General features: G+C 35.3%; 6 protein-coding genes and 1 pseudogene across 16 annotated transcripts in view; 3 read left to right on the plus strand and 4 right to left on the minus strand.

Annotated features, from left to right (window-relative positions):
• Positions 1-3,312: 3,312 nt before the first annotated feature.
• Positions 3,313-9,871, minus strand: LOC132282414 (mitogen-activated protein kinase homolog MMK2-like). Its single transcript, XM_059784087.1, has 6 exons — positions 9,491-9,871; positions 7,642-7,771; positions 6,776-6,913; positions 5,229-5,561; positions 3,972-4,155; positions 3,313-3,872 (listed from the first exon to the last, which is right to left on the minus strand). The coding sequence occupies exons 1-6, from the start codon at positions 9,655-9,657 to the stop codon at positions 3,700-3,702; spliced, it is 1,125 nt and encodes a 374-aa protein (XP_059640070.1). The 5' UTR covers positions 9,658-9,871; the 3' UTR covers positions 3,313-3,699.
• A 3,872-nt stretch (positions 9,872-13,743) lies between these two features.
• LOC132284401 (uncharacterized protein At1g28695-like) lies at positions 13,744-16,087 on the minus strand. The gene is made up of 3 exons (XM_059786513.1): positions 15,842-16,087; positions 15,066-15,461; positions 13,744-14,459 (listed from the first exon to the last, which is right to left on the minus strand). The coding sequence occupies exons 1-3, from the start codon at positions 15,989-15,991 to the stop codon at positions 13,905-13,907; spliced, it is 1,101 nt and encodes a 366-aa protein (XP_059642496.1). The 5' UTR covers positions 15,992-16,087; the 3' UTR covers positions 13,744-13,904.
• A 2,624-nt stretch (positions 16,088-18,711) lies between these two features.
• Positions 18,712-22,089, plus strand: LOC132284190 (heat shock protein 83-like; annotated as a pseudogene).
• Positions 22,090-26,014: 3,925 nt separating this feature from the next.
• Positions 26,015-29,872, minus strand: LOC132285426 (small ribosomal subunit protein eS10x-like). 9 transcript variants are annotated; one of them, XM_059787617.1, is made up of 4 exons: positions 29,776-29,855; positions 29,615-29,649; positions 29,177-29,455; positions 28,192-28,956 (listed from the first exon to the last, which is right to left on the minus strand). In XM_059787617.1, the coding sequence occupies exons 1-4, from the start codon at positions 29,776-29,778 to the stop codon at positions 28,938-28,940; spliced, it is 336 nt and encodes a 111-aa protein (XP_059643600.1). In that variant the 5' UTR covers positions 29,779-29,855; the 3' UTR covers positions 28,192-28,937. The 9 variants fall into 9 exon arrangements, 6 of the variants coding, with proteins under 6 accessions (XP_059643600.1, XP_059643598.1, XP_059643601.1 ...); XM_059787615.1 differs by having other exon boundaries at positions 29,177-29,510; positions 29,601-29,649; XM_059787618.1 differs by having other exon boundaries at positions 29,615-29,700; positions 29,776-29,851.
• On the plus strand, positions 26,367-27,767 carry LOC132285425 (uncharacterized). 2 transcript variants are annotated; one of them, XM_059787611.1, is made up of 2 exons: positions 26,367-26,793; positions 26,924-27,767. In XM_059787611.1, the coding sequence occupies exons 1-2, from the start codon at positions 26,644-26,646 to the stop codon at positions 27,593-27,595; spliced, it is 822 nt and encodes a 273-aa protein (XP_059643594.1). In that variant the 5' UTR covers positions 26,367-26,643; the 3' UTR covers positions 27,596-27,767. The 2 variants fall into 2 exon arrangements, with proteins under 2 accessions (XP_059643594.1, XP_059643595.1); XM_059787612.1 differs by having other exon boundaries at positions 26,373-26,793; positions 26,930-27,767.
• Positions 29,873-34,221: 4,349 nt separating the features above from the next.
• LOC132283675 (transcription factor MYB24-like) lies at positions 34,222-36,354 on the minus strand. The gene is made up of 3 exons (XM_059785673.1): positions 36,149-36,354; positions 35,899-36,028; positions 34,222-35,256 (listed from the first exon to the last, which is right to left on the minus strand). Exons 1-3 carry the CDS (start codon positions 36,279-36,281, stop codon positions 34,518-34,520), a joined length of 1,002 nt encoding a protein of 333 aa, XP_059641656.1. The 5' UTR covers positions 36,282-36,354; the 3' UTR covers positions 34,222-34,517.
• Positions 36,355-67,370: 31,016 nt separating this feature from the next.
• LOC132282695 (monodehydroascorbate reductase, chloroplastic/mitochondrial) overlaps positions 67,371-72,089 on the plus strand; it is a 21,773-nt gene continuing 17,054 nt past the window's right edge. The window contains exons 1-7 of one of the 2 annotated variants that reach the window (XM_059784445.1): positions 67,371-67,603; positions 67,703-67,868; positions 68,099-68,198; positions 68,336-68,413; positions 68,769-68,840; positions 69,720-69,838; positions 71,607-71,691. In XM_059784445.1, the coding sequence (XP_059640428.1) occupies positions 67,594-67,603; positions 67,703-67,868; positions 68,099-68,198; positions 68,336-68,413; positions 68,769-68,840; positions 69,720-69,838; positions 71,607-71,691 (630 nt within the window). In that variant the 5' untranslated portion in view covers positions 67,371-67,593. The remainder of the gene's footprint in view (positions 67,604-67,702; positions 67,869-68,098; positions 68,199-68,335; positions 68,414-68,768; positions 68,841-69,719; positions 69,839-71,606; positions 71,692-72,089) is intronic. The other variant, XM_059784444.1, reaches the window with a different exon arrangement.

Below are 72,089 nucleotides of genomic sequence, written 5' to 3' on the forward strand. Positions count from 1 at the left end.
ACAAAATGAATGATATATCTGTATTAACATACCATGGTTGAAGATGAGAGATGATTGAATTCTGAAATAAACTTTAAAATAATCTATTTTCCCAGATTTTCAGTACATTTCTCAGTAAAATTTCGATAAATTTGTTCTGTGTTACAAAGAAGTAATTGATGCAGTATTTTCAGGATCATTGCCTTTAAAAGTTTCTAATAGCTAGCTAGGTGCCTTTGTTCTCTGGGCAAGTTTCATGCTTTGTATTTCATTAATTTGCTCCACTTTTGTTCCTTTTTATATTTTCATTTTAGATTGGTGGTTCTGGTTCTCTTTTTATGCCAGGGTTTGTCCCCCTTGATCTCTTGTAATAAATTTTCATGATCTTTAATGTAAAGCTTGATTACCAAAAAGCATACAAAAAAAAAAAGAAAAAAGAAAAAAGAAAAAAGAAAAGTAATTGATGCACTAGTCATAAACAACATCCTATATATATATATATATAGCCATTTTTTCTATTCTGGTATTTCAGAGTGCACACTGAGTGTTTTTGGTGGGACAAGGAGGGAATTTAATTAGGTTAAGCATCAGGCGTACAGCCTACATGCTAGTCTTGCTGGATGGTATGTAGATTTAGAGCTGACAAGTCTGACCTACTTTTAGGTGATATAATAGTATATAACCATTCTTTTGTGTGTGCCGCATTCTCGACTTAATGATAATTTTGTATTTGTTACATTATTGATCGTAAATAGTATTATAAATTATTGATATTGCATGACCGTTGATTTGAAGCACAATGAAAGATGGTAAAACAAAAAAAATTGTTGTGGAAATTAGATATGAATGGAAAAGGTATAAACATGTAACCATAGTGGACCAATATAAAGATATTTTAAGCAATGTGTAGTATATATATGAGTATTGAAACGAGCTGAATTGAAGCAACTGAAAGAGAAAAAAAAAAAAAAAACTTGTAGTGGAAATCGAAATATGAATAAAAAGTATAAGCATCCATATAAAGATTCTTTGAATGAATGTATTGTATGTACATTAAAACCCCGTCGAATTGAAGCAAATATCAAATGAAAGACATTAAAAAAACTTGTAGCGAAAATTAGGAATCTAGATGGAAAAAAAGTACTTATATGCATCTAACCATATTTGACCAATACAAAGATTCTTGAAGTAATGTGTTATTGTATGTGCATTAAAACGACGTTTAATTGAAGCGCAACCAAAGATACTTAAAAAAAAAAAAAACACTTGTAGCGAAAATTAGGAATCTTGATGGAAAAAGTACCAGCATCTAATCATAGTTGACCGATATAAAAAGTCTATAGGAAAATGAGTAGACCTAGTGACTCCAAGAAATTAAAGAAAATGTTTGTCACAGTGGTTCTCTCTTGCAGATGAGGGTGCGTTCTTCTGTTTTCTAGGGCGCCTTCAACCATCTTGCCTCTATGGCTTTTGGTTTGCATATACCTGTTTAATAAATTTCACTTAGCTTTCTATTAATGGAATATATTATATAGTATAATAATATATCCAGGATTTTAACTTTTTAAGGGCTTTTGAAATTCCAACGCTACCCATCTAAAATTAAAAAATTCACATTGTTAGTTTGGAAAAGTTTTCTGAAGCTAATGATGTGAAATACTTAAATAACAATCTTTAACATGGACAAGTAAAATCATGGGTAGGATTTGACCGTTCCTTAATTGCAAGTAATGAACACTATAATCATGATGTGTGTACCAAAAAGTAAAAAAATAAGAAGAAAGAACCAACCCAAGACAGGTGATATGGTGTACTATTGTATTACTTTTGGGATTAAATTAATATGGTTTGAAATACCAGCTATAACAAGATGTTACACCCTCCTAATTAATTAAAAAATAAATAAATTAAAAAAAAGAATGAGATATGCATTGAAATACATGAGCTAATACGCTAATGTTGTAATTTAGTGGTATATCTTATACCTTTAAGAGTGAATGGTGAAAGTCCAAGTCTTCATAAGGGCAAATGAGTGCGTCAATTCTTTGGAAATTCAAAACACATATATATATATATATATATTGACAAATAAGTTGAATAACTCCCACAATGAATTTTTTAGGGTATATATATATTGGACGATTGTAACATTGAACCTTTTTAGGGTATATAGTAGTGCAAAGGGCTATATTTGGGCTTGGGCCAGGCTGATCCCATGATTTTTAAGCACCACACGACTCGCCCTGTCCCAAACTAGACCTTTTGAGACATAGGTCCATGCCCTGCTCTAGAAGAGAGCAAAATGCGCAGGGCACGGTGCAACGAGCTCAACTAAATTTATTCTTTTCTTTTTTCTTCTTCTTCTTCTTCTTTTTTTTTTTTTTCTTTTTTCCTGTAGGTGAGTCACACTCCCATCTATATTTCATGGATTTTCTTTGTAAAGTATTGTAAACCACCGGAAATGATTTATTTCAAATGAGTTAAGGTGTGTTCAAAAAAATAAAAAATAAAATCTAATTCAACATTTAATTTTGAATTGATTAAACATTTATCAAATTATTGAATTTGATAACATCTTTTGAATTTCAGTTAAAAAAAAATAAGTGCTACTTAAAGTAAAATAAAATATACAACAAAGTTGTGTTTGCTTCAGACAGAGAAATGGTTGAGAGAGAGAGAGAGAGAGAGTTGTGTTTGCTTTACGGTGATCGGAGGCTTTGTCTACAGTCCCACAATTCAAACCCAAAGCTTCAAAATGAAGCTTTCCAGATTGTGAAGGCTATTTTTTTTCCCTAGATTGTGAAGGAACTGGCAACTCGGTTTTGATTTTTTTTTAGAATGTCTAAACCCAAAACATGGTTACCAAACACGTTTTCACTTGCAGTTTTTCATTTTTTCAATAACTATGATCCCAAAGCACTTCCTGTGATCCAGACTATCTATTACCTTGACATGGTTGGTGAGAATGTGATGGTTCCTGCACATCCAAAAGTTAACTAGTCCTACAAAAACTCATACCCTCCTCATGTTCACGTTGTGTGTGTGTTAGCCTGCTAGGTAAATACTCGCACACAAACACAAATGTCCCACAAGAAGGTTCGAACTCCTCACCTCCTCTTTGAGAGAGGAGAGGTTATACGAGCTGGGTAATTAGGTTGGTTCCAACTTCTACAGCCAAGTATCCAGCAAGCTTCTATCGCATATGAGCTGCTCAAGTTTTAGAAGGGCCAACACTAATATCAGTTTGCTCTGCAAAGATTTCCTTGTAGCTAATGTGACCAGCAAATTGTTATCACAATATGCAGAACTCTGGCATATTATTATGCAAACAAGTAAATAAATATGCACATACATCCAATATATAAACAGCGCTAGGATTCATACATCGATTCTAGTGGGAAGAGTAAGAAAGTCAGATCAATAAACATTACAACAATAAGGTCCCTTGGTAATCATGGACATGATCACCAGTTTTTTACTGGCTTCATCTTCAGCTTAGAGAAAATTACCAGATGGTCCAGCCGATATTTGAACCCACATCATCAAATGCTTTGGGTTCATTGCTGATAAATTGAGATCCAAAATCCTTCTGACCAGCTCTGCTTGATCTCCTTAATCTTGTGTACCTACTCTTGCCAAGGATATAAATACATTATATCCAGGGTTAAAGTTATTCCCAACAAATTTCTACAGCATATGCAAACCATTGCAATCAGTCTCCTAATTAATTGGATCTGGATTGAACTTCACTGATTCCCTCCAGATGAGCTCCTTAATGTTCTCTTCGTTGAACGATGGCTGCTCAAAATCAAAACTGAATGGCCTGGCATAAACGGGCTCATCATTGCTATCGTGAAGAGATGACAAGTATGGGTGGCAAAGAGCCTCATCAACTGTTAGCAGATACAGAAAATAAAACAATCAGAAAGTGAACAAAACGGACTCCCAAGAATATCCTTGAGATGTGTCGAATATTTAAAATCCCTCTGTACCTGTAATGCGCTTGTTGGGATCAAACACAAGCATTTTCTCAAGCAAATCAACAGCCAAAGGAGACATATTGGGGAATCTAGCTGAGAATTGTTGCTTTGGGTATTGTGGAAGCTGTCTAACATATCTTCGGGCATTATCACTTCTAAGAAATCCAAGGCTGGCATCAGTAGGTGAACCTAATAGCTATTTGAAAGAAGAAATGAAGCACAATATGTTACAAGAAAAATAAAAATAAATAATAATAATAACAGTCAAAATTAAAAATTAAAAAAAAAGATTATTCTCATGGTTTCTTTACTTCAGGCGGGGAACAGTTTAAGATGATATTCACCAACAATTCAAAATAAAAAAATCAGTAGTAACATGACTGCAAAATTAGATTCAAGCTTGGGTTTTTGGCATGATTATCCTTTATGTGGCAGACAACCATACTAGCTGATGCATTTTAAAATGTGTCACTGCTTAAAGATTAGTTATACTTTCATCCTCAAATGCCTCTGTATTCTATTGATGATTCATTTATTTTTCGAATTCATTGTCCAAGTAAGTAATTTTAGATGACAGTGCTCCCGTGCCATGATTTGCAAAAGTTTCATGGAATAGGCATCCGTGGAGTAAGAAAAAATGACGTCAATTTACCTTGTTAGCATCACCTAAGACTATGATTTACAACAAGGCCCAAAGAACCAATTCCTGGGAACAGGAAAATTTTTAAGAAATTTCTCATGTCCCTCAATCTCTCCTACCCAACCAGAGGGTGCAATAAGTGATCAGAAAGCCACTACAATTTAATATACTTTTCATTAGCTTTCCTTTTATTAGTAATTGAGAGAATTTTATCCTACTTTTAAAAATAAAAAATAAAAAATAAAATTTGAAAGGTCTAAGAATTTGAAGAATTACAAGTCCAAACTAGCCCTAAGATTCAGTCTGATGGTATCAGAAAGGGCTGCGACTATCGCAGGAGATTGCAGCTGAAACACCACAGGCTCTTCAGCCTGGTTGGTAATACCCCTCTAACAGGGAATTATTCACAACTGCACAAAACAAAACTAAAATAGGAATACAGACACACACACAGCGGACAAAGCCAAAGGAATCTGCAAAGAAGAGTAGATTTACCTCAAAACCAGGCTGGCCAACTTTTCTGGCTAAGTATTATTTAATAAAAATGACTACGTACTTGACTCTCTTTCACGGATCCAGAATCTTGGATCTGCATAATAAACTTTACATGAAAGTCCCAGAAATCATACCTCTGTAATGAGTCTCAGCTGATGAACATAATCTTTGCCAGGGAACAGAGGTTCTCTGGTCATGATTTCACCAAGTATGCATCCAACAGACCAAACATCAATTGCAGCAGTGTATTCTGAGCAGTTAAGGAGCAACTCTGGTGCCCGATACCAACGGGTGACAACATATTCAGTCATGAAATCCGTTTCAGAAGTTGTCCTTGCCAATCCAAAGTCTCCTATCTTAAGGTCACAATTTGCATTCAGAAGCAAATTGCTAGGCTTAAGATCGCGGTGCAAGACATGTGCTGAATGTACATATTTCAGTCCACGTAACAGCTGATACAGAAAGTACTGCAGGAATTTCATGAAATATCAGTCCCATTTGCAATTTCAACCACAGTAAGGCAGTAAGGTAATAACCAAATGCCAGGTACATTGAGAACGGATACTAAAAAACAGTACTAATAAAAGATAGGCATAGTCAGCTTAGCAATCAAACTTCAGAACAAACAGTATGATGATTTCCTAGACATGATACAAAAACAAGAAAAATTATACTGTACTAAAAAAAAAATCAATTTGACCAATCTACACAATAGTAGCACCTGCAACACTGGGAACGTTAAGTGTCCTGTCCTAGTCATAATAAAGGGATGGTAGCAAAGGTCACTCTCTGAACTTGGTAGCAACATTGTTAAGGTAGCTCTCGATTTTGAAGCATGGGTATAATAATCATTTCTTCTTTTTTAATTCAGAAAGTGGCCAGAAAAGATCAGCAATTGCTATTGGGACCACAACAGTTATATAATATGTACATTACACTCAAATAATTGCTATATATATATATATATACACGAAATGAAAGGAAGCTCTGAAATCCTAAAATGCATGGCTTGGAACATTGTCTTTAATTCTATATGTTTATTTTGCAACCAAATATGACATTAGTAGAATATCCGGTGAAATTGAAATCATCGATCCCCATTCCACCAATTTTCTATCATTTGAAATGATGATATAGGTTTTTCCGGAATTACTCGTTTAAAAGGTCTTAGGAATCACGTTTCATGTTTTCATCACTGCATGTTTGAAAATGTAACACATTTGCTTTTATCATTACTCTAAGTCTGATGAGCTTGTTTAAGTTCCTATAAACTTTGAAATCTTGAAACTTGTACTAGAATCTACTGCCAAGATAAATTAATTTTTCATGCATGTGCAGTACTCACTACAGGTAATTTGATTTATATCGTGCAGTCGGTCATTTCTCCTAGTTACATACTGTGTCAAGTTTTTGACAGATTAAACCTTTTCTGTGTCTAAGTAGCTGTGATAATCACCAAGTAAATTTTTTCTAGCTTCAGCTTTGCTTTATTTGATTTCATCCACCTTTATCAGAAAGTAATAAATTAAAGCACACCACGTGGATTAAAAAAAATGACCAACTTTGTATTCAGCAGGAAAGAGACAAGCATTATATGCCCATACAGACAAACTAGTAGAATTCAAAAAATCAGTTAAAATGACAAGGTATATGAAAGCGCATAAAATTGTCACTGTCAAACCTGACAATGATCATCTGTCAATGGCTGATTAGAACGGATGATCTGATGAAGATCAGTGTCCATCAGTTCATAAACAATGTAGACATCATTGAAGGCCTCTTTCTTTGGTGGTCGTATTATGTCCTTGATAGCGATAACCTGTGGCAGGGAAAGAATGGGGTACTAATCAAATGTTTGTACCCAAAGTGCAGTAATTATAACAGAACCTCTTGAAATAATAATATCAATAGCTAGTGATTCTCGCAATAATATGGTTTGGCAGTTATAATTGAAAGAGTGTTTCCATAAAGTGGATGAATTCCAGGATGCTTCAGAAACGGAGAGAGACAGAAATCTTAATTGCAAGCCTACTGAGGTCCATACGGTCCCACCACTTAATCAACCCACATGGCACATTAAAAACAGTAAGTACAAGTAGCTATTTCAATCTAAAGCTTCAATATCCCAAAAGGAAAGACGGGCACTTGTACAGAAACTAATAATAATTTCTTTACAAAATAATTGAACTAGATCTTTAGCTAGCATAAAATCCTATTTAATGTTCTAAATCTCATTAGCAGACACCATCACAGTTGTGTTCATGGTGACATGGATGTAGATACAATGAGCGATACTTAACAAGATAACAATGAATTTTTTGTTTGGTCACAAAACTCTCTCAAATAATATAAACACGTGTTTTATACTCCTAATCCCACAAATCTAATGTGTTGGTGGCACATTTTCAGGGAATAGCACGGGATAAGAGGAGGCATAAATTACTATGATGTGCAACAATTCTGTTGACACAAACTCTCAAAGAACTTTTAATGATCAAAGAACCTAGTCAACTAATATAATAAAGAACTGCTAAGGACTGAACTTACATTTTCATGATCGATGTGGCGAAGGAGCTTAATTTCTCTTAATGTCCTTTTAGCATCTATGATATTGTCAAATGCATTCCCAATCTTTTTAATAGCAACCTCCTCGTGTGTGTCTGAATTCACAGCAGCACTGAACAGAAAAGGAATGACGTCATTTTCCACTCTACTACCAAAGCTGAAACTTGTTATATGTCTAAGGAATTAGAAGCCTCACCAAAACAACACAGCATCTATAGAACTCTTTCAAATTGCACAAAGATAAGCCATAAACATCTTATCTTTTGAACACCAAGGAAACATGTAACAGATTCCCAAAGCAACAAGAGTAGATAATAAGCTTGTAATGATAGCATAAGTACAATCAGTATAATATCCAACAGCTTTTCGGCATACAAAAACATTCACCAAGTTAACGTGGAAAATATATGATTATGTATCATAGGATGATGGTATATTAAATTCACAGAGGCACATTCATGCTTAAACCCAATTCAAAATCCATCATATTACTACTATACAACAAAAAATAAAAATAGAAAACAAAAGACAAAGCCATCTACTAGTTTAAAGCATTTACAAATATCCTACAATATCCTTCAACATTTGGATAAAGTCATCAATAATAATCTAACAGACAAAGCTGCTAGTATATAAAATTTATGAACTCCCTAGTGAATAAGACAATGATATAAGACTTTTTCAATAAATTAACAATTTTGTCACAAGTCAAAATCTAATAATCAGCAATTACAAACATAAATTATTTCTCCTACATCCATGCGATCATCCCTATAAACCCAAGTTTGTTCTGCAATAAGCTCATCCCAGTTAGGGTCATCACACAGTCATCTATAAATTTGCTATATGAACATATCACTGTTATATATCACTTATTTTCACAATTCTTTTAAAAAAAAAAAAAACTTAGTAATTTATCCTTGATTATGCACTGTCTGTTATCCCAATTTTTTTTTAAATAAAATAAAATAGAGAGAAATGTAAAATATCCCAAGACCCGTTTGAGTTTCAAGCAGAAGAAATTTATAGAAATATTAAAAATATGAACTTTGGACCTTCATCGCCACATAAATTCTAAGACACATAACAGAAAGAACGACAAATTAACGCAAAAATTAATCCCGCAAGAAACAAAAACTTCAAGTTAGTATTTGGATTTATAAATAATAATCTACATATTCTTATCTAAAATTACCCAATACCCACTTGAGATTTAAGCAAAAAAAACGAATAAAATATTAAAAATATGAACTTTAGGCCTTCATAACCACAGAAGTTCAAAGACAGAACAGAAAGAACGACAAATTAACCCATAAACTAATCCAGCAAGGAACAAACTTCAACTTAGTATTATATATAAATAAAACATCTAAATATTCCTATCTAAAATATCCCAAGACCCATTTGAGATTTAAGCAAAACAAACTAATAGAAATACTTAAAATTTGAACTTTGGGTCTTCATAACCACATAAGTTCTATGGCAGAGAAAAGAAAGAACAACAAATTAACCCAAAAACAAATCCAGCAAGAAACAAACTTCAACTTGGTATTTGGATATATAAATAATAGATCTACATATCTACTAAAACAACCCAAGACCCATTAGAGATTCAAGCAAAACAAACTAATAGAAATACCAAAAATTTGTACTTTGGGGGTTCATAACCACATAAAGTCCTAAAACAAAGAACAGAAAGAACCCAAATTAACCCACAACAAATCCAGCAAGAACCAAACTTCAAATTCCACGTCTGGGTACATAAACAACACATCTACATATACCATGTACAATACATATATATACATACATGTGTTTGAAAATAACTTACCAAACAATGCCATAAGCACCTCTACCGATTGGTCTAATGGGAGGGACATACTTGTTGGTGACCTCAAAAAAGTTGCCATACACGTTGTACTTCACGTAGCGACCGCCATGAGTGAGCACGCCTCTGATATTACCATCACTTGGAGCAGAACTCGACTCCACAGACATGATCGCAGTTTCTGAAACTCCAGAGGCGAGCCCTAGCTCAATTTATCGCAAATTTTTCTTTAAAACTTCAGAAAAACCGTGTGGGTAGATTTACTAGTTTTTTTAATTTATTGGGTGTCTGTGAATCTGTGAGTTTATGTGAACATGGTTTGAATATCCGTGAAATGAAGCCAACTTTTAAGTTTTACCAAATATATATGTTATATATACAAACTATTTATATATATAAGTCGTGGCCCGTGGGAGGAAAATAAGGTGATTAAATTTCCCAAAAAAAAAAAAAGGTGATTACGAGGACAAAGGACGATGATGTTCCTGGGTTTGCATAGTAACTACTAACCGTTGATCTGTCATCAGAAAGTTTCAATTGACGTCTGTAATTACTAACACATTATTGTTGACCATCACAGCTCTGTCACCAATGAAAATGATGGGAGCCAAAAACTTATATGGTGGTACACAAAATGCTTATTTGATCTTTTAAAAAAAAATTTATTTAATGTTATTGTGACATTAAAAATATTAATAATAGTACGTTGACAGCTCTTACTAATAAAAATTAATAGGAATTAGACTTTCAAATTCTAAATTATTATCCATATTACATTATATAATAATAATAACTAAATTGTTGGAATTAGCTATGCCCTTTCCTTAAATAGATTAAATCCATCACTTCAATATTTATTTTTTTATTTTTATTTTCACTTCAATATCATTGAATTCATCATATGAGGTAAAAATTCATCATAATGGCCGATCATGACCATAACTTATCAATCTGTCTGATTTTATGCACCACAAAGATAGAAGCTAGTATTTCTTTAATAGAACACTTAATTTAGCTAGACTTGTTTCCTAGATTTAACATTTTTTTTTATCGTTAACATTGTTAGACTACATGCATCTTACAAGCAATTGTCACTGTTTCTATTTGTCTGTCAGGGTGTCAAATTGAAATTTGTAGAATTTTAAAAAAACAACTAAAAAATTAAATTATAATTTTTTTAATTTTACAATTTTTAATTTTAATATTCTAATTTCATACTGTCAAATTTATATATAGAACCAAAATGTTTTATTATATGCAGTTTCTTCCTAAACCTTCTTAGTACTATTCTATGTCAATAACTTCCCTATCTCAACCACCCTAACTTAAAATAAGAAGTTTTCCAAGTCTCTCTCAAACTTTAATATCCACAACCACCCATCATCATCCATCCAATATCTGTAAAGCAGGTTATGTGAATCTTCTACCGGAGGCCTTTCTCATCACCTTGCTCATTGATTGAATAATTTGCATTTAACACAACGCTGATAGTTTTCTTATAAAAATTTCAGCAATTTTTTTTTTTTTTTTTTTTTTCTTTTATCTTTTAAGCAACGAGTGGTAGGAATCAGTGCACGTACTCAAACCATCAAAAGTGAGATTATAAGAGCATATTGTATGACGAGTATTATAGCGAGTGTTTTGCTCTGTAGCGAGCCAAGTGGCAAGCCCCACTTAATTAATTAATTACCTGATTTATTTAATGCACTTGCCCATCTCTCTCTTTCATTAGTGGATCTTATCAAACTATGTTATGGACATTTGTAGCCAACATCATATTTCTTTGACAGGCTAATCACAAATATGATGAGTCTATGTCAGTCTAACAAATTAACGTGACTCTCTATATTTTCACATACATAAAAATTAGGTTTAAAGGATAAATTTTCGGCGATTTTGGACCAAATTTAAAAATTGAATTATTCTAATAGAGTAGCCAAAAATTAAGCCCCACCCATTAGATAGCAGAATGGGTTGTAGTATTTTGCGACCCTATTGGCGATTTGGGAGCCTGCCATGTGGGCCCTCATCAGTTTTTTTTTTTTATTTTTTTAATTCTGGCCGAAACAATATTTTAACCCAGAATACTATTCATAAGAGTATGTTTGCCCAAAAAAAAAAAAAAACAAATTTTTGGCTTCTTTTTGTCTCTTTTTTTTTTTCCCTCAAATTAATTGAACTAAAGAGCCGTTAAGGCACTGTTTGGGAAAAAAAAGTTAAAAAAAAATAGAGAAAAGTGTTTTTTTTTTAAAAAAAAAATTTAGTTTTTAAAATATTCCCATTGACATATAGTTGATTTAGGGACTGTTTGGCTGACCTAAATAGTGCCTTAACGGCTATATTGGCACAAAAATCTATTTTTTGAAAAAAATTTAAAAATATATATACATATTTATTTATTAAAAAAAAAAAACTTTCACTGTTTATTTCAAATGATATTAAAAACCTTTCATTATTTATTTCAAATATAATTTTTTTATTAAAATAAAATATGTCTTTGTTTTCGGTAAAAATAAGAAAATATAGCCATTAAGAAAAAGTTAAAAAATAAATTTTATTTTAAATTTTAAAAATATTAATATTATTGGAGAGCGAAAATGCACTATTGGAGTACATCCGATAGCTAAAACTTGAAAATTCTAAAACGCTGACGTGGTTATGAAAAAATACTAATGTGACAAATTTAGAAAGCACATTGAAAATGCCCTAAAGAGTCATGTCAACCCACCCACGTAGTCTTTATATTCATAAATACGGAGAACCATCCCCTACCCAATGCTATAAGTTTGAAAACACTAAGAATAGGTTTTCCACAAGTAATATAAAAGTCTATATCAAGTTCATCCCTCTCGAGTCTCTGCTCATTAAATAAATGGCACTAAATGATGGACTGGTACAAATTTAATTTGGTCATTGAACCATTGTCCAATTATATTTTATTAGGTATTTTCATCATAAAAATGTATATATTTATATATATATGAACTTCCTGATTTAAAGGTTAAAAATGTGGACAAAGTCAACTTATTGATGTAAAATGCAGAACTTCTATCGACCAATAATAATTCTAAGGTCCAGTACATAAGAAGTATATTTCAACAATAAAGTTGGAAGTGACAAACTCAAAAGGCAGAAGTTGACAAATTCTGGCTTACATACAAAGTCTGAACCATGATTATGGAACATATGATCAAAATCCATAACATATTTTGAATTGTTATTATTATTATTTTTCTTGAATATTTTGAATGGTTATTTTGCTATATTATACAGTTTGTTGATTATGAACAATAAAGTTCTTGTTATCTCTAGAAGTTAACAAGCATGACAATCACCAACCCCTTTAATGGATTTGGTGGGTGAGAGATCACGAGAATTTAGCTTTCACACCTTTTACTTCAGCTTTTGAGAAGCCTATGAAACTCAGCCTTTCTTTTGCTGCACACTTCATTATCATCATAAACTGGTCTGATCAGCTTGAATTGACAATATAAGACTCCATTCCATAGCATAGTTTTGAATATATATATATATATATATATATATATATATATATATATATTATCATTGACATCAATTAGTGCCAGATGGACCGAATAAGGTTTTATTGGTCCAAGATTTATAAGCCCATTGTCGAGCTTGTTGGGCTTTAACCAATCGACTAGTCCAACTGGGTTGAGAATTTTTTCCGCACCCAAACAATTCCCAGATTCGGTCCACACTACACTATTGGGCCTCAAAACTATGCCGCAAGGTAGTCTATCAACTTATTGGGTCAGGTATGTCGTCTTGAAAGTTAAAACTGGACCGTCACTAAAATTTATGTGGACCTTGATGTTCTGGCCCACTTGTCGCACCAAATGACTGTAAAGCCCTTCACTTAAAGGCGAGTGAGCTTAAATACAGTATCATTTTTCAATTTGTTTTGTGAATTGTGAATGCTAATTTACGATATCTATCTATATCTATTATCTCTACTGGTATTAAACCAATTACAGAGGCAATTCATAATGTTGTAATTTAATATTTTTATCATTTTTTAAAATAACAGTTTGAAGATTCAAGTTCTTACAGAGTGAGTGCAAGTTTCTTGCAGTGCTGAATATAATTATATAAATAATATGCAATGTCTGTTGTTTGATTGAGGAAAGAAAATGAGGGATGCATTTCATTGTTTATCCATTTCTAGTCTACCAAAAACATAAATTTGTTTGAGCTCATAAATAATAATATACCCGAAGAAAAGTTGGAGGCTTCGATCTTTCAAACTCAATCAGCAACAAAAATGCTTCCTTCTCAAAATTAATGATATGTAAAACACAATAAAATGTTTGATTTGTCTTCTTCATATATATATATATATATATACTTTGAATAAATTGACAATCAAAGATTAGTTGATCAACCATGCATGCCTCTAGCCTAAAGTAGTACTATTATTAGGATCAACTCTCCATGAATTGTGACAACCAATGTGCTTGGACCACTGGAAGGTCTGTGTCCTATTACCAGCAGCCATAGCTTGATCACTAGCCGTGATCAGCCTCCTGAACTTCTTCCAATCACGAAGAACAGCCGCGAGATCCGCCACCTTCGCCCTTATACTCCGGCAGCAATTGGCGTGGACGGTTGTCACCGCCGTTATATCTCTACTGTCTTTGCAAAAGCCACTAAAGTAGAGGCTGTCCAAGAACCTTACTTTGAGGCCTAATTGTCTAAACACACCCTTATATATCAAACTCACCAGAACATCTTGCTCTTTGATCCCTGTAGAGTTGTCCTTCATGTCATACCATGTCTGAAACAATGAGATGGTCCTGTTGTTTGATCTCACATAGTAAAAACCAGTGTTGATGTAGTTGTATTCCGACCACGGATCGCCATTGAAGTCGTCGGTGCTTATCTGTATGTCCTCGCTTTCGTTCTTGCTTAGCCTTCCAAATGGATTCCTTAGCCACATTACATCCGTATCCTGTCAACATACACAAATCATATAATTAATTATATATATAGAACGCTACAGATATTCTAGCTGATATAATTCGGGTTTAAGAAAGTTTTTTTATGCCTTTAGATATTTTTTAAATGAATAAACACAGCAAATTAAACACTTAGTCGTTTTTTTATTTTATTGGACTAGGTATTTTGAAAGGTTAAAAAGTTGAAAAGTCAGAAAAATATCACTAAAAGGTAACAGTTGACTTTGCCAGATGCCTTAACTTTGGACTTCATTAAAATACATCCTATGACCATCAAAGGAATCTATTACGTATTTGTTTTTGTTGTCGGCGGCCAAAATAGTAGGCTAAAATTGATTAATTTAATCGAAAAAAAAAAAAAAAAAACGTATATGATTAATTTAATCAAAAGATCCATTAAGCAATGTAAATCCAAAATAATCAATAGAGATATTATATTATTGTTTTATAAATAAATAAAAGAATAGCATAGAGGACACTTAATTTAAGAAATAAGTAAAGATAGCTTGAATAAGCATATGATCACCCTCTAAATTAAAAAATGCAATATATATATATATATATATATATATATATATATGTTATGTATGTATATGTACCGTGAAGATGAAGTTGTAGCCACGCTTGAGGACATCCAACAGAAATAGAGTTCTTCTCCACATCATGTTAATGAATTCATCCGACATGAAAAGCTTCTCTCCCGCGTAATCTACACCGTCCGTCACCAACTTATAACAGTGCAACCCACGGAATTTGCACCGATCATACGCCGTCTGATCCACTGCCACGAGCAACAGATGATCAATCAATGGCCTCGTCTCTTCTCCTACCCAAAAACTCTCCAAAAAAAGATCCAGCATAGTCATGTAAACGTCGTCGTTGTGTTGTTCCACGTACGCTTTGTTTACCATGGCAATCACAAGCGTCTTGTTGAACATTGATGCTTTCTCCAATGCTACTTCAAGCTCATCTAAATTCTGCACATCCTGCTGTAACTATAAAATTATACAATCAATCTTAATTATCATATATATATATATATATATATATATATTATATCCAAATATATAATTTTTCACTACACCATAATTAATGGTCTCTATTCTAGCTCTAGCTAAGGGCGTAGCTATAGGATCCAGGGCAAACTTCCCGCGGTTCTGGCATCGAAACGGCGGTCGGTCTTGAATTAACTTAGTGTGTTTGGTTTGGGGCAACTTTGCACACTCTACCTTGAGTCATAAGTTCAAAAAAGAAAAAGAAAAAGAAAAGATCGATCTCTATATTATATAAATATAAAATATATATGCACAAATATATATATATATATATATATATATATATGTGTGTATGTATGTACGTACAGAAGTATACTTACAGAATTTGATTGTGGGTAAGGATGGTTTTGAGTTGAAAAGAAAGGTTTGAAGGTGATGATGGGAGACCAGAAAATGAGATAGACAACGCCGACAAAAAGAAAAGAGAGACCGGCAATGTTGCTAAAGTTGTTCTTGATATAAGTAGCCATATTGGTCTTCTGATAATCTCTCAACTATATTGAAGTTTAGAGAGAGAGAGAGAGAGTTTGATTGAGAGAGAGAGAGAGAGAGAGAGATGAGGGAGATCAGGCAATTAATTAACCTAAAATTTGAGGCTAGTTCCACAGTACTATGATTCATATAAATTACAATATTAATTATTGCCATTGTTTATATGATGCAATTTTTGGCCCAAGTTAAATTCCAAAAAAAAAAAATTTGGCCCAAATTATATATGACTATCAACGATAGTATATACTGTCATTATTTTTTATTTTATACTGCCAGATGCATGTATGAGACTTACAATATACATAAATAAACCAACCCTGGCCTATTTTACATATATATATATATATATATATTTCGGATATTTTACATATATAATATACTGAACACTATTTGCATAAACAAACATGACCGTAACATATATTGTATAAATGAACACGACCCTCTATTAATACCATATATTAATTAAACACCACCGGCCCTATTAATTTTTTGTCGGTAGCTTAAAAGTCTTGTTCAAAGCCAGTTGTGTGTGTTTGTTTTTTTCCTTCTTTTTTTATCTTTCACGAAACACAACAAATTTTTTTATATTTTTAAAATTTTAATTTAAAAGTAAATACTTACACACCGCCACAAGTGTTTAGTGTGATGCTCAAACTCCTCACCTTCTCTTTTAAGGAAGAAAAAAATGAAATTTCAGCTTACCTAAATACTTGTATTTGAATTTTATATTTCAGTTTTTTTGTTATTTAGGCTTCGATGACGACGAAAAAAAAAAAATTAAAAAAAAAATCGAATTCGGGATTATAGTATTTAATGTAGTAGTCTTTTCTTCCTTCATTTTCTTACTATCCAAGCCAATTATTATTTTTCTTTATTGGGGACATCTCTTGCATTCCTTTACGGCATCTTCTAATTCTTATTTTATACAAACATCAGAATCTCTTCATTATTGAAATATATACCAGGAATCTCTTCAATAGGTTTTAAAGCATTTTTTTTTAATTGCTTTTCTAAACTTTTATTTAACTAATATTTCTCAGTATCAAATAGAGTAAAATAAAAATCTATTTGTTTGTTTATTTTTTTATTTAATATAGGGGGCCATGGCCCCATGTGCCCTTCTTTACGTTAATATTGAATAAAAGTTGGTCATGTTAAAAAAAAATTCATAATTAAACATAAAGTACTGGTATTCAAAGTTTAAATAAACACTTGCACATTTCTCATAAGGTGAATCACAAATTGATTTTACAAATAGTTTACAAAGAACGAAGAAAAAAGAAAATAAAATAAAACTAAATAAAAAATAAATAAAAAGAGTTTGTCAACACATTGAATTTTCTTTACGTTAATATTGAATAAAAGTTGGTCATGTTAAAAAAAAATTCATAATTAAACATAAAGTACTGGTATTCAAAGTTTAAATAAACACTTGCACATTTCTCATAAGGTGAATCACAAATTGATTTTACAAATAGTTTACAAAGAACGAAGAAAAAAGAAAATAAAATAAAACTAAATAAAAAATAAATAAAAAGAGTTTGTCAACACATTGAATTTTCTTTTGTTTGCCTGTAGTGGACTTCTTGTTCTTGTAGCACATATGGGCCTCTGGCCGACTTTTGTGTAGGCCTTGGTCCCCCCAAGTAGGAATGGCAATTTATTCCAATTTTGGGGGGAATCGCCTTGCCCTCGACCCATTTAAAGCGAATTTGAAGAACTATTTATTTGAATGGGGTGGGGATGAGGGTTGGGAAAAAAACCGGCCGGATTTGGGGTGGGGAAGGGGTGCCCCCGCCCAGATTACATATGGAATTATTTCTATTAGTCCTTGCCATGTTATTGTACTTACCGATTTAACATATATATATATATATATATATATATATATATATATACACTTCTAAATAAAACTCTACTCATTCTTATCTTTTAAGGCGGGGGCGGAGGCGGAGGCGGAGGCGGGGGATGGGGCGGGGGCGGTTATGAGAATTAGGGATAAAAAAAATAATCGATTTTGGTAATGCCAAATTTAAACGAGGATAAGAATGGGAATGGGGAATGAAAACCCCGCCCCAAGCTGCCCATTGCCATCCCTATCCCTAAGTATATTTGTACATTCTCTTTTCTTCTTTTAACTCTTATTCACTGAGAAATGATAAATTTATTTTCAAAAAAATCGGATTGACCAAATTAACATATTATATATAGTTTAATTTGTGTAAGCTTGATAATTTATCAAAATATCATTCATGTAATAAAACAGTAGATTAAATAACAAAAATAACATTTTTTTAATTACTAAAATATAATCTTAAATGGAGAGATTATTGAAACAAGTACTGAATAATAAAATAACAAAAACAGAAATAGATGGATGTAATAAAAAACCGCCAAATTAACTAATCACATTAAATAGATCCATATCCGATTCATTGTCGGGTTTAATTCAGGTTCATTGGCCGAAAAGAGAAAAACCGGAAAGTCGAAGAAGAAGGGAGAAGAGTCTAGAGTAGAAGCGGGAAATAAATCCTTCCAAATTCCAATGACTTCATCATCTTCCCGAACCCACCAGAACCGCTTCTCTCTCTCCACTATAAATAGGACCTTTTATTATCCAGAAATAGAAACAAATCAATCAATCTCTCTCTATCTCTATACTCTGTGTATTCCTTTGATTTTTTGATCGTTTGAATCGATGGCTGATGTTGGAATGGAAGAGGCAGACACATTTGCTTTCCAGGCGGAGATCAACCAACTTCTCAGGCTCATCATCAACACCTTCTACAGCAACAAGGAGATCTTCCTTCGTGAACTCATCAGCAATGCCTCTGATGTAAGTCACATCTGCATATATATATATATATATATATATATATGGGTAATGGGTTTTCTTTGCCGTTCGGATTTTGGGCTAAATTTGTTGAGTTTTTTTTGTTTCTTGTAGGCGTTGCAAAAATTTAGATTCTATAGCTTTAACACTATATATGTATATATGTATATTGAAATACACATGCATCTATAGTAGATAAACAGTATATATGTTAATCAAACATTGATCTGTTTTCCTATTATATGTGTGTGTGATTGATGGGTTTCTTTTATTTGTTTGAATTGGGGTTAAATTTGTTAAAGGCATTGGATAGGATTCGATTCGAGAGCTTGACAGACAAAAGCAAGCTCGATCCTCTACCAGAGCTTTTCATTGGAATGATCCCAGACAGGGTCAATAACACTCTCTCTATAAGGGACAGTGGTATTGGAATGACTAAAGCAGGTACTAATGTACTATATGTCAAGCAATTTCAATCTGTATATGTCACTTTAATTTTGGGTTTTTGAGATTGACGGAAATGGGTTATTTTCGTGATGATTAGAATTGGTGAACAATTTGGGGACGATAGCGAGGTCGGGGACGAAGGAGTTCATGGAGGCATTGCAGGCTGGGGCTGATGTGAGATGATTGGGCAGTTCGGTGTCGGGTTCTACTCTGCTTACCTTGTGGCTGAGAAAGTCATTGTGACAACCAAGCACCCAGACGATGATCAGTACGTCTGGGAGTCTCAAGCTGGTGGGTCTTTCACTGTTACTAAGGACGTTCATGGAGAGCCTCTGATTAGAGGGACTAAGGTCACACTATTCCTCAAGGAAGATCAGGTAAAAATGCAATCATTATTGATATATATGTATGCTTGCAAATTTTGTACCTATATACTAATTATTTATGCACACACATTACAAACGTACTCTTCCTCAATGGAGAGAAGTTGAAACTGAAATCTTTATTGTATTGATATTTAGGTCCTATGTGTGTGTATGGTTGCATCTCTATTAATCATTTATGCTTTGTAAATTAATGGTTCAGCTAATAAATCAAACATTCATGTAAAATTTGGCTTTGACATTTTTCTAAAAGTTTAAATTAAAATACGGCCACTGTTCTGTGTGTATGAGATGTAGAATTAAACTCTACTGCTGGTGGAAAAGTTTGGCTGTAGACTCGTAGCATGTGGCCTAATTTCGGAAATTTGGATAGTTCAGATTCTGTTTAGGAGGAGGATAGTTTTATTACTATAATAGATATGTTTTATCCTAATGAGGTTGAGTTGGGTTGTTAGAATTTGCTTGAAATTATAGCGATCAAATCTTGAAGATATTGTAAATTCGTGGCATTAGGACTATTACAAATGCACGTCTATATATACTATATATTTGACCAATCTGAATTTGTTTGTACAGTTGGAGTATCTAGAGGAAAGGAGGCTGAAGGAACTTGTGAAGAAGCACTCGGAGTTCGTCAGCTACCCTATCTACCTCTGGACGGAGAAGACCATCGAGAAAGAGATCAGTGATGACGAAGACGAGGAACCCAAGAAGGAAGAGGAGGGTAATGTTGAGGAAGTAGATGAAGAGAAAGAAAAGGGCACCAAAAAGAAGAAGATCAGTGGGAGCTCATCAACAAGCAAAAGCCTATTTGGCTGCGAAAGCCTGAAGAGATCACTAAAGAGGAGTATGCTTCTTTCTACAAGAGCCTGACCAATGACTGGGAGGACCCTCTTGCTTGGAAGCGCTTTGCGGTTGAAGGGCAGCTCGAGTTCAAAGCCATACTCTTTGTGCCAAAAAGAGCACCATTTGATCTCTTCGACACGAGAAAGAAGATGAACAACATCAAGCTGTATGTCCGGAGAGTGTTCATTATGGACAATTGTGAAGAGCTAATTCCGGAGTATCTTGGATTCGTGAAGGGGGTAGTGGACTCTGATGTTCTCCCCCTCAAACATTTCTCGCGAAATGCTTCAACAGAACAAGATCCTGAAGGTGATCAGGAAGAATCTTGTGAAGAAGTGCATTGAAATGTTCTTTGAAATTGCTGAGAACAAAGAGGATTACAAGAAGTTGTATGATGCGTTCGGGAAGAATATCAAGTTGGGTGTTCATGAAGACAGCCAGAACAGGGCCAAGCTTGCTGATATTCTCCGATACTACTCGACCAAGATTGACGATGAGATGACCAGCTTGAAGGATTATGTTACAAGGATGAAGGAGGGACAGAAGTACATTTACTACATTATTGGCGCGAGCAAAAAAGCAGTTGAGAACTCGCCCTTCTTGGAGAAGCTCAAAAAGAAAGGATACGAAGTTCTATTCATGGTTGATCCCATTGATGAGTATGTTGTTGGGCAATTGAAGGAGTATGACGGAAAGAAACTTGTATCTGCAACAAAAGAAGGGTTGGAGCTTGAGGAAGAGTCCGAGGAAGAGAAGATAAAAAAGGAGGAGAAGAAAAGGTCATTTGAGCACCTATGCAAAGTGATGAAGGATATCCTTGGTGACAGGGTACAGAAGGTGGTTGTTTCTGATAGAATTGTGGATTCGCCGTGCTGTTTGGTGACGGGAGAGTATGGGTGGACAGCCAATATGGAGAGGATCGTGAAGGCTCAGGCTTTGAGGGACAGCAGTATGAGTTCTTACATGTCTAGCAAGAAAACCATGGAGATCAATCCAGACAATCCAATCATAGACGAACTGAGGAAGAGGGCTGAGGCCGACCCGAACAACAAGTCGGTGAAGGATTTGGTGCTGCTGCTCTATGAGACTGCTCTTCTGACCTCAGGGTTCAGTCTTGATGACCCCAACACATTTTCATCTAGGATCCATAGGATGCTGAAGTTGGGGTTGAGCATTGATGAAGATGAGACTGCAGGTGGTGATGATGCTGAAATGCCGCAATTAGAGGAGGAGGGGAATGAGGAGAGCAAGATGGAGGAAGCGGACTGAGTGAAGATGTTTGCCATCGGAGAATGAGCAACATGAAGCTGCTGTGAAGTGAAAAACAATCGTGATTTTTCTTTCTTTTTTTTTCCTATAAATTAATATCATGTTTTGTTGTTGTCATTTTTTTTTTTTTTTTTTTTTTGGGTTTGTCTTGCACTTTCAGTTGTGTAAAGAACCGAAGGAGACTTTAGTGTTCTGAATTTGCGCCATCTCACACAATTTTGAAAGAAGGCATTCTTATATGCTCTCATTCAAAATATGTAGTTGATGACATGAGTCTTGAGTTCCCAAGTTTTTTACTTGGGTGTTGGATACATAACTACATGTCCAGAATTTGTTAAAAAAAAATTGATTGGATTAAAACTTGGTGTCATAAAAAAGGTTTTGGAGGAATTAGGATTCAATGGTTTGATTGCAATTTTTTAGTTGTTAGTGGTCTTTAAAATCAGAATTGATAATTTTCCTCAAGAAAAAAACGAGCGCTGTGCTTTTTAATTCCAGTCATATATAAATTTCTTGTCACACATTTAGTCATCGGGCGGGAGTGCAAAAAATGGAACTTGAGCAGTTTTATAGTTTTTTTATATCTGCCTTCATGTTCTAAAAACTTGGTTTTCATTACCAATTGTTGTTTTGATTTAGATCACCAGAAGTATTTTTGTATATATCGATCTAATAAAAGAGTCAGAAAACTATTGGAGATTCTGTTCACCACAAACTTCTGATGTTGGTTGCAAACTTGCAACAGTAATTTGGATTTGAAAGGGCCCATCTTTTCATGACTATTGACGCTTATAGTTGGCTTGGTCATGTCCATTTTTTTTATCTTCATCTTTGTCAAGAAGTGATCGATCAGTGTATGTGCGTGAGAAAGAGAGAATTTTGGTTAAGAATTTGTACAGGACATGAAGAGTTCCAATATAGTAGACTCTCCGTACTGATTTGTTACTTGCAGACTCTCCGGCTCATGCATGGAGGAAGCTTTGCACCGAGATTGAAACATATCAAACCCCACATTAAAACTTACGAAAAACAGATTCAACAAGATTCTTGTATTTTAATTGGATCAATGCTTATGTCCAACTCAGTTACGTGAAATTGTTGGGTGAACTTTATCCAACCTAACGTGATCTAATAAAGTTGGGACAAGTATTTAAAAAATAATATAAAATTAAGTTGTTCATCATCTATTTTTGGGTATAACCTATTTATGTGAGATTTTTTTTTTTTTTTGGGTTAATTTTATTGAAAGTTTGGTCATATATTACCTTGAAACAATTTTTGAAAATTATACAAACGTTGTTTCGTTTTCCACTCACACTCCAACTGTAACTTTGTTAAAAAAACCTTTAGCCTACAGAAATATATTAAAAAACAAAATTTATCTCCAAATGTTTTGCAAATTTACAATTATATATATTTATATATGAGACACTATATAATACTCATATATATATGGCAAAAGTGCAAAATACTTCAGTGAATCACCCGGAATCTTCCCCTATTAGTCAGTCCAGAGATCACAAGATAGTCCAATGTAATTGAATATAAAATATATTTATAAATAATTTTTTTTTTAAATATATATGTTAAGAAATTGTATATTTAATTTTTTAAATATATATATAGTATTCAAATTCATGTCTTTTAAATGCATTAGGGTAAATTAAATATGGTAATAAATATTCCCTCCGGAAAACGTGACATTATTTTTGAGACGGATGTAGTATGTATATTTATTTTTAAAATATATTTAATTTCAATGTTAAGGAAGAGAAAAGTTTTAAATATCAAAAAAAAAAAAATAGTTGAGAGTGTTTTCTGCACCGCAGACCCTGAGTTCCATGGTTTATGGCAACCAAGGATTCCGGTGAGATTCGAATTCCGCCACCACCATCATCAAAGTGGACATCTTTCCTTCATGGCTTTCTTTTTGCTTTATCTAATCTATATCTTTCTCTGGTCAAAAGAGACGCACTCTTGATTTCATCATCATCTTGATACATCATGAACATGAAATCTTCTCTCTAATACCAAAGTTCACTTCATGTTGAAGCTTAAAAAGGGTGAAATCATTAAACCCAAATCGGAAGAGATAATAATAATATATAATTTAAAAAAGAAAAAAAGAAACAAAAAAAAGCAGAGGTAATTAAAAGTGAGAGCAGATAACTACCCAGCACTACTCAAAATGAACAGAACCTACTAAATTCAACGAATTGTGATGCCCACAAGAAGATTATTTCAGATCCATACCCACTGTATAGAGAGGAGAGAGAAAAGCTAATGAGGGCAATATTGTCTTTTAAATTTGCCCATACATTGGATTAAAAAAAACAAGGGTAAATTTGTCACTTTGTATATTTTTAACGGTAAAAGTGACGAAAATGTAATTTGTGGTCTAACTAATATTTAGAGTAAAGTGCAAAAAACCCCCTGATCTTTCTCTCTCTCCCAACAACCCCCCCTAGACTTTCATTTTTACAATAAACGCCATGAACTATCCTAATTTTTGCAAAAAACACCAGGCAACACTGTTCCGTCATCTGATTATTACGTGGCCTAGATTATAATTTCTAAATGACAATATTACCCTTGTTATTGTTAGGTTAATAAATGATTTAAGGCCCCAAATTGAAACTCCCCATTGTTAACCCTTCACGCCATCTCATCTCTAAGGTCTCACAATTCTCATTCTCTGCAACCCACCCAAAACTGAGCAACTCCATTTGTAGTTGAGGAAGATGATATTGATGTCGGCGACCATAAAGCATGAGTATACAGTTCACGTGATCAAATTCCCATCTCTAAGGTCCACTGCCGTCTCTAAGGTCGGTGTTGAGGAAGATGACATTATTGTCGACGACCGTATCAAAGGTCCACCGCGGTCTCCTCTGCCATACCCACGTTTACTCCCGCTTGGCTCGTTTCCAAACTTTATTCGATGACCTCCTGAAAGACCACACGCGATCGATTCATACTTTGATGCTTTGGAAGCTGCCACCAAACTGCTTTTCCAGATGCACACCTCCGATTGTCTCAGTTCTGAACTTCTGATGCGAGGGCTGGTCACGTGCATCATAGAGGATGGAATTTCGATTTCTCTCTTGATGCTGCCATAAAAGTCGAGTTCCCTTGATTTATTTCTATACAATCAATTTTTTGCAAAGGTTTATCTCTGTATTCCCAAACTCATCCATGGAGTAACCTTTGGACAAGGAGAATGAATGAGAAACATGTTGACTATGAGTCTTGTGGGCTTTGCGAGTTGTATAGTAGGGATAAGGATTGATGTGCTGTCCATTTGCTATTGGGTACAGAGGCACTAGGGTAAATTGGTAATCCTCTATTTTCCAGTAACCTCCACTAACCGTTTTGTCCTTAAATGCACATTTTTGATAGTTTAGGGAGACAGTTCTTAGTATAGGGGGGTTTTGTGAAATTTGTTAATAGTTTAAGAGGGTTTGTTGCATTTTATCCTAATATTTATTTTCAAAAAATATCTCTATGATATTTGTCCAAACCTCGTCGAGGTGCCATTGAAAGTAATCCTTCACCACTCCTTTTCTTTATTCACTTTCTTCTATAACCCTCTGCCTCTCTAACTACCCACCACCTACTTCCTCTAATTATCTCTAAACCAAGAGAATCAATAATGCTACAACCCAAAATTAGTCAATAATCACAACCCCACCACCTTCGACCACCATTTACTGGGAAATTTCTCTCTGGTGAGAGTTCCGAATCGGGTGAGGCGGAGGAAGTTCCGGCGATAGCGACGGCCGTGATGATGGGCGAGGTGATCCAACAGTGGCCGCCACCACTCTTCTCGTCTCTTCTAATTTGCCACCGCCCTCTTCTTTCTCCTCCCGTCACCGATGAATTATGGCCGACAGCGTTAGAGAGAATGGAAGATTTGCAGCAAGTGGATTGGATAGAAGCAATTTGTGAAAGTGTTATGCTATTGTTGAGCTCTTTGCAACAACACATGGTAATTGGTGATGGTTGTGTTTGGTGGGTGAGCAGTGGTGGGTATGTTCGAGACTCATTTGGTCTCACCGCTGCTGTGATCCAAACTTGACGCCGCTGTGCGTAACACCGGTGAAACGCCCCTTCAAAGATAGTTATACTTGAAAATTAATGGTCAATAACTAACTTAATTTTATATTAATTTTAAACACGTGTCACAATTTAATTGGACCACATTATCAGATTGGAAGAACTTCATCGAATTTGATTTGAATCTAAGTATTGTCCTCAAAATGTCTTCCATCTATGTGTAATTTTCTTAAAGTATTAACAAATCACATGAGGTCTGAATTAATTTAACCCATTTTGTTTGGTGCATTTGGGTTCTTCGCTATCGTATAGATTGTGCCAAGAATTTCTTCATTCACTGCGTCAATGTCACCATCAACATTTTGTTTTGTGTTGGATAGATTGTCCCAAGAATTTCTTCACCCCTTCAATCGTCAAATGTTAGTTCAATATTTCATCATCCCCTGCGTCAATTATCATTATAGTCAAATGTCAGTTCAATATTTCATCATCCCCTGCGTCAATTATCATTATAGTCAAATGTCAGTTCAATATTTCATCATCCCCTGCGTCAATTATCATTATAGTCAAATGTCAGTTCAGTATTTCATCATCCCCTGCGTCAATGTCATTATCAAATGTGTCCATATGATTAGACCACTGAGGAGAAAAAGTGACAAATTTTAAATCTAGTGAAAATAAGAATCAAAATATATACAAAACGTGAGAATAAAACACGCACGTGAGAGTGACACATATTACTATTTATTACTCTTTGATCTCAGATTCACCATCATCATCTTTTCTAGGGAGAGAAATGGCGGATCGGTTCCATAACCAGGCTAAACAGTATTCGGAAACTCGTCCCAGTTATCCCGACGAGCTTTTCCAATTCATTGGATCCAAAACACCCAATCACCACCTCGCTTGGGATGTGGGAACTGGCAACGGCCAAGCTGCAACATCTGTAAGTTTCCCTCTCTTCATGTAGGATCCAACTATGAATTAATGGATAAAACATCATTCTTGACTTGTTCAATGCTCAAACATGTCTAGTTTGAAACATCTATTCTTCTGTATTAATTAATACAAGTCAGTTTCAGTTAGCTAGGATGTACAAGAATGTGGTTGCTACAGACACCAGCCAGAAGCAATTGGACTTTGCACCCAAGCTGCCCAACGTGCGATGGATATGTACAGCGCCCAACATGTCCATGGCCGAGCTCCAGCGAGATGTTGCAGCAGAAGCAAGCGTTGACCTAATTACCATTGCTCAAGCCCTCCATTGGTTTGACCTCCCAACCTTCTACCAGCAAGCGAGGTGGGTACTCAAGAAACCCCATGGGGTCATCGCTGCATGGTGCTACACTGCGACTGACGGCGACGATTCGGCTTGCAATTCGAGCTCGGCATTTGATTCGGTCTTCCAACGCTTTTACTCTGATTCCGGTCCTTACTGGGACCCTGCTCGCAAGTTAGTGGATGACAAGTACAGAAGCATTGATTTCCCCTTCGAACCAATCGATGGAGCCAATCACACCGGGCCATTCGAGTTCAAAACAGAGAGATTGATGGATTTGGATGGGTATTTTAGATTCATAAGATCGTGGTCAGCCTATCAAATAGCACAAGAGAAGGGTGTTGAACTATTGAGAGATGATGTGATGGAGGATTTTAAGCGTGCCTGGACTGAAGATGGCAATAACAATCAAAAGCTAGTTAAGTCTTCAGTTTATCTAAGGATAGGAAAAGTAGGAAATTGGAAATAAAGCATGTATCAAGTTATTCTTCAAGTATTATAAGGGTCCAAGTTATGTACCTGTCTTTATTGTATCCTAATAATGAATCGTGATGAGATGTAGCTGAAAAAATCAACTACCTAACCACGGCATTGCTATTTTTAGTCTCATTTCACCTACAGGGAATAATTTTTTGTTCTTCTTTTTGGGGGTCTTAATAACTCTCACTCATGGTGTCTATGGAAACTTGAACCCACCTAAACATTTCTCACCACTAAATAACACAAGGTAATAAATCTAGTTTCATGAACCAAACATGATCAAATTGATCTAATCCTTTTCTTTCATCAGATAACAAGTTGCACAATTTAACTCAAACCCAACTGACCCAACTAGTCACAATTCACCATCAATTTCACTAATTTTCCAATTGATCTTTATTTTTGGAACTGTCAAACGTGTTTTTTTATGACACTAGTGGTTCTTTTCAATTAATAGAGTGCTCTAGAAGAATTTATACTAGCTCAAGCCAAATCAGAAACACCATGAACTATACTCGAGTATTGATTCAAATAAAATGAGAAACCATATTTCCATGAGAAGTCTGAAGATCCCGGTGCTGAATGTTATCAAAAAATAAAATTACCCTGCGACTGTTGTTTTATATCATTTGAATAGTTGGTTTACAAAGAAAATAAAAGCCAAAAGGCACTATCACCAGGAGAAATAAATTAAAAAAGAAAAAGGAAAAGAATTCATCACTCAATAGGATCTGAAAAGAAAGGGAAGTATATGGAAAGTGATAATTAAACAATTACTTTCAAACAAAGGGAAATGGGATCTCACTGTTGTGGCAAGAGCTGACTACCATACATCTTCAAGCTACTTCTCAGCAGCAGCATTCTGCCTCTTGTTATATCAAGGATTATATCAATAAAGACAATAAATAAATACAAGATGCAAGTGTTAGAACTTACATGATTTCTTAATCCTAAAGATTCGGGGGATGACGAATTCTGCGAGCTCCCTATAACCAGATACCACAGCAACAATTTCAAAGAGAACAACACAACTACCATCATGTCATGATGACTTCACTTCAGTCCCGGTAAAATAATGACTACTAAACCATATACTCTGCTTCACCTATATGAGCAATCATAGAAACAATCAACTCGAAAGGATACAATTTGAAAATCTACTAGTAAGTATATAACTGAAAATTAAAACAAAGTCATTCAAACATAGATCAAAGTAAAAACAGTTGAAGAGATTTACACGAAGAATCACAAGGATGAAAGTGGAATAGCATACCTTCAGCCAAATTTATTGAGACATAGCATGTTCTTTACTACTTCAATAATAACATTCTTCATCCACTAACAAGGCCACTATTTTTCAAAACCCAATTCATATTACATTCAATTAGACATATTAATCAACCCAGCAAACTAACAAGAACCAATAACATAAACAAACCATCACTGCATATATATGTATGTAAATCAATATAATTCACATTCAATCGATGAAACATAATCAACCCAGCAAATTAACAAAAACCAATAACATAAACACCCCGTCAATGTATATATATGTATCAAAATTTACCTGGCGCGATCGCCGGGTGGGCCACCCATCCGAGCACCGAGGGGCTTGAGGGATTTCTTCAAAGTAGCAGGGACGATTTCAGAGGGCAAATTGAGGTAGGTTCGAAGGAACTCAATGCCGTCATTGGTGAGGTGCAGTAGTAGTGCATCAAAGCGAAGGTCTCTCGCACGTATTCCTTGGATTTGAAGCCCTGCATCAGCTTTATCACCTGAAGATTCCGCACATCGATTTGGGGATGTTTCACCAAATTGTAATCTTTTTTGGCATAGCAAACTCCCTCTGTAACTTTTACGGAAATTTGTGAGAAGGAGATTTAAACACCGAATCAAATAACCTGAACAATAAATAAATGTAAACACTAAACATATAAGCGCATGTGTGTGTATATGCATAGAGAGAAAGTGGGTGTGAGAGAAAGAGAGACTTTGGAAGAGGTACTTGGATATCTCTCGGCGGTTCTTCTCTGGAATCATCTGAAGAGAAAATGACGAATCATATCAAATTGATCAACGCAAAAAGCTTATCTGGAGAAGAAAATGTAGATATGTAAATACACACACATCTAGATATGTAGAAACAGCGAGAGATTTCAGAGTTACCATGGTTGCGGAGAGAGAAGCTTCGGAAAACACTCTTCTTGCTTATTGCCCATAAAACCCTAAAACCATAGCCTGCTTGGCTGCTTTAGCGCCCTATGAGTATGTGCCATCTAGAATTGGGCTTGAGCTTGGTCTTGGGCCTTAAGAACCCATGGACTTTTTGTTTAAAAACCGGGCTACAAATCATTAATAATCTACTCTAATAGTTTTGATTTACATAACAAAAATAAGAATAATGATATTTGCACCGAATTGTTACAAAATTAGAAAAGTATCAATATCTCTCAGGTCGTAATAATCCTCACTACAAGACATAAATTATCATGAAAATAGACTTTTTATTACGGTGCGGAACCGTGGTTGAAAATAGACTTTCTACCACGGTTTTGCATCGTAGACTTTCTACCACGGTTTTGTACCGTGGTAGAAAGTCTCTACGAATGTTTCTGATTAATTATTTATGCATAGTACGTGTAAGTAGAGGATTCTACTTCTTTATTTATGTATAAATAAACAATTAAAATAGATAGGTTTGACAATTAATTACAACAAATCGCATAAGTAAAGAAATATGACCTTCCACTTACATGTATTATGCATAAATAACCAATCAGAAACATTTGGTGCAACAATTTGGTGCAATTATCATTACTCCAAATATAAGTAGTCCCAGCTTCAAGACTATTTTCTAGAGTGGATAATAATGTTATTATTATATGATCATATTTAATGTTGCCATCTTTCACTCTCAATTGTTCTAATTCTATTTGTCTAATGTGTCCGGATTTTGTATTACAACTCTTTATATAATTAAAATTTATAATCAAGCTCAATATATAGAACATTTATCCCAACTTGAAAAACCTAATAATAGTTGACGGTAAAGTTGTAAAAATTTAGGATTATCTCAGAATCTGATTAAGAAATTAAGTTATGATTTAATCAGACTTTGAATTCTATAAACGCAAAATTTTACAAACACCCCATTTCTTACAACCATTACATCAGTTAAGCCCTAATATTTGAATTTGAATCCTCTATAATTAGATTTGTGATTAGGTACGTTTTGGTTCTTTACCTGTCACGCTCAATGATTCAATTAAGTTTTGTTAATTAGACTTAATGTCACCCGAAAATGATTGTTTGGACAAAGATTTACTCATGGAGCTAGAGGGTTGTTACCGACAGTTGTATACTGATACCATATTACACTCGTAAGATAGTAATTTATACGTTTTTACATGTTGTCCAGACAATTCAAGAACTGACATGTGACAGTCACATACGTATCAATTGTTACCATCATTAATCTTAAGATCAACATCAACCAAGTTTTTGTAAAGTAACCACAAGTCCCTAAATTAATTACCAACTCTTGGATTAATTAGAGGGGAAAAATCACATAACCCCCCTGTGCTAATTTTTTCGTTCAAAATGCCCCCACTAAAATTAAACACCCACCTGAACTAACAAAACCCATCAAGTTACCGCGAAATGACAAAATTGCTTTTCTAAGTTAATTGTAAATTTAAAACTTATAAATCTAATTTCTATTTTTTTGGTTAAATTTCAAAATTGTGCAGATGTATCTTCCCTTACAGATCAAAGTCCCAGACTTTGATCATACTAAACTTCAACTCTACGGCGCCGATTGGGGCGCCATCGTCCTCTCCGTCGACACCGACTACGATGAGTTGCAATAGAAGCTCGAGGAAGAACCAAAGTATTGTTGTGAACACTTCCTTCTACAGCGGTGTTGCCACAATCACCAACCAAGTCAAGTAAAAATTTTGATTTGGACCTCCTTGTGTGACTTCGGCAACATTTTCCCTCTGTTTGCTCCTCTTGTAAGTAGCTAGAAACACCCCAAATTGATCGGACTCTGTCTTCGCCTGAATATTCGCCGCCGAAGGACACTCTGACTCACCGATTTCAAATAAAATTCTGGCAATTCTTATCGCTGGTGTTTCTAAAATGGGTTCATCGATAAAGGACGATGTTATATTGGTCCAGAAAAGAAAGAAACAAGGTAAGCCACACGGCGATCATCGAATCATTGGAAACCTGAACGCTGTCGCGAACATCGCTGACACTTCACTGAAGAATCGACCTCGAGAGCCACTAATTCGACGCTTGCAAAGTCGCCAACTCGGAATTCATGTGCACCAGCGGACTCGAAGATGAGTCTCTGTATATCCTTGTGGTCTCTTCCGACACCGTCCGGCAAAGATTGACCGAGGGAGAGTCGTTAAGCCATCTGGTCCCCGGCCGAGTCGTGATGGCCGCTGCGATCGTCGCAACAGTTGAGAGTGAACGGCGAGATCTAGTCGATCAGAATTACGTCGTCGTCGACAATAGCAACGGATGTTTGGTCGGCGAGAGAGCTGGATATGGCTCTAATCGCCGATGAAGTCGAGGAATAGTGCCCGATTGACGAGAATTCGATGCGGATGAGTTTAAGTGTGTCGAAGGAGAATTCTTCCCATACATATGCAAGAATGTAAATTCACACACCAAGTCCAGTTTATATATATGTGTTTGTAGAATCTCTCTAATTTTCTGCGAATAAAACTACCTACAATGCTATATTTTCACACAAATTTCCCTCGTGTTCAATTTTTCTTTTCAACCAAACAAGTCAACACAAACAGATCAAACAACAATTATAATCAGAATGCTCTAAATCTAAATCAAAGGAAGATGGAGATGAATATGGGTTTCTGGTGCTTAAAATCAAGGGAAGATGGAAATGAACAGTAGACCCACCAACTCAAGGGTATTTTTGCAATCTTACAATAATATTATAAGTTTTAAATTTACAATTAACTTAGAAGGGCAGTTTTGTCATTTCGGGGTAACTTGATGGGTTTTGTTAGCTCAGGGGGGTGTTTAATTTTAGTGGGGGCATTTTGAACAAAAAAATTAGTACAGGGGGGTTATGTATAATATACTCTTAATTAGATCAAGCCATGCAATCAAAAAGCAACCATCCTTATTGTCCAAGATAGACAAAAACTGAGGCAATAGGGACATGCTTGGTTCATAACGTTAAAAACAGTTTTAAAAAATTTTAAAAACATAAAACAATTTTTAGAGAGTTATAAAAAACTGTTCTCTAAAAACATGTCTTTTTATAATTAAGTTTTCACAAAAACAGTTTTAAGAAAACTCAACCAAACAAAGTTTTTTGTTTAGTTTTCTGTTTTCAATTTTTCGAGAACAGAAAATTATTTCCATAATTACAAACCAAACAAATTCTAAATACTCTGTATTTTTTTAAGATGGATAAAAAATATATATATATAATCCACAAAGCTTCCTCTAATGAGTCATGTAGTGAGACAAAGTTTTTAACTTTCATATTAAGGTTGCAACATTGTGCACATAATTGCAATTGTACATTTGATACGTTTTGTATCTTTTCGATTAATCGCGACTCTATATATAAATAAATATAGTCGGCCCGACCAGTTATGATTTTATTCTTATCAGGATAGGACACATGTCATTATCCTATTAATCCAAGAAGCCTATAAATAAAGGCTCGGAAGAAGGAGGAAGGGGTCGGGTCCAGAAATTGAGAGACCCAAAAATCCAGAAGAACAAAATTTGAGAATTCTAGAAATCTAGAATTCCAGAGAGAAATACATTCATCCCCCATCACCCAAACCTGAAGGTGAAGAGTAATAAGCACATCAAATCGTGTTGTTCTTCATCAAAATTCCATGGTGAGCAACAACAAGCACATTCAAAGCCGTGCCGTTCTTCATCAAATTCAACAAATTCTCTCTGAAGACGAAGAATAACAAGCACATCCAAAATCGTGCCATTCTTCAACAAATTCAACAAATCTCTCCTCTCTGAAGACGAAGAACAACAAGCACATCCAAAGACGTACCGTTCTTCCTCAAATTCAACAAAAGACAACAAGTACATCAAAATCGTGCCGTTATTTCTCCGTGATTCAACAAGTTTGACGAATCACCACATAACACTGTCCAAGATCAAGTTTCATCAGCCCTCAATCAAAAATCATCAGCGATCTTCTTCAAACTATAAATACTTAAAGAAGATTGTCAACAATCCGATTCAAGATTAAGCTCCAAAAGTCCTTGAATCCAACCAACAAATAAGATCGAATTAGATGATATTTTCTTTCTTTTGTAAAAAATATCTTAAACGATTGTACTCAAATTATTATAAATTAATAAAAATTTTCTTTACTCCCTGTTTTGTTCTTTATTTGTAGACTACAAAATTTATATATACATGGAGTACATAATATAGTCCTGAATTACATATCATTGATTCATCTCATGTCATGAGGTGCAGATTCATTCAGAATCTGAAGACTGTTTCGTACAATTTAAGTCAAATATTGTCTTTACTCAGTCTCTTTGAGCTAATATCAAACAAAACCAATTTTTACTTTAAAAGAAGAAAAAAAATGCGAAACCGATTCTATTATTCAACATCATAGCAAACACAGTGAAGGAGCAAAATTAAGAGCTTCTCATCACCATTATCAACCTTTGCTGATTCTTTTATTCTTTTCAATTCCCTTGTGTTTCCACAGACCAACAGACATTGCATGCACTCTCATACTGCATTTCCTCTCATTTCATTACCTCATGTACATTGAAAATCATACCAAAACAAAAAGGAAATCAAAGAAAATTAAACAAATTGTTTTCTCAATAACCAAAGTGTTTACCAAATTAATTATAAAAATCATTAATAATTCATAAGGATGAAGGATAAGAAGATAGGATAGCTCCAATATTGTTTGATGAAGTTGGTGCAATCTCTTCCTCACTTAGAGTAGGTCCTTCACCTTGGTCCCAAAACAGAAAACTAGGGCACTGTTGGGATTCAACCCAATATTCATTCAATTCCTGCTGTCTCTGTAAGCACTCCAAAGCCATCTCTCCTTCCTCATTCATACCACATGAAGACTGCACATGACTTTGCATTTCGATGGGCACCATATTTTCTATGTTGTCTATCAATGGTGGCAAATAATTACTACTGTCCATACCAGTTGTATAAGTTGTTGAAATGGGAAGAGATTGAACTTCTTGTTGGTTTAGATGCCAAGTACTTTCACAGTTCAATCCTGCCTGTTCATGAAAAAGTCCGGTTCTTCCATTATCGTCCCCATTAATCCCTTCAAGTACTGCACCAGTTTCAAACATGAATAAAGGGTAATTAGGAGAAGAAATCAATAGGGTTTCTTGAACTGGCATTGGCTTTGTTGCCAAATCTTGATTCAGAAAATCTTGTTGGCTCGCGACGACATAACCAGATGGGGAATGTTGATGATCATTATTTGTACAAGGAAGTGCAGTAGTAGTACTAGTAATGGTTGTCATTGAAGGTGCTGATGAAGACTTATGTATCTTCTTTTTGATCCATGAATTCCAATAGTTCTTTATTTCATTGTCTGTTCTCCCAGGAAGGTGGCTTGCTATGTGAGCCCATCTACAATTAAACCTCATGCATGTTAGAGCTATCTTAAAATATATAGTAATTTTAAATAAATAAACATATATATAATATATATACTCAAATTGATCAGGTACAGCTACTAGCAGTTTTATAAGCAATTACAGAACAAGTGGTTTGGATTTCATAAAGTACGTGTATATAATGAAAGAAGGTAAAGGGTGTGGCATATATATATATACTTCCTATACACGTAGTTTTAAATTAATCTCTCAATTTAAATGCAGGTGATACATGTATGTTTTATGTATACGGGCTACTTAATTTGATAGTGGAATTGCTTCTTGACACTAACTAAAATATATGCACATATATAGCATCTTCAATTAAACACTTACAATAACTTGATAATGAAGTTTTTAGGAAGCTTAATGAAAGACAATAGTGCTTGAAATTACTTAATTTCAAGACAATCCTCCTCAACCCTAGAACCCCCATTAGAGTTGTTGTTTCAAGTATTACAACACTACACATTACCCAAGACTTACATACGATCAAATTCCATGAATTAATATCCATATATATATATATATGTATATATATATCCTCAAATATTAAAGGAAATGATCAACTTGATTTTAAGCCACTACCCAAAACTAGTTAAATGAATGAATTAACCTGTTGCCTACAGCTCCATGAAGGCTGATAATCAACTTCTCTTCTTCAGGAGTAAACCTCCCTCTTCTAATATCAGGTCTCAAGTAGTTGATCCATCTCAAGCGACAACTCTTACCACATCTTTGAAGCCCTAAAAAAAAACCCAAAAAGAGAATTAACATTTTATAACTTGTATATATATGTGCATATATAGAAATATATATATATATATATATATATATAGAGAGAGAGAGAGAGAGAGAGGAGAGACCAGCTTTCTCAGGGACTTCACTCCAGCAACCATAGCCATGAGTGGTGATGTATCTGATGAGCTTTTCATCTTCTTCAGGTGACCAAAGGCCTCTCTTAACCTTCTGCTGATTGCAGCAAGAATGGTGACCCATAGAGCTCTTTAGTTAATTGGTTCTTGATCTTTGTAGCTAGCTCTCTTATGGTTGCAATTCTGATTGTGTATATATATGTATATATATGGAATTGAATATTGGTTGAGCAATCTCGCAAGATCACTGGTCTTTCTCTCCATGCTTTAGATGTGTTTTTGCAAGTACATGGAGCCGACATAAAGGGGCCCACATTTCCATCTAACCGTAAAATGACATCTCATCAATCGACTTATAATTTTCTACGTAGACTTGTACATGTAACCAACTTTACGTACCCAAACACCATCTCTGCCGGTTGTTACATAGACCTAGCTCTCTCTCTTTCTATGTGTTTCTGTGTGTGTGTGTGTGTGTGTGTGTGGAGGGTGAATGGACACTTCAAGAAAGCTGAAAATTTTGTGCTAACCATTTTTATTTCTGGGTTAGGATTGGGGTAAACAAAATTTTATTTTTTTTTCTGAAAAGATAAATAATAATAATACTAATAAAAGTACTTGGTGATCAAATGGAAACACTGTGATTGGTAACATATTTGCAGAATCCAGATAAGTTAGAAGTTCTTGAGGAGATCAATGAAAAAGTTTGAAGGTCATAATGGTGGTAAAGATCGATCCTATATATTGTATAAATGTGTTTTTCTGGGGTAATTAGAAAAGGTTCATAATATTTATGAGGTAAAAAAACTTGTATAAATAAATATAATGACCAGCCAGATACACAACCATGCAATACCAAGTTTTGTTATTCCCATGAAAGTGAGACGTGCATCCATTTTTAATTATCAAGAAGATGATCAAACGCAAAATTTAATTTTACTCCTCCAATTATAAATATCAAGGAGAAGGAAAAATTAATTAATTTTACTCGTCTAATAACATATTACCAACCCACTCTTTCAAAAGGTCAAACTATTAATCATTTACATTACACCATCTTACATTTATTAATATTTTTGAGACTGTTGCATCAAGTTCAAATATTTTGAATGCGTGAATCATATATATTAAATCTCTCCTCCTCCTCTTGGTTTCCAAATCAAACTACACATAGTGAAATGCTCTTATAAATCTAACACAGGGACTCCACACTAGTATATAGCTGACATCAATCAATCCATAGCTGACATCATTCAATCCATTTGGTTGTTCATCTTTAACATCTTCATGATTTTGACCCATATAAATTTCAAAAAAAAATGATTTTGACCCATATAGATGAATTTCAGACATTAATATTCAGGTTTTACATATTTTCTTCATTTTTTTTTTTTTTTTTTTTTCTGAATTGGTATTCACACACACATAGGGGTGGTAATTTGTGTTCGCGAATCATAATCGTGTCATGTTAAGAGTATTCTACTAAATAACTCAACCCAAACACGACCCGTTTATTCGTGTCAGGAATCCTCAATCGAACTGTTTATTAAACGAGTTACACGTGTAACCCGTTTAATGACCAATTTAGTAAAACAAAAAATTATATTATTTAAATTATTAATAATATTCGATCAAACAATAAATACTAAAAAAATATAAGTTTCAATCTACCCAAATTATTAAATACTCTCTGGTCTACAAAAGATTAAATTATAATACATGAGTTTAGATAATTATTTTGGAACCTAAATGTAAATTTATTTATGACATGTATAGTATTTAAACGGGTATAAACGGGTTGAACAACCTCAATCTAAATAAGACACGATTAATTAAACAAGTTAATCGTGCCAACCTGTTTAAGACCCGAACCCGTTTAAGGTCAATCTAAACCCTTTTAATTGGTGTCGTATTCTAGTCTTATTGACGGACCGTGTCAAACTTTGCCACCCTACGCACACATGCCTCTACCGAATTTGAACCTCTGATCTCCCTTTAAAAAGTAAGAATCTAGTACTGTTAAACCACTGATCTGTTAATATATATTCTTCAATTTAATAAACTAATTTTAGACTATGACACTAAACATAAAAATAAAATAAAAATAAAAATAAAAATGACCTTCTCTTTTTCTTAATTACATGTACTGCAAGTTAAATGATGCACCACTATTTTAGAAAAGCCAAGTTGAAATGAAAATTGATTAATCCATTCACAAGATCAACTGAATTTCGCATAGTTGCTTATACCGGCTCTCGTACCCTTAATTTCGTCGTTGGTTCGCGTAACTTTGAAGACTACAAAATCCAGTTGATATTACTATCTTGATCATTACCTAGAATGCAAAGAGGAATTATTTTGTTTTATTTTATTTTATAAATCCTCTCAACTCAATATAGTTCCCAATATAGACGAGCCATTAAAAGGTCATTACCTAGAGCTAGTCCCATATAAGGGTATGTAATATAAAATGGATGAGCTTTTACATGCCATATAAGGTACAAATCATGTATTGGAACTTGTTTATTGTGTCCCCAAGGGACTCACCACACTAGCTATAATGAGAACAGACCACAGTTTTACAATGATATGAGGTCCCAAAATAAATAAAGTTTGTTCTCTAACCTTTTCACACATGATGATCAAGAGTGCTAGGGAATTAATAAGTTTATGACACCTTTTATCTTTGGGCATCCTTCTATCACATGTGTATATGATAGACATTAATTTATTGTGTCCATAAATCAACACTACTACTTGAACTTTGTTACAAAAAAAATATAATAATAATAAATAAATAAATAAAATAATTTTAAAAATTAAAAAATGTACGTATTCGTTAGTATAGAGGTGGTTTTGTACATGGCTATATACGTACGTAGACAGAGATATATAGAGAGAGTGAAGTGTTGAGAGAGACAAGAACATTGTCTGTTCATTGATTTATATCATCCACCAAATTGATGTGAAGAGGAGTCACTTTTGCTTGGATGGATCGCAAGTTAACTTTGAAAGTAATACACAAATCATTTTTAAAAAGGACCCTTAGGAGGGAAATGAAAAGTGTGAATGATTGTACTTAACTTTAAGTGGGAGCAACAGAGAGGTACAATATTGGGCCTACCAATTAAGACCACTATTAATTATTAATTAATTAATTAGTGAGCTAGGAAAACATCGATATAATGTGAATTTTCCTTTTAAAGCATGGTTGGTTAGGTTACTTTGTCAAGGATGAATGTTTCCACTATTACACATTACCTTAATCTGTTCCTCATGATTCTCCTCATGCATGCTTTCTAATTTTCACTTTTTTTCTGTTGCATATCTACCTAGCTTAATTTGCCCTCTTATCTTCTCATCATAAGCTAGTACTAACCTTTTTCCTTTTTTAATTAGAATCTTAAAGACTCTAATATTCTTCAAATAAGTCTGGTCTTTAATCAACTATTGACTCGGGTCTTGATCTTCTTCATACTACTACAAGACTCTAATATTCTTCAAAACAGTTTGGTCTTTAATCAACTATTGACTCAGGTCTTGCTCTTCTTCATATTACTATAACGCAGTTTAGATCGATATGTGTTGAGTTGTGTCTGTGCATCAAAACAATACCATTTTGATATATAGTTCTGACAGAATGTTCTCCGGCATAGGAGGAGATCCTCTTCCTTGCTACCTAGTATATCTTGTTTATTCCAAATTTAGTAATCATTTCACCATTACTATTTTTATTTTATTTTTTTTGATCAAGAATTAATTCCTTCTCTTATGCTAACATATGGCAACATATATGTAACAAGTACTAGTACACACGCTACAAGGGAAGTGTGGAACAAGAAAAACCTATGGAGTCTGTAGAGTTCAGAACTAGTGTTTATCCACTACATAAAGAATGATTTCCATGCAAAAATTTTGCAACGAAATGAGAATTGTCGCCAATTCATTGGATGGAAATGCTTTATTGTATTTCCGGCTAATTAAATCAGTACTTCAGCTAGAAAATATTGGAAATGACATTTTTTGAATTATGCATCAATTGAAGCACAAGGCCATGAAAAAATGCTCACAAAGGTGAATAGGTGATAGTAATTACAAGGACCTAAATATTCATATTAGAATTTTGAAATCAAATGAACAAGATCAAAAGGGCTTTTTAATTGAGCATATATAAACTTTGAATTCCTTCATTAATATTACCTTAATTTACTGATATTAGGTTGGAATTTTTAAAACTTTTAAATTTATGGTATCTTGATCCAATTCATTAAATTTTCTTAGTTACCACAATTATTTTTTTTTTTTTGGCGACAAGTTACATGAGTTTGCAGGCCTCCGGCCCAAGAAGGAAAAAAAAAAACAACATTTTTGTTATTTTTGTTCTTCTTAAATGCATGTGTTTTTGGTTTCTGATAAGCAAAGAAAGCAAAACATAATATTTTTCCTGCATTACGCTATATTTGCAGTAAGTCAATGCTACAAATTATGAACCCACAAATATGAATTAAATAATATTTGGTCGAGTGGTATGCAAGTAGTAGTATTGTACGTGTAATGACGTTGTTTGTTTTAGAAGATAGAATATATTCCAGTTTGCTTTCTTCTGCTACTTTTACAACATCAAGTCAGGTCAGGTCCTTCTATACATGATCTTGATGGTTAAGAATAGAGACCACAATGATATCAACTTGATGGATGTGAATGAATAACAAGGTTTTCAAAACCTAGCTAGGCTGAAACTGGATTGAAAATTTGGATTCGATATGTGTGAGTGTGTGAGATATGTGTATTACTAGCTAGCTACTACATTATCAACTGGATATGTCTGTACTTATTTCATATAAAGAAAGAAACCAAAAAACGAATGTAGAAAGGCTAACAAACTAGTTTGTCTTTATAATATATGGAACCAACGTTTCTCTAATGTGGAAGATTGCAGATGATGATGAGAGGGTTAGGTAGGTTTGGGATTGATAAGTTGTTTTGTTGACTAAGCACTCCTTTAAATCAAGTCATCACTTTTAGGAGTGCCTTTGACAGATGGATTAATGGAAAAAGAAAGATAATATTATTTTTATATTAATATGTCCGACCATTTTCATGCTTGGATTCTTAGAGACGGCAAAGATAAGTGATGGATCACCATGCATTAATAAAATAAAAGAATTTTTTAGACTTGTAAAGACTTTGTGTGGAGGGAGAAAAAACAGAGAGATGAAAACGTTGTCTTACGTGTAATGTACGTAAAAATGAAGGGAAAAAAAAAGAAATTCTCACAAATGAATAATACTGATTATGTTCTGCTTTTAATAAGAACCCGACATCTATACAAAAGCATCATCAAATCACAATGGGACACGTGGCAATACACATGCCAACATCAAGCATACGTTTGCAAGAGGAAGACATGTTCAAACAGGCTCACATGCCAACATCAAGCACACCCCCAAAGCACAACAACAAAGGCCCAATGGTCATTCGGGCCACAGGAGAGATCCAGTTAAAACAAAAGAAAAGCCCAAAGAGGCCTCAAAAAACAATTAAATATGCAAGAGGAAGTCATGTTCAAACAGGCCCTTAAATTCAAAAATAACGAACCCTAATCAACAATCTAACAGCAACATAGAGAGGCCGTGATTATCAACAATCAGAAAACATCCTAACTACGCTTCAGGTGGTGCAGGTGTGGATTTGGAATGGTTGAGGTGTTGGTTGGTTGAGGTTAACGGTCTAGTGCTTCATAGTCCGACCTAAGCGTTTAAGATATTAGATGGTGTTAATGTCTTATACTCATTTTACTTTTCATCCGAATCTGATGTGGAATAAATCTCTAACATTTTTTTATCTCCAGAACTCATAACACCGTCATTGCAGCTCAAGTCATTTTGCCTACCCGGATGAAAGCCCAGATACCATCCGGAAGGGCACTGTAGAGGGAAAAAATCCCCCCTCCAGTAAGAATTGTCACGTCATTACACTACAAAATTATTCTAGGTACAGCAAGGGCCCAATTGGTGTCGAGCCCAAATTGGGAGAACCTAGTCTAGAGCAAGCCCAGACAAAGTCTTGGCTCCCATGTAGATCACAGACCCAAGCCACCCGGCCTACCTTCCAAGCCCGGACATCAACAGCCCAGAGCACCAAAGGTGAACTCCAAGCCCATTAGCTGATTCGTCTAGATCAGCCCACATTCAGCCCACTATTAATTAAAGGAAGACCAGTCCTGCTAGGCCAAGGAATCAACAAAGAGAGCAAGTCTGTGCAAGGAAAATCCTGTATGGAAATAATTGTAAAAAGGAAAGGATTGTAATTGTAAAGAATGTCATATTTAGAATGGATTAGAGGACAAGCCAGGCGAATCCTACCATAATTCCATCACCTTGTTTCTTATAAATTGAGGCTTAGACCTCTAATAAAATCATCTAGCATTATATACTTATTCTGAGTTTTTTTTTTTTGCTTATTCTGAGTTAGTTGTATTTTTCTGTTTATTTATTTAAATAGAGAGAAATTTTGCACCTACACTTTGGCGCCGTCTGTGGGAAACGTATAGAAAGATACTCCCACTTTTGTTTCAAATTGTTTTTGTTTCCATGATTTGGAATGTCGAACGGAGAATCGACGGCGACAGATCAATAGATGGAGTTGATGCAAAAGATGTGAGAAGAGTTCTTGCACTAATTCGAAGCGCTTCGTCAGGCGAATGAAACCAACGTAGCCCAGATTGCATTGCTTCAATAGCAAAACGTCACCCTTCAAACGGCCATGGCTCAGTTGACACCTCAGCCACCACCAGTTGACGGGGCTGCGCCTCCTCCCAACCAAAACGAGCCTTAGGTCAATGGGGTTCGGCTTAATGAAGTTCAGCCACCACCAGTTGATGAGGCTGCGCCTCTTCTTAACCAAAACGAGCCACAGGTCAATGGGGTTCGGCTTAATAAAGTTCGGCCCAACAAAGTTCAGCAAGACCAGAGGGCAAGGTCCGAGGTGGTAGCTTCGGACAATCTTCCTCGTCACACACAGGACGAACAGACCGAATCCAGCCGTAAACTTACGGTATAGTCCAATGGTGTTCCAGATGGTGCAGGAGTAAAGGAGGCCTTTAACGAGAAGAAACTCCTGAGAGTTCAAACGCCAGCAGAGATAGCCAGGGAACATAAGAACTCTCTCGTAAAGACTCCATTCACTGATGATGTGTACCTTGTTGATAGACCTAAGAAATTCACTATGCCTTCTTTTACCTAGTTTAATGGTACGGGAGATCCTTCTCAGCACCTAGATCACTACGCACAAAAGATGGCTCTAGACAATCACAATAATCCATGGATGTGCAAAGTTTTCCCTACCAGTCTAATGGGGGCTGCGCTGGAGTGCTTCAGGAATAGGCCACACAAATTTATTCCAGACTACGAAACTCTATGCACTATGTTCCTGGCGCAGTATTGCGGTAATAAGAAGCAAAAAAAGAGTATTGTTAGCCTTTTCACTATAAGGCAAAAGAAAGGCGAAACATTACAAGATTTCTTATCCAGATTTAACATGGAGGCTTCAAAAATAGCGGATTGCCATCCTGCTACCGTAATAAAAACGTTCAAACTTGCAATGATTCAGGGAACCAAGTTCCATACATTCTTAGTTAAGTATTTCCCTCCGGATATATAGACTCTCAATGTTAGAGCACAGATCTACATCCAGCTTAAGGAGAATGTGGCCCACCTAGCTCAACATGCCACCCTCGTCACGGTGAAGAACAAGCCTCAGGAAAGGGTTTCAAACTCAAAAAGTCGAAAAAGCCAGCACGCTTCGGCACCAGCCATTCAAATACCCGAAAAAAGGCAAAGAACAGATAAAAGGTTCACACCTCTTCGCACAACATTGGCTCAGCTATTCTAGGAGAATAAAATGAAGTTTGCAACCACTCAGCCAATATGGCAACCATTGGACAGAGAGACAAGACCAAGCACTGCGCCTACCACAGAGATTACGGGCATACAACTAATGATTGCAAATCCCTTAGGCGGCAGGTGAAAAATATGATACCCCTCGGATCCGAGACGCGGGTTGATCAGGCCCAGGCCCAAACCCGAGGGAATATCAAACAATTAAAGTACTTTAAAGCGAACACAGAATAGAAATTTAAGAATTTAAAAAAGAAACCAAAAGAATTATAAAATCCTCCAAACTGTAAATATTAATAATCCAATCCTTCTAAAACCTCCAAGGTTACAACTTGGGAATCCAACTAGTGGACCCCAAAATCAAACTCAAACTGAAACTGAATAACTGAAAGTAGAAATAATCCAAGACTAAAGCGTTAAGTGAAATCATACGTTGTCGGTGGAATAAATGAAAGCCTCTGCTTAACACGATCAAGCTTGAGACTGGAACTGTCCTATACCTGAAAAGAATAATAAAGGAGTGGGTCAGGCCCACGAGCAAGTTCTAATCTAACTGCAATCCATACAGTGTCCCGATACGCAGATACACCGTAGACACCTCACAATATCTATCTAGTCCATACATATAAATATATATCCACACTAAGGGACATTCACTGGATTACAGTAGGGGTCTCAACCTGAATAGAAGGCAACATGCAAAAACGCACCCAAAGGTGGGCATGAGTACCTAGACCTAATAGGGTACACCACAACCTATTGTAACCAGCTATGCATCCACTGCATATACGCACCCTAAGCAATGAGTCTGAGACTTAAGCTCATCTCATGGTACCATAACCATATATATAAAGTCCGTTCAAAACCAATGTATGTAGTTCAAATATTTATTGAACTGACATACAATAAATAAGCTAGTTAGTCACTCAACTTATTCAGTTGATATGACTTAACTATCATCCATTAATCCAGGAAGCCACTCAACTTAGTTGCAGTTGATTTGACTTAAACAGAATTAGGATTCAATATTTTTAAATCCATTCCTTTAATCCGTTAGGTTAGGTTTAGGCGTTTTGAGCTAAACCGTCCCTAGTATGTCACCGTCCCATACCGGTGCATACAATCCTCCATATCCATATAAATTACAACATACATATAACAGTTTAGTAATTTACAATCCAAAACTAATATCCAAATAATTGCAGAAAGAAGATTAACAATCTTCCAATTAAAATCCAATATTAATCCATGTAATTGCATCAAAGAATTTAATATTCTAACAATTAACATCCAAGGCACGCATGGTTCCAATCTAATATAAAAACCTTATCATGCATTTAAAACAAGTTTTAAATAACATACTGGATCCCATTAAATTGCTAAAATTTAATTAAGCAATTAAACCGTCTTCCATCCGTTAACAGCGTAGAAAATTTATCAATTTTATACTGTTTGTCCCATGGATCAACTTAAATCAATTCAAGGTTTTAATCACACCCTAAATTAACTATTTAATCCCTCTATGAAGTTCTATTAAATTTCTGAAATTTAATCAAGCCATTCAGTTCCTTTCTTCTGTTAATAGCATGCACAGTTGTATATTTTTACACTGCTTCATCCTTTATCACAGAGACTTAAATCATGCAACAAGAGGTTTAAACCCTCTATGAAGTCCCTACAACCCATCAGAACCATCCAAATGCTCAAATAGTGTCAAAAGTATCAAACAGTGCCGTAGAAACCAATTTCAGAACGTACAAAAGGTTGGAGCCTGCTCTTAAAATGAAAGAGCAGGCTCTTTCTCACTTGGAGCCGGCTCTTGCTGAAGGAGAGCCGTCTCTCTCCCCCTTGAGAGCCTCCAGTTCAGTCTCTGCTTCGTTTCAATCTGTCTGCTCATTCTCTGATCAACTCCTATCCCTCTGTTGGTTTCTTAAACTGATATTAAGCATCTTATTAACACCTAGGAACATCCCAAAGGTTTGATAACAACCATTAGAATCAATTACAGAGATTAAATTTGCTACCGAACTAACATGCGTTAGGAACAAATCTGAAACTATTTGCACGAATTGAAACGGAACAAATTGCAACACATATTTAAAACAGAATAATAACAACCCTATGAGTTTTATATAACCCCAGTAGTGTTCCTATATTTTGTTTACATTAGTTGTAATAAAAAACAGAGACTAAAGTTACAACAGAAACAACATGCTTAAAGGACAGAAAACTAGAACGAGACTTGCATGCACTGTAATAGATTTGTTTTCAACACTACAGATCATCAATATAGCATATGTTAAATAGGTAAATTCCAGTTACTGATTGATTAAACCCTAGAGATTATCTAGGTGCACAGAACACGAGCCAAAGAGAAGGAGAAAGAAAAGAACTTGCCTGTGATTTCAGTTATGAAATCCCGGCGTCGTCTTTAAGTTTCCGGCAACTACTAACTTCCTTCAAGCCTCCTATGGGTGTGATTTAATCCACCACAACCCTCCTTTGATCCTCTCTGTTCTTGTCCTTGGTAGCTCTTACGATTGCCTCTGTTCTCTCAACTCTCTCTCTGTTATATTTAATTTTTACTGTGACGTGAATAGGGTTCTCCAAACCCTTAATAAAACTCATACACGTATATATATATAAGCCCTTAGAAAACCCTAATTAAACTAGAGCTAATGCAGAAACCCTAATTAAACTAGAGTCGGCCCATAAACTTAAGTCACATACACGTTAGATACTTATATGACGGCTCCAAGAAAAACCCTAACTGAAAACATATTTAAAACCTTAGTTAACGTATTTACATAATTAACCTATTCAAATTTAACAATTACCAAATAATTCAATTAAAGTCACAAAATGCAAATAATCACAAATAAATCAACTAAAACAATTAAATGCAAATAATAAACATAAATAAACAATTAACAAACAAAAATACACTCAAATAATTTATTAAAAAATACCAGGACTATCCTTTTTTAAATTAGGGGTATTACAGAAAACATGATACTGAGAGGTGAATTGGCAGACTACCTTATAACAAAGGAGTATGTGAGACCTCGGGAGGTCAATCCTCGAAAAGTCGAAGGTAATCAAGTGAAGGTCATCCATGCAATACATGGAAAATCGGAGGATGATCAAGAGTCAGAAGAGGTTTATAGGTCCTAATTGAGAATAACCCATAAGTTAAGGAGGTTATCCTCAGTAAACGCATCGCTTCGGGAAACGTCAATATCGGGTTCGGCGATAGAGATCTATCCAAAGTTCAAATCCCCCACGAGGATCCATTGGTCATCAGTCTCTAGGTGGCGAATTGCATGATTAAGAGGGTTTTGATAGACCCGGGTAACAGTGCCAATATCATCACAAAGGCGGTCTTTGAGCAGCTAGAGATTCTGTCCTCGTCAATTCGGCCCACCTCCAGCCCATTAATGGGGTTTTACGGTACAAAGATGGACCCCTTGGGGTAATTGACCTATTGGTAACCGCTGCAAATAGGACACTGAAGGAGAACTTTGTTTTAACGGAGATCCACCCTTCCTATAATCTCATTATGGGAAAAGGCTAGATCCACTGAATGAACGGGATTCCATCTACCCTTCATCAAATGATGCGATGCTTGTCTCCAGATGGTAGAGAAGTTATTGACCTAAGGGGAGATCAAGTAGTTGCCAAAGAGTGCTACATGTTGACACAGAATGAGGCAAAAAAAGGTAACAAAACAGTCCCAACCAATCACACCTCCTAAGAGCATGTCCAAATAGCAATTACAGAATCCTCTGCCCAAGTACTTAAGAGTAGAGGATGAGGCCGAAGCTGAAAAGCCTATCTAGGAGTCTCTAAAGGCTGTTAAAGTAATCCTCGGCGATCCTTAGAAAATCACCTACATAGGTTCTTCCCCCACAGCCGAAGAAAAGAAAGCATTAATTGATGTCATTTGACGAAACGCAAATGCATTTGCTTAGGAGTATTCAGACATGGTAGGAATCAATCCTTCGGTCTCATGCCACAGCCTGAAGGTGGATCCGGCATATAAACCAGTCAAGTAGAAGTACAGAAGTTTCGCTCCAGAGCGCAACCAAATTATAGCTGAAGAAGTAAGCAAGTTGCCTCAAGCAAGCTTCATCCGAGAAGTGTACTACCCACAATTGCTCTCCAACGTGGTGGTAGTTCAGAAGAAGAACGGAAAATGGAAGGTATGCATAGATTTTACCAATCTCAACAAAGTCTGCCCTAAAGACAGCTTTTCATTACCCAAGATTGATCAGATGGTTGATGCCACTACTGGTTTTGAGAGGCTCACATTTCTTAATGCGTATTCTGGCTACAACCAAATCCCTATGAATCCGGAGGATGAAGAGAAGACTGCTTTCATAACAGAGAAGGGCACCTACTGTTACAGAGTTATGCCCTTCGGGCTCAAGAATGCTGGAGCAACTTACCAGCACCTTGTTAACAAGATCTTCGACGAGATGTTGGGAAAGACGGTCGAGGCCTATATTAACAATATGGTGGTCAAAAATGTGAAGAAGGAAGAACATCCTAGGCACCTCTAAGAGGTCTTTGACACTTTAAGAAAATATGGCATGAAGCTAAATCATTTGAAGTGCTCATTTGCAGTTTCTTCGGGACAGTTCCTCGGCCATACTGTAAACAAAAAGGGAATTGAGGTGAGTCCGACTCAGGCTCAAGCCCTTATACAAAATCAAAAACCAAAAACCAGCAGGGAAGTACAAGTTTTAACCGGTCGAATCGCAGCTCTCAGCCGATTCATCTCTCGATTGTCTGATAAGTGCAAACCTTTCTTTGATGCAATAAGGTCCAAAAACAAAGACATATGGGGACCTCAACAGCTGGCTGCTCTCAATCAACTAAAATGCTACATGGCGAAACCCTTGATTCTGTCAGCTCCAAAGCCTGGTGAGACTCTTATCATGTACTTAGCCATCTCCAGCATAGCCACGAGTGCAGTGTTGATTAGAGAAGAAGGTAAGAATTAGTATCCAATCTTCTACACTAGCAAGACAATGACATATGCAGAAACGCGGTATAACAAAGCAGAGAAGATCATACTAGCATTGGTATATGCAAAAAGGAAACTTCGACACTACTTTGAGTCGCACAACATCAAAGTTCTTACCAACTACCCCATGCGAGTCATTCTTTCTAAACCGGATTTATCCAGAAGAAAAACTAAATGGGCAATCAAGCTCAGTTCCTTTAATATATCCTACGAACCGAAGGTGTCGCACAAAGGGCAAACACTAGCTGATTTCCTCTTGGAGTATGAAAGTAAGCTCGAGGAGCCAGGCCCTTCTGAGCCACAATGGGAGCTTCGGGTGGATGGTTCCTTGAACTTAATTAGTGTCGGGGCAGGTGTAATACCCCTAATTTCAAAAGGATAGTCCTGGTATTTAATTTATTGTTTTAATTAAAAATTTATGTTTTAATTGATTTTTTTTTATTATTATTTAATTGTTTTTGAATTATTTGGCTTACTTGACTTATTTGTATTATTTGAATTAATTCCTTTGGTTACTTGTTTTCTTGGATTTAATAAATTGTTGAATTCTTAGACTTATTTAACTTACATTAAGTGCTGAATTTTTATGACTGGATTTATTATCTGTTTAATTGTTAATACTGCTTTAATTGTTTTATTTAATTTTTGTTGATTTTTAATTGATTTATTTGTAATTGGTTTTATTTAAGTAATTTGGTTTAAATTAGAATTGTGTTTTTCTATATTTTCACGTATTAGCCGACATAAGTTATAATTTAGGTTATTCTTGGGCCGATTAAGTGTTGCATTAGGGCTCACATTATACAAGGATTAGGGTTGGATTATTAAGCCTATAAAAATACATGTACGAGTTCTACCTAGGGTTTTAAAACAAAACCCATATACGTAGTAAAAATATAGAGAGCAACAGTTGTGGTTTTGGGAAAACAAAGAGTGGAAACTTGAGAGCTTACAGAGAAGGATTAAGGAGAGAAGCTAGGGTTGTGGATTTCAACTAAGACTAAACCAAGAGTGACAGAGGTGGAACAACAGTCGGAAACTTCGTCAGAAAATTCAGGAGACGACAGTTTAGAGTTTTAAAATCTGAAACTTAAGGCAAGTTCTGTTCTGCTCTATCTCTTTAATCTGTATTCTGTGCACGCTTAGTAAGATTCCAGGAATTAAACTAAGAATTAAATACATCTTTTAAGCATGTTTAATAAGTGTTTAAATTCATGAAATTGAAATTCTGTTGATAGTTGTTTTAAAAGTTCAACTTTGTTTTAAAAATTCAATCTGTAACCTTGATGCCATTATGTAACAACTTGTGTTTAATTTCAAGTTTTGATTGTATATCTTTGTCTTATGATAAATCTGGAACTGGAATGGACCTTAAAACATGTAATTAAAAGTACTAAAGAGGACTGGTAATTGCAGAAATCGGAGGAGACAATGATAAAACGGACGGAGGCTGCTAAGAGAAGGGAGAACAGGCTCCCAAAACTCTTAGAGCCGGCTCCTAGAAGGATGGAGCCGGCTCTTGGTCTTATGGATCCGGCTCTAGGAAGAAAAAAAAAGAGCAGGCTCCAAAATCTTAAAGCCTGCTCTCTCATAAAAGGCACAGAAACTGAGTTTTAAGGGTCGTTTGGTTGAAACTGGTTTTTCTAGGACTGTTTAAAAGCTACTGAATGTTGTAATTAAATGTTTAGGACTTATAAAAATGTTGGATAACAAGCTTACAAGTAGGTATTGAGGATGGAATTAACTTTGGTTTAAACAGAGAACCGTAGGAGGATGATTGGAGAATTAATCTTCTATTGTTTACTATTTTTGGAATTTTAATTTCTCTGCAAAGTCTTAAACTGCTATTCATGTTTTTGTTGTGATACAAGCATATAGTAGTATAATTAGGTGTATACATGGATGGAATTAACGGATGGTTTAAACTGGATATAGATTGCATCAGTTATGGTATTGTTTGGTGAAGTAAATTGCTTACTTTTGCTTTATCAATTTAATGGACTGTAATGAGGATTCTAAGTCTTATATTGGATGCATAAATTGGTTATATACATGTTAAACTGCACTTATGCATATCTTAGGAATGGTTGATAAATACCTATTACTATTTTTATCAATTTATGGAGTTTATGGAGAATTTTAAATGCTATGGTTGATTCTAGCTATTTAGATTATTGGAGCATGATATTTAGGTTTTGTAATGATTACCTAATGATGTTATATATGCATGAATTTATATTGATTCATATTTTGGGGGATGGTTGTTGCGTACATTGTATTGAATTTTGTAACTATGCTATATAAAGGATTGTATGTACCGGTATGGGACGGTGACATACTAGGTATGGGACGGTGACATACTAGGTATGGAACTAGTTAAAACACTAAATTCTACCTAACTTGGATTAAGGTATGGATTAACCATTTAGGTTAAGTCTATCTCCTATTTGTGTTATATCAATTGAGAATTGAATGACCTACTTGGTTTCAGGATGGATGCGTTATACATTATATCAGACTACTACAAAGATGGATGGTACTTTGTATTAGGAGGAGTACGGATTTTATATATCTATTATATAGTACCGTGGTATGAGCTTGAGTCTCAGGACCATGGTTAGGGCGCGTATATCGCCTAGGATGGATAACTGGATATAGGTGTTGTTCCCTGGTAGGTCTAGGTATTCATGCCCACCTTAAGGTGCGTATTCGCATGTTGCTTTCTATTCAGGCTGAGACAAACCTATTAGACTAGCGAGTGTCCTATAGTGTGTACTATATACTTATATGGACTACTTTAGATATTGTTGAGTCTTCCTATGATGTATTTGCGTATCGGATTATTGTTTGGATTGTAATAGATCAGGACTTGCATGTGGGCCTGACCCACTCTTTGTTTTTCAGGTGTTCGTCAGTTCCAGGGTTAGAGCTTGGACGTGCAGAGCAGATACAGATATTCATTCCTTCGACTATGTAGGAATCTTCTTTATGTTAGCTTTAGACTTTCTTTCTATTATTTTAGTTTCGGTTTGAGAATCTTTAATAAGGGGTCCAATGGATGGATTCCAAAGTTGTAAACCTATGGAGGTTGGATTTAACAATTTTCAATAATCATATTATTTAAAGGATTTTCAATTAACATTCTCTCAGCTTATTATTATTATTATTATTATTATTATTATTATTATTATTATTTATTTCATCTTGTATTCTATGTTCAATTACATATTAATTGTTTGATATCCCTCGGGTTTGGGCCTGGGCCTGATCAACCCGTGTCTCGGATTCGAGGGGTATCACAGCAGGAGTCGTTATCACAACTCCCAAAGGCTCCAAGCTGTAGCAATCAATCCGGCTGACTTTTCCTGCTACTAACAATGAGGCAGAATATGAGGCCCTACTCGTAGGACTCCGGTTAGAAAACCAGCTAGTTTTTAGTGATTCTTAACTTATTGTGAATCAGGTAACAAGCCAGTATTAGCCCAAGAAGGATAGAATAAAAGCATACAGAGAGGCTGTGGATAGTGCCTCACGAGGGTTCGATCAGATCAAATTCCGTCAGATACCTCGCGAGGAGAATTCCGAAGCAGATTAGTTGGCTGCAGCAGTATCTTCTTCGGATGAAGATCTGGTCTAGTTCGTACTAATTGACATCCTGGATAAACCAAGTATAAGCCCTCGGTAGGAAATAATGGTGATCCCAGATGTCCCACGTGAACCATGCTGGAAGGATCCATTGGAAGTTTACCTTAAAGAGGGACCCTTCTGAACCAGAAGACCGAGGCACGGAAACTCAGGCTCACCACAGCTAAATATGCTATCATCAATAATTAATTATACCGAAAGTCATTCTCAGGTCCTTACCGGAAATGTTTAAGTCCCACTAAGACTCTCACGATTCTGAAGCAGATTCATGACGGGGATTGTGGCAATCACTCTGGAGATAGATCCTTGGTACATAAAGTTCTGACTCAAGGTTATTTCGGCCTTACTTGGCTCGGAATGCTGAAGAGTATGCCAGAAGATATGATAAGTGCCAGCGATATGGTCCAATGAAACATCAACCCACCGAAGATTTGCACGCGATGGCGAATCCATGGCCTTTTGCTCAATGGGGGATTGATATGGTTGGTCCTTTGCCCAAAACTGTGGAGAAAAAGGAATACGTGTTGCTAGCCACATATTACTTCACTAAATGGGTTGAAGTCAAAGCTTACTCAAGCGTGACTCATGAACAAGTGAAGAGTTTTCTATGGAACAACATAATCTGTCGATTTGGGGTGCCGAATGTTATTACGATAGACAATAGCCCAAATTTAGATAACCGAAGCACAAGAAAGTTCTTTGTCGAGCATGGGATTAGACAGAAGTTGGTTGTAGTTAGCCATCCTCAGGGAAATGGGCAGGCAGAAATAACTAACCGGACCATTTTCAGCTGCTTGAAGAAAAAGTTGGAAAAGCTCAAATCAAAATGGTACGAAAATCTACCTCGAGTACTTTGGACATATCGAACCACCCCCCGAAGGCCAACAGAAGAAAGCTCTTTTGCCATGGTTTATGGGTCAAAGGCTGTCATCCACACGGAATCGGTAGTTCCGACTCTTCGGACCCACTTGGTGCTCGAAGGTAACAATGATCAGCAGCTCGAACATAGCCTCAATCTCTTAGAAGAAAAAAGGGATGTCGCGATAATTAGGCTCGCTTTGTACCAGCAACAGTTGCGTAACAATTACAATAAGCGAGTCAGGTTCAGACGTTTTGTGGAAGGAGATTGGGTGTTGAAACAGGAAACAGCCCACGTAAAAAAGTTACAACCCAATGGATCGGACCTTACAGAGTCACAGAAGTAGTAGGGAAAGGAGCTTACCGATTGGCGGAAGCTGATGGGTGTCCAATTGCATGTCCATAGAATGCAATACACTTCAAAATGTACTATCATTAGATGATATAGTTTGTTTACTTTCTATTTACAGACAATATACGTCTATTTTTTATCCAAGTATGGCTGTTTCTAGCCCATATAATAAAAGTTTCTTGAGTTATACACATCTTTGCTCCTTTAGTAGTGTGGGGTATTACTTCTTGTTATTTCCCTTTTGTCGTAATAGAGGGCAATACATGTACCCTACTATTAATATTGCAATAAAAATAACAAGAAAGATATACCCTACTGTTGATATTACGACAAAAGAAAGATATTACCACAAAGCAAACAAAATAAATAATTTTTTGGCTTTTTGGTGGTACTTACAAGTCCTTTTTCATACAAAAGTACAAATATGTACCTTACTATTGATATTACAAGTCCTTTTTCAATGGACACTCAGGCTCTACCTAACTCATGAACCCAAAGGTGCTTTACAGTTTTTCTTTCGTTTTTGGACACAAACCACAAATATGTGTAGCTCGGAGCACTTATCTATTGCGGTCCCACATCGAAAAAAAACTGTTTATATACGTACCTTTCTATAGGGAAATATTAAAGTATTTAGGTGCATTGCAAAGAGGGCCCGTTGGTAACAGTAATGACCTAGCCCAAGTTGTGTTCAAAGCCCTAGTACCAACGGGCATTCTTTGCAATAATTTTTATTTTTTCTAAAAAAACCAGATTTTTGGCCCATATATCCTTTGTCTCACATCAAATAGGAGTACAAGAGGTATATAGTAAATATATAGTTAGTAAGCTACATTTGGTTGTCACGAAGAGAGTCTCTATGAAGGAAAGTCTCCCAAAACAAATGTATGGGGGACTTCTCAGTCACAGTTACTCTCTTTCTTGACCTCATATTATTTTTGAATCTTCGGCCAGCTTGGCATACTTGATGAGTTTTCCAGATTAGACTCACAGCCGAGGAACACATCGCTTCGGACCCCAAAAGTCCAGCTCAGTATAGTTCCTCTCGGGCTCACAGCCGAGGAACACTTCGCGTCGGACCCCAAGAGTCCAGCTCAGTACAGTTCCTCTCGGGCTCACAGCCGAGAAACACTTCGCGTCGGACCCCAAGAGTCTAGCTCAGTACAGTTCCTCTCGGGCTCACAGCCGAGAAACAGTTCGCGTCGGACCCCCAAGAGTCCAGCTCAGTACAGTTCCTCTCGGACTCATAGCCGAAGAACACTTCGCTTTAGACCCCAAGTGTCCAGCTTAGTACAGTTCCTTTCGGGCTCACAACCAAGGAACACCTAACTTTGGACCCTAAGAGTCCAGCTCAGTATAGTTCCTTTCTCGCTCATAGCCAAAGAATACAACTCCTAGAACCCCAAGAGTCCGGCGCAACACAACTCCTCCCAAGCTCATGACCGAGGGGCATATTGCTTCGGACAACGGGAATCCAGTGTAATACAACTCTTCTCAGGCTCCTAGCCAAAGAGTGTACCACCTCGGACGATTCAAGTTCGAGGTTGGGCCAAAAAGTGCTACTTCGAACGATTTAAGTCCGAAGCTGTGCCAGTAAGGTATAAGACCAACCGAGGGCAAAAGTTCTCTATGGCAACACGCCCACAGATCCTTGTTTAATGGGCTAAAGGTGTATAATTTGTGGAAAGTTTCATCCCAAATCGAAATAATACAAGGAAAGCAATTATTGATATATCTATGCCTTATAAATCAGTGGCAAGAATGGCTCCCTTGATGGTTAGAATGCTAGATGAAGAAACCATCCTCAGATATTAGTTAAACAGTCAAAGGGATTCCCTTCCTATCATTTGTCCTGTTTTTGCTTCGGACCACAAAAGGTCTAAAGCTCTCAAGCAATAAGCCTTCCTCCCTGAGGATAAGAGCATATTATTACAATATAATCGTGTAAAAACCAGAGGCATTCATAAACAGGAAAAAGACTTCAGAATAAATTTAGTCATTGTATTCTAAAATTATGGTTTCTACATTCATTCTTTCAAAATAAAAAAATAAAAAAAGCAATTACAAAACTTTACCTCCTTTTTGGATCAAAGGGAGTAGAGTCAAAGGCATCCACCACATTCGAACTAGTGGGTAGAGGAGTTGGCTGGTCAGAAGATGGAGGAGCTGGCAAGCTTGAAGCTGGAAGATCCTCTGGATGAGCCTTCAACATTTCAGCAAAGAGCACCTCAGCTTCTTGGGCCTTTGGACCCTCGGCATAAGGGTAGGACACTTCCATGTCAGCATCAAAGGTTTCTGGATCCTTTGCTTTGTGTAATATCCCTAATTTTAAAAGGATAGTCTCGGTATTTATTTATTTGTTTTAATTGTATTTTTTAATTATTTAATTAATTATTTGACTAATTGTTTATGTGTTTAATTGAATTAGGTATTACTTGATTATTTGATTATGTGCCTATGTATTATTTGTATTTGTCTATGTGTTAATTGTTTAATTAGATTATGTGCTTAAATGGTGTTTTGATTAATTGTAAATTAAATATTTTTTTTCTTTTATTATTTTATTTTATTTTTCTTTTATGGTTATAGTTAGTAATAATGGGCCAACCAATTGGGTCCCATGGACTACTTGGATAGGAGGTTGGATGTGTATGAATTATTAGATATCATAGGAATCTTTAGCCACTTCCTATAACAAATATAGAAGTTGAACTAAACAGGAGTGATAGTTGGTGGGAAGGATCGACATTGATTTGGAATTTCAATTTTCCATATGGAATCCGAGTGGTGGATTGAGAAAGATAGCTTGAGGACATAAATTTGAGTGATGCTTATTTTAGAACTTCATAGTAGTTATATAATTCAGTGATAGTGGTGTTATAGCATGTGAATGTCCATAGTAGTGGTATATTGGAGTTAAGTGGAGCCCTTATAGTGAGGTTGCGTCTATTTGGAATATGGGGATATTTTTCGCTCACAGTTTCCAAGCATAATGGAAGAAAGTAAGAGCGAATTCCGAGGACGGAATTCCTTTTATTAGGGAGGGAAAATGTAATACCCCTAATTTTAAAAGGATAGTCTCGGTATTTATTTATTTATTTTAATTGTATTTTGTAATTATTTAATTAATTATTTGACTAATTGCTTATGTGTTTAATTGAATTAGGTATTATTTGATTATTTGATTATGTGTCTATGTATTATTTGTATTTGTCTATGTGTTAATTGTTTAATTGGATTATGTGCTTAAATGGTGTTTTGATTAATTGTAAATTAAATATTTTCTTTTCTTTTATTATTTTATTTTATTTTTCTTTTATGGTTATGGTTAGTAGTAATGGGCCAACCAATTGGGTCCCATGGACTACTTGGATAGGAGGTTGGATGTGTATGAATTATTACCCATGGATAATGTATGTGTATATATAGATATATATTATATACATATATAAAAAGGAAAGTAATTTATTAATAATGCAGTAACTTTAGTATTAATAAATAATCTGATGTATATATTTTATATATTTATATAATAAGGATATACATATATTTTATACGTAACATGTTTTAAGTTACCTTTTTAATATTATGATAACTTTAGTATAAATAAATAATCTGATGTATATATTTTATTTATTTAATGAGGATATAGATAGATTATATACGTAATATGTTTTAAGTTACCTTTTAATATTATGGTAACTTTAGTATTAATAAATAATCTAATGTATATATTTTATTTAATTAATAAGGATATACATAGATTATATACGTAACATATTTTATGTTACCTTTTTAATATTTTCATTTTTTTATTTTTCTTTATTAAGTTGATTTAGATTGGGAAAAGGAATAGGGTTATTATTTAGCCTATAAATACACAACTATAGGTTGAAAAATGAGTGAAAATATATCACGTAATATATTCTATAGAGAAAGAGTTAGAGAGAGAAAGAGAAAGAGGAAGGAAGGAGGAGAAAACCCTGTAGAGAGAAGATCAAGGAAGAAGAAGTTTAACTTTCGATTCGAAAGTTTAAGACAAGTTCTTCTTCTATCTCTTTCCCTTTGATTCGTGTTTCTGTACATGCCTAGGAAATTTCATGATTTATTAAACACATAAAAATAAATAATTATGCATGTTTAATTGGGTTAGAACATAGGTTTTATGAAATTGGTTCATATCTGTTCTTGTGTTATGAATTGATAAAATGCATGATTTTGATTTGATTTCTTATGTGAATTTTTACATGTTTAAATTATGTATTTTTCATATCTGTAGAATGATGGAACGTAGAAACATGCCTAGGATTCCTGAACATTAAATAGGGACTAGGTTTGGGTTTTAATACATTTAAATAGACTTAATCATAATGATGCTTGCTATTTGAATATTTTAAACAAACGAATGGATTTAATCTTTTAAAATATTTTAGCAATTGAGATTAAATGTGTAGGATGAATTGGATATAGAGAATCCTTATTTAACGGTATAATAAAATATCATCATGCATAAGATTCAGTTTGTGTAGGACATATGATATAGGAAGTTTAAAGAAATAATAAGTCATTCCTATTATGTGATAACTTGATATCATATTTATCATAGTTATTTATGGAATGTTTGATGTATTTCCTTAATTGTTACATCAATTGTTGGATTGTGTGGTTTAATGCACCGGTATGGGACGGTGGCATTCTAAGGATGGATTAACTTATCAGTTAAGTCCTCCCTATTTTATATAAGGGAATGGATTAACTAAAATGTTAAGTCCTACTTATATTTAAGTCAGGTCAGCTGAACAAGTTGAATGACTTATGGAGGATTAATTTATTATATATGGGAATGGATTAACTAAAATGTTAAGTCATACTTATATTCAAGTCAGGTCAGCTGAACAAGTTGAATGACTTATGGAGGATTAATTTATACTGGATATGATGGTTACTAGATTTTATATATATAAGTATGGTGCCATGATATGAGTTTGAGTCTCAGGATCAATGGTTAGGGCGCGTATATCGCCAGGGATGTGTAGCTAGATATAGTGTAGTTGTGTACCCTGGTAGGTCTAGGTACTCATGCCCACTATATGTGCGTTTTGCATGTTGCCTACTATTCAGGTTGAGACAACCCTATAGTCTAGTGAGGTTCCTTTAGTGTGTGTATATATATATACGGACTACTAGTTACTGTTGGATTGACTAGGATGTATACGTGTATCGGATCTCTGCTTGGACTGTAGTAGAGTAGAACTTGTTTGTGGGCCTGACCCACCATTATTTTTCAAGTGTTCGTCACGAGTAAAGGTTGTTCGTGCTGAGCGGGGATCAGTCTACTTCATTCTCCCGATGCTACATAAGAGTTCCTTTATGATTCAGTTTCCTGTTTTAGATTACTGTCATTTGTTTAGTTTGGATTTTCTAGGGGTCCACACAGTATGGATTCTCGAGTTGTATTTTGGAGGATCAGTTGTATCAGAAGAGTTTATTAATTAATGGAAATATATTATGAGGTTTATTATTAGATTATCATTTTAGTTTCTTATCAGCATTTTATTTATTCTTCTTTATTCTTTTGTACTCTGTGTTCGTTTATTATCAATTTGTTTTGATATCCTCGGGTATTCGGGCGTGGGCCTGGCCAACCCGCATTCAGAAATTCGGGGGTATCACACTTTGTCACCAGAGCCCTGGCTGAAGCCGAACTTGAAATCCTTTATGTTGGATAAATGGACAATGGTGGAGTAGCGTCCTTGCTTTTGCCTCTCAGCAGTAATGCAGGTACCAATGGCATCATTCAAGCGCTGGACTTCAACTTCTAGAGCCTCCACCTTCGCCTCAGAAGCTACCAGGCGATTCTTATAAATATCCATCGCATCAGAAGCAATCTTCACACTCATAGCCCAGTGTGAAGACTTCTTCTCAGCATTGCCCAGGCCCCTTTCCAATTTCTTAATAGAAAGGGACTGAGCTTCAGCAGTGGCACACAGTGCCATTGTCTGGTACAGACTCTGCATGACCAACAATAACAATGTCAGTAAATATATGGTGAAAAGAAATTTAAAGAATTAAACAAGTAGAGGGAAAAGAGTAAACTTTCACAGCATTAACTGGGGCAGATGGTAGCAGCTGATCCAACCCCAGATTCCCAATGATCTCTTCATCCTTGGGTAGCCACATCCCTCGAGCAACTGCCAAGGCAGCAAAGGGGTCAGAGACTATGGAATCCCAGGAGTGAAGGACTGACCTGTCAGCCCTTGAGAAGACAGGTCTCCAAGGTTCTCCGGACTCAACCTGAATGTAAGCCCGGACTTCCTCCTTCGGGTCAGTCTCCCCAGCTTTCTTCCCCTTGCTTTTGGGGATGGTCTTACCCTTGCTGCTGGAGGGAAGGTTTGACCTTGTCTTCTTGAGAGGGGGTTCATCCACCTCCTTCTCGTGCTCAGTCGATCTGATGACTAACAAGGGTTGCTCTTCAGTAGCTTTCTTTTTCAGAGCTTCAGCTTTCAATTTTTCCTCTTCAGTCAGGGGGAAGCTATCAAAAGTTAGAAGTGCTAAGTCTATGAGGTCTGCAGCTGAAGCACTAGAAACAATTTCTTAAAGGTTGGATGAAGTGAGTAGCTCCTTAACCGAAGGGGGCTCGCTCCAAACTTGTGCGTCAAGAAAGGCAAGCCTCTTCTTATATACGGAGGAGAGAAAGATTGCTGAAAGAGGACCAAGAAATTCATAATTATGGCGAAATAATAAAACTTGACATGAGAAACAATCAAAGCACTTTTCATGAAATGAGGGAAGGTACTCTATACCTAGCCTCCCAAATTTGCGAGGAATGGGAAGGGTATTCGATTTATCCACAAACCAGTTCTCCTTTACAACTATCATCCTGTCCTTCCACTTCTTCTCGGAGGAAGGGAGGTCCGTGCATATCCTCTGCTGAAGAGAAGAAGTGAGATAAAAACGGCCAGGCTCGGTCCCATGCCTGGCGATGGTGTAGGTAGTGAGTAAATCAGCAAGAGTCAAGTCAAGACTTTCTAGCCTTTGACGAACTAGAGTGCCGAAACCACTCGAAGGAAGTTAGGGTTCAATTGGAGAGGGGTAATCCCTAACTTATTAAAGACTAGATGGTAGAAGAGGTGAAGAGGGAAACGAAGAGCGTTAAGATGCCCGACTGATAGAAACAATTCATTGTCTTCTACGCCTTCACCGAAACTGAAATCAGCCCTTTCTGGGTATTTGGCAATGTCAACTGTGATACCTCTCGGATCCGAGACACGGGTTGATCAGGCCCAAACCCGAGGGAATATCAAATAATTAAAGTATTTTAAAACGAACACAGATGACAAAAAGAACAATAAAGATAGAATAAAACTGAAATAAATATTAATTATAAAATCCTCCATGTATAACTGAAAATTGAAACTCCAATCCTCCAAAACTTCAAGGTTACAACTTGGGAATCCACTGATGGACCCCTAACCAAAAGTCCAACTGAAACTGAAAACTGAAAATAGATAATGCTAAAAATATCGAGAGAAGTCCTACGTAATCAGATGAAAGTGAGACTGTCCTCGACAAGCACGATCAAGCTCTAAAGCTGGAACCATCCTGTACCTGAAAAGAATAATGAAGGAGTGGGTCAGACCCACGAGCAAGTTCTAATCTAACTGCAATCCATATAGTGACCTGATACGCAGATACACCGTAGACACATCACAATATCTATCTAATCCATACATATAAATATATCCACACTAAGGGACATTCACTAGTCTATAATAGGGGTCTCAACCTGAATAGAAGGCAACATGCGAATACACACCCAAAGGTGGGCATGAATACCTAGACCTAACAGGGTACACCTCAACCTATTATAACCAGCTACGCATCCACTGCATATACGTACCCTAACCAACGAGTCTGAGACTCAAGCTCAACTCTTGGTACCATAAACATATATATAAAGTCCGTCCAAATCCAGGGTAAGCAGTTTAACTATTTATTAAACTGACATACAATAAGCCAATTAGTTAGTCACTCAACTTATTCAGTTGATATGACTTAACTACCATCCGTTAATCCAGGAAGTCATCCAACTTGGTTACAGCTGATCTGACTTAGTCACAATTAGGATTCGATATCTTTCAATCCATTCCATTAATCCATTAGGTTAGGTTTATGCGTTTTGAGCTAAACCGTCCCTAGTATGTCACCATCCCATACCGGTACATACACTCCTCCATATCCAGGTAAATTACAACATATATAACAGTTTAATAATTTACAGACCCAGGAACCACCATCCAAACAATTGCAGAAAAATATTCAAAGCTTCAGCAATTTAAATCCAAGCATTTAACCATATAGTTGCAGGAGACGATTTAACAAATCAACAACTAACATCCAGAGCATGCATAAACCAAATTTAATATGTCAGGGACTCCATCATGCATGTGAATAGGTTAAATAATCCTATTATTATCCAACAAATTGCTAAAACAATTTCAGAAGATTGTTTAATATTTCGGCAATTTAAATCCAAGCATTAACCATATAGTTGCAGGAAACGATTTAATAATTCAGCAACTAGCCTCCTAAGCATGCACAGATCAAAATTAATAATTAAATGACCTTATCATGCACTTGAATGCATTCTAAAACAAGTTTTATAAACACATTATATTCCATCAAATTGCTGAAATTTAATTCAATAATTAATTCAACTTCCATTTGTTAACAACATAGGAAGTGCCTTAATTTTTACACTGTTTGTCCCGACAATTTAGAATTAAACTTTAATCAATTTAGGGTCTTAATAACACTCAAAATTCATTCCTTAATCCCTCTGTAAAGTTCCAAATTCACTCAAACAGTCTCCATGCTCCAACAGTGAACATAGTACGTAGAAAATTAAAAAAAACTTAAAATAAATCAAAAATAAAAAGGGAGCCTGCTCTAAAATTTGGAGCAGGCTCTTTTTAGAGCCTAGAGCTGGCTCTAAACATCATAGAGCCGGCTCTTTTAGATGGGGGAGCCGGCTCCTTCCATTGTGGAGCCGGCTCTCTCCTCTTTGAGAGCCTACCGTCCGTCTGTTCTTCGTTTCAGTCCGCCTGCTCCTTCTCTGATCAAATCCTACTACTCTGTTGGTTTCAAAAACTAATCTTAGGAGTCTTAATTTAGTCTAAAAGCATTTCCCAAGATTGTTTACAATAATTTTGAAAGCAATTACAGAGTTTAATCAAGCCATTTAAACTAGCATTGTTGAAGAACGGCACTGAAACTAGTTTGCAACATCAGTTCTATCCCAACCCCTCTATTCTTCCTCCAATTTAAATTTGAAAGTCTTAAATTACATCTAGTATCCATTCAGACCTTGGTTGATTTCAGTAAGGTTCAAAATAAAAATTAGAACAGTGGGACGTTACGCCAAAAACAAAGAATAGAACACGTACCTAACATAATGGTTTTACAGACAAATTTTCACGGTTAAAAGATCCTCAAGTAAACATATACAAATCATGCATGGTTCAGTTAATGTCCAATTAATCCCCTAGAGGTTATCTAGGTGCACAGAACACAAGCTAGAGGGAATGAGGAAGATAAGAACTTGCCTGTGATTTCAATTTTGAAATCCCTGTGTCGTCTCTAAGTTTTCCGGCAATTCTGAACGCCGCCAAGCTTCCTATAACTCTGTCTTTAATCCTTACTCAACCTCCTTGGTCCTCTCTGTACAATTCCTCTTAAGCCTTACTCTGTTTTCCCACAACTACTCTTTGTTTCTCTCTCTGTATCTTTGGTACGTGAATAGGGTTTTCCAACCCTTGATACAGATTATAACCGTATATATATAAGCGTAAAAATCATAAACCTTAATCCGTGTTCAATCAGAGACAGAGCCCTAATTCTAAACCTAGTCGGCCCATGAAACTATCTCTGTTACGGCTTACCTATATGTGAAATTCCAACCCCAAAGTTAACTGTAACTCAAAACAGAATTAAATGAAAAAAAACAATTAAATAATTAAATCCACTTAACTAATTAATTCCAATTAAATAACCGAATTAAATTATTAAAAACACTTAAACAATAAAATGCCAATTAAATAATAAAAGATAACTTAATTAAATTTAAAACACATGACACATAGGTAAACAATTAAATCAAATCAATAAATAAAAATAATTAAACCAAATAATCACGCAAAAAAATACAATAAAAATAATAAATAAATGTCGAGACTATCCTTTTAAAATTAGGGGTATTACATCAACCCCATCAGGAATCTCATAATCCTTTAATACAGACTCAATAGAGAACTTGATGTGCCGAATAGACAAAATCAACTCTCTCTCCCCCTTAGTAAACACGCAATCTGACCTCGAAGTGGATACTTCAGCTTGTGAAGGGGAAACATCCATTTGAACAATTGAATCGTTCGTGAGTTCAACAAGGTCAGAAACCCTAAGGGGAGGGATCCTGATGAGATTGGGAGAAGAAGAGGGGTGGAATCCGAATTTAGGTCTATATGGTCGTGAGTGGATGAGGAACTCATGATATGAAAGAAACTAGACAAATGAATGAGAAACAAACCTGAGATTATGCTGAAATAATGAGCGAAGTAAACATTACAGGGTTAGGAATGAACTATGAATAGGCCTATTTGTCATAATGGCAACGGACACACCTCGAACCGTTTTTTAAAGAGTTGGCAACCGTGTAACTTCAATTCCCTTTTAATTAGGAGTCATAGTCCAATTAAAGAGGGAATTGGGGGCAAAGTGTGGAGGGAAAAAATCCCCCATCCAGTAAGAATTGTCCACGTCATCACACTACAAAATTATTCTAGGTACAGCAAGGGCCCAATCGGTGTCGAGCCCAAATTGGGAGAACCCAGTCCAGAGCAAGCCCAAATAAAGTCTTGGCTCCCATGTAAATCACAGACCCAGGCCACCCGGCCCACCTTCCAAGCCCGGACGTCAATATCCTGGAGCACCAAAGGTGAACTCTAAGCCCATTAGCTGATTCGTCTGGATCAGCCCACATTCAGCCCAATATTAATTAAAGGAAGACCAGTCCTGCTAGGCCAGGGAAAATCCTGTATGGAAAGAATTGTAAAAAGGAAAGGATTGTAATTGTAAAGAATATCGTATTTGGAATGGATTGGAGGACAAGCCATGCGAATCCTACCATAATCCCACCACCTTGTTTCTTATAAATAGAGGCTTAGACCTTCAATAAAATCATCGAACATTATATACTTATTTTCATAACAAACAAAATAAGGTATTATTTCATTTTTCTTTCTTCAATCCAACCAAACAAATAGAGATAAGGAAGAAAAAAAAAATGAGATAATACCATGCTTCATTAATCTCTTCTACTCTCTCTTACATCCAATTTTCTTTATTTCTACATAACAAAGCATTATATATATATATATACTTGTTTTGGGAATCCCTTCTGATTAGTCTCATTTTCTTTTAAAAATCAATGGTTCCAAACAACTTAAAAAAAAAAAAAAAAAGGTGAAATATATTTTAAGGGTTAATTTCACTGATACCCTCTCAGGTTTGGCCAAATATTACATTGAAATACTTTTTGAAAATTACTATCACTTACATTATAAACGTTTAATCTGTTTTTCACTCACACCCCAAAAGTTACTTTTCATTTGTGTCAAACAACTTTTTACATGTAAAAAGACCTTGTTACCCTTTTACTTTATGAAATTCCCCTTAAATTCTAAAAAATTATTTAAAAGACCAAAATGCCCCTATTTTTTTTTTTTCAAATGAAATAATTAGACCATCCAAAAGATAATATGTGTGTGTGTATCATGGCCATTCTAGAGTGTGTGTGTATGTGTGTGTGTGTGTATCATGGCCATCCAAAAGATAATATGTGTGTGTGTATCATGGCCATTCTATAAACGTTTGATCTATTTTTCACTCATACCCCAAAAGTGACTTTTCATTTGTGTCAAACAACTTTTTACATGTAAAAAGACCTTGTTACCCTTTTACTTTATGAAATTCCCCTTAAATTCTAAAAAATTATTTAAAAGACCAAAATGCCCCTATTTTTTTTTTTTTTCAAATGAAATAATTAGACCATCCAAAAGATAATATGTGTGTGTCTGTGTGTATCATGGCCATTCTAGAGTTTTTATTCTTTTTATTTTTTATTTTTTTAATTTTTTTTTTTTTGCATGCAAAATATTGTGATATTATTGATAGATTATGCTTTGCATCTACCATTCTTAACCATATGTAGTTGTGTATAATTCTTTTTATCAATACAAATATTGTTTTATAGTGGCGATCAAAGGAATAAAAATATCCAGCGATACCCATTTGCATTTATATATGTGTGTGTGTGTGTGTGTGTACACCATAACCATTTAATCCCAAAAACTGCTTTGCAATCCTTAAAACCAACCTCATTTGACTTCACACGGACGACCTCGAAATCCAATTGGGCATTTAAGAATCCAAGTAAAGCACCACAACCAACACCCAGATTGGAGCTTATTTAGAAGTAGGAAACCCCACATGTGTTATCCGAATTATGAACACCCAATTCTTTGAGAAATAAACTTCCATGGCAAGAACATTGCTAAAGAAAACTAAGTAAGTGCAAGAAAGCCAACGGTTTTCTTTTTGGTTCTGAGTTGGAAACAGATAAGAAATCTCTAGTTAGTGAATCAGTGAGTTTAGGTTCCTCAATTCACATAATTTCACCTCCTTGGGTCCATGGAAGCAATTCTAAAAAAACCTAATTTGATTTTGAAACTAAAAATTCACAAGATGGTTACGAAAAGGGCGAAATTGTTAATGGGTTTGGCAGAAACTTAGAAAAATATTAGTATAGTGTTGGCCAGGAATTAACGACGAATGTAAAGAAAAAGTTAAAATTAATTCGAACCTAATTAGGTTACAGGAGGACGAGGAGGCTGCAAACAAGGGCCGTTGTCTATGGTGAGAGAGTTGTCCTTAAACACAATGGTTAAGTGAGAGAAAGATGAGAGAGAATGAGGAGTGAGGTAGGTGGGGAGTAATAAATGAGAGGGAAAAATAGCCATTTTAATTACCTGATATTTTGTAATAAATGATATTAAAAAATTAAGGGCAAAATTACTTTTTCGCACAATTTTAAAGGTGTTAGTAATAAAAAAAAGTAAAATTAAACTTAAATGATAAAAATTTTTAAAAGTTATTTTAAAGTGATATTTTAATTAATAATAAAATTAACCCTTATTTTAAAATTCAATTCCTATGAAATCTCGAGTTCCAAACACACTGTTAATTATTTGTTAATTATTTGTTTTGCCCGATGGGCTTCTTGATGAAACAGGGTAGTAGCGAAACGACGTCGTTCGTAGGCAGATTGTCTTGCAAACCGTAATTGACCATTGACCTCCAATGGCAGAAGAACATGTCACGTAATCGCAGTGTGACTGTAACAAATCTCCTTTCTACTAACCCCATCATAGCTCACCACCTCGACGTCTCTTCAATTCCGCCAATCGCCGCCACTGCGTCACCGTATCGATTCCATGACCCTTCCACCTCAGCTAAAGCCACCGTCACACCAATAAACATTTCTAGTAAAATCACAATATCATATTCTAATTTCACACAAACAGCTTATTTAATTTCCATGTATTCAGGTCAAAATCTCTCCTCACTCTATTTTGATCGTCTAATCAATCATACTCTTATTCCTCATTCAAGCCTTAATTGTTTGACATTATCTTGAAAATTTACAGTTCGTAGATCAATGGCGGTCCTAGCGAACTCCTTGTCCTTAAAGCATGGACTCTCTCTCTGGTGTCCTCACTCTTCTTCCCTCAATCGACTTCATCAACCTTCTTCAATCTCATCTAGAAGCTTCCATGTTGCCGCATCGTCCTCTTTCGCCAATGACAACCGAGAGTGAGTCAATTTTTATTATATATATTTTTGAATTTGAACTATTTTGGATTTATGAATGGAATTGTAAGTGTTGGATTTGAGAATCGAGTGCAAGTTAAAATTTTACTCTATATATTCATATATATATATATGCTTGTGTGCGTGTGAGTGTGTTAATGTATTGTTGTATTTAAATTTGTTTGTTGTATCCTATGAAATGGAATTGTGAGTGTTGGATTTGATTATTGTAGGTTTGTGATAGTAGGGGGTGGAAATGCGGCCGGATATGCAGCTCGGACTTTTGTCGAACACGGGATGGCCAATGGAAAACTTTGTATTGTGTCTAAAGAGGTGACTGTTTTCGAATTTGGATATTGCAATTGCTCTTGTTTGATTTATTCTGAATTCGATTATGTTACGTTAATCATCACAGTTTTAATTTCAGTGTGGTTCACTATATGCAATTTCATGGTGTATTATTATTACAGGCTTATGCACCTTATGAGCGTCCTGCTTTGACAAAAGCTTATTTGTTCCCTAAGGATAAAAAGCCGGCACGTTTACCTGTAAGAATCAGTATTTTGTTTTGCAAATCTGTGATTTAGTTGCTGCTAAAGTTGAGTATTTTATTGGATTTATACTTTTAGAGAGGGACCTATTTAGTTTTTTTTACATTAAAACAATAGGTTTTGACCAACAACATTCTTGCATTTTGTTGATAATCTCTGTTTGGATGTTGGTGGTTATTATTGTACATTTATGGATCAAAAGTACAAACAATTTGATACAATTCTTGTGAAGATCGAATAAAATAATTAGACAGGTGTTTAGAATAATAGAGATTTTGTTATGCAATGTTCTTTTTGCTAGTCTTAGCAACATTGCATCTGATCTCACTGTTTGGTATTTCCATTATGTAAGGGTTTCCATACTTGTGTTGGATCTGGTGGGGAAAGGCAGACTCCTGATTGGTACAAGGAGCAAGGGATTGAGGTACTTTTATGGTTTTCCTTCAAAGTGTTCACCCTGTAATTTCTTTTTCCCATATCATTTCTTTTCCTTTTGCTCAATTGCAACTTTATCTCATGCAAAAGATATTCCAATCTTTTGAAGATGAGAATAATTCTTGTTTACCTATAGTTTGAAGGAAATGACTCCAACTCTATCTATAATTTTTTCTTGATTTTGGCATCCATCATCAACATTTTCATATTTACTTTTGACCATTACACGATGCTAGTTATGTCAACTCTAGCTGCTCAGATGTACCACATCTTTTGTTTGGTAACATAATCTATTCCGAAGGAAGCTCTTATGACTTTAAATTATTGCATATTGATTTTAAGACAAAGAAACGATCATTTTCTTCGTTAAATATGAGTTGCAAAATGTTGTTATAGCGACTTTAATTGAAAAAGCAACTTGATAATATGTAATTAGAATGGTGGAAAAACTGTGGTTTATGCTGTTTATAAGAGAAGTGGCTTCTTAATGCACAAGGAACCAGATTAGTACAAATAATTTGACATCCAACAAACCTAATAACCAACTGATTAATGGAACTGCAACTCAGAGTGGTATTGATGTCTGGATATAATGCATATACAATATGTTTGGCCGAGAATATGAAACTTGTTTTAAACTTATATAACATGAGTCTATAGCATACACTGAAATAGATTTGATCATTTGGATGAAGTACCCAATCTCAGACTACGAAGGTTATTTTCTTTTCCTTATTAAATCCTCAATTTGTCTTCTCTGATTTCCGTATCCCCCTAGCTGTCACTGTTTTCCTAAATTACTTATTTAATTTTATTTAATTTTATTTTATTTTTATTTTATTTTTTTATTTTTCTATCTTTTGTCTAGATGGTGTATGAGGATCCTGTAACAGATATTGATATTGAAAAGCAAACTCTAACAACAAATTCAGGCAAACTGCTTAAGTATGGATCTCTTATTATTGCCACAGGATGTACGGCATCAAGGTATGCTGAGCTGTTTTATTCGGTTACCAGTGGTTATTATTATACTGCTAAGACAGCTGTTGGATTATTCCCTTCAATATTCATTGTACCTCGAATGTTATTTTGTTTGATATGTTTGTGGTGCCAAGGAGACTGATTCTGGAGCAATGTTTAAGATACTTGATATGTCTAGCCATATATGCATTTACGTACACTCTCGTCTTTGTCACAAGATCCTTGTGCGTGCACAACACTACATGGGTATGAGTATGTAATTTACTAATATGTGTCCAATACACAAAATCAAATCAGACAAATGGATTCCTCTCATTTTTCATATGATGATGGAAGAAGAAAAACTACTTCTCAACATGGACAAATAGATAAAAAACAAAGAAAAAGAAAAATGAAAAAAGAACCAATCTGTGATGTTGTGGCCTGAATTTGGTGCCGGGTTGCGTTGCGACCCGTTTGATTAAGAAATTTTTTTGACCTGTGTTGCTCATGGGTCATGGACCCTAATTAGTACTTTCTTGTAGCCCAACACATAAGGGCGTTTAGGGTTTGGAGTGGGTGGTACAGAATTGAGACTAAGGGGCTAAAACTTGTAATCTCCTATTTTACACATAGTGAAGACTTTCGCCGGATCTCCACCGTGAATGTAGGCTTTGCTAAACCACGTATAAATCTTTGTGTTCTTTGCTTGGTGTGTTTATTTTTCTATCGTGTTTCGTAATTGTTGCTTGGTTCACTGCGTTTGTTGTAACAATCTTCACCTGTTTCATTTAATTTAAATTATAATTAAGTACATCCATGAATAATAACATCATAGATTACAATATTATATAACATAATTCAGGAAAAAAAAATTATATAACATATAATGTATTTAAAAGTGCAGTGACTTGTCTATGTATCCATAACTGTATGAATTTGTTTCAGGCTATGTCCTCGTATTACTGAGATTTGGGGTTTTACCATATGACTTTTGGCATTTGTGAATGCCAAAACCAACTAGTTTTATTTTTTACAATATCCTTTGTTCTTTCATCAGTCCCGATAGAGCTTTTTCCCTGCTCCAATTTACATTTTCTAGGTATAATATTTAAGATTTTATCTTTTTCAATTTATTTTTATTTTTTATTTCTCATCCAATTTGTTTTATCAAATTTACTTTTCCTGCTTTGGAAATGCTTTACCTGAGTGGTACCTGAGTTTTTTATGCCTTTGCATGGAAAATGTGTACTTCTCTTCAACGAAAGGCATACTAAAACAAAAATGGTTGTGCTTAAATTAAATGATATATATATATATATATATATATATATGCAAGTGTATATCAGCATGATATTCATGAATATTTGACTAAAGTTTTATGCTTAGGTTGATTGTGTGAAATTTGATGAAAGGTTGTGGTTGCTTATGTACTCAACTCAACATGCGTCAATTTCTACTACTTGGAATTGCCTACATGGATCTGACATCTGCAGTTGCATTGTGAAGCCTAACCATTGGGGTTGGCTAAGTGAAATTTGGGAAATAAGAGTTGTGGCATAACTTGACATATGAAATATAAGAGTTGTTCATGTCATAGTCAAGTGAATTTAATAAATCCGTTTTAGTGAAGTGGTTCCTTTGTACAATATTTACTCAGGCAAAATCTGAATTACTACAACTTTTACAGTCTTGTGATCATTATTGTGTTCCTTTTCACTGCAGAAAAATGTATTTTCATCATCATTTTATAATGCTGGTCAAAATCTAGATAAATGAATCCCATCTGCTTCAGGTTTCCAGAGCAAATTGGTGGAAACTTACCTGGTGTTCACTATATTCGGGATGTTGCAGATGCTAATTCGCTGATTTCATCTCTGGTAATTCTATTTCATTCTACGTACAAATCAAATTCGTCATTTTCTTCATTTCAATGTTGATTTATGCTTTCCATGCTAATAATTTGGAAAATGATCAGATATGTTTCTGGTATAAAATCTGAACTCTGAATAGTTAAATGCCCTTCAAAATAAGTAGTGAGTTCTTACTTGAGGTACCCTTATTCATTTTTAAGTCTATGTATATATGAGATAAATGACTTGACTTTGTAAAATTATATTCAAATCTGTTGGCTTAGAGCCTGGATTATTTTATGGAAAATAGCTTGCTACTAAAACTCATACCTTGTTGAATCTAAATTCATTTCCTTTTGATTCTGTTGTAACGCTCAAGACAACTCTGTTTTCTTTTGAACAGCAGCCAAACATGAAGAAAATCA

Source organism: Cornus florida, unplaced genomic scaffold (genome assembly GCF_030987335.1).
Source record: "Cornus florida cultivar Cherokee Brave unplaced genomic scaffold, ASM3098733v1 CherokeeBrave_3.0.0_Hap2_Chr11, whole genome shotgun sequence".
NCBI classification, from domain to species: Eukaryota; Viridiplantae; Streptophyta; class Magnoliopsida; order Cornales; family Cornaceae; genus Cornus; species Cornus florida.

What these genes read in the sequence shown, in the direction of transcription:
- LOC132285425 (XM_059787611.1), top strand. Translation starts at nt 26,644, where the DNA reads ATGGCGGATCGGTTCCATAACCAGGCTAAACAGTATTCGGAAACTCGT. An exon ending in ACGGCCAAGCTGCAACATCT is followed by an intron (nt 26,794 to 26,923) that starts GTAAGTTTCCCT and finishes AATACAAGTCAG; the next exon opens with TTTCAGTTAGCTAGGATGTA.
- LOC132282414 (XM_059784087.1), bottom strand. Translation starts at nt 9,657, where the DNA reads ATGTCTGTGGAGTCGAGTTCTGCTCCAAGTGATGGTAATATCAGAGGC. An exon ending in AGCTGAGACTCATTACAGAG is followed by an intron (nt 4,156 to 5,228) that starts GTATGATTTCTG and finishes TCTTTCAAATAG; the next exon opens with CTATTAGGTTCACCTACTGA. An exon ending in TCCCAACAAGCGCATTACAG is followed by an intron (nt 3,873 to 3,971) that starts GTACAGAGGGAT and finishes ATCTGCTAACAG; the next exon opens with TTGATGAGGCTCTTTGCCAC.
- LOC132283675 (XM_059785673.1), bottom strand. Translation starts at nt 36,281, where the DNA reads ATGGGTCACCATTCTTGCTGCAATCAGCAGAAGGTTAAGAGAGGCCTT. An exon ending in TGAAGTCCCTGAGAAAGCTG is followed by an intron (nt 36,029 to 36,148) that starts GTCTCTCCTCTC and finishes GTTTTTTTTTAG; the next exon opens with GGCTTCAAAGATGTGGTAAG. An exon ending in CATGGAGCTGTAGGCAACAG is followed by an intron (nt 35,257 to 35,898) that starts GTTAATTCATTC and finishes GTTTAATTGTAG; the next exon opens with ATGGGCTCACATAGCAAGCC.
- LOC132284401 (XM_059786513.1), bottom strand. Translation starts at nt 15,991, where the DNA reads ATGGCTACTTATATCAAGAACAACTTTAGCAACATTGCCGGTCTCTCT. An exon ending in CTTACCCACAATCAAATTCT is followed by an intron (nt 15,462 to 15,841) that starts GTAAGTATACTT and finishes ATAATTTTATAG; the next exon opens with TTACAGCAGGATGTGCAGAA. An exon ending in GCTACAACTTCATCTTCACG is followed by an intron (nt 14,460 to 15,065) that starts GTACATATACAT and finishes GTATGTTGACAG; the next exon opens with GATACGGATGTAATGTGGCT.